The sequence below is a fragment of the Pinus tabuliformis genome, chromosome 7 (genome assembly GCF_031772625.1).
Source record: "Pinus tabuliformis cultivar Carrire ecotype Pingquan chromosome 7, CPIR1, whole genome shotgun sequence".
Classification (NCBI taxonomy): Eukaryota; Viridiplantae; Streptophyta; class Pinopsida; order Pinales; family Pinaceae; genus Pinus; species Pinus tabuliformis.
In genome coordinates, this window is record NC_142293.1 from 1553600369 (window position 1) to 1553672457 (window position 72089).

Below are 72089 nucleotides of genomic sequence, written 5' to 3' on the forward strand. Positions count from 1 at the left end.
TATTCAAAATATCGATAAAAAAAAACTTTTGAAACGATGAAGTTTAAATTTTAAGTCAAAGTTTTTGAGTTTAGTTTGGTTTTATGTGTATAATACATCATTGGTTCTCCCTCTCAATATTGTCTACATTAAATAGGCACATACATTGAAACACATTACATTAGATGTTATGATGAACAACTTCACATTTAAAACAATTAAGTTCTTGAATTCCTGAACTATTTGTAGTTTGACTAGAACCGTGCTATTTGTAGTTTGACTAGAACCACACTTGGCATTATTGTTTTCGACCTTCACTTTTTTTCAATCTCCTCACCCCCTCCCACTTGTTCAAGCTCTTGCAACATGACCACTGGATACTTAAAAAATATATCGTTGGACCATTGAACCCAAAAAAAATTATTCACAAAAGACATGACATGAGTCACTTTGGTTACAAGAAGGTAATCAGTGGAAAGATTACTAAAACAAGAAATAATTTTAGAAACAATGATTAAACAACTGAGAAATCAAGCAATTATTGAGTACCTCATCAAATGGAAGAACCTACCAGTGGAAGAAGCAACATGGGAAGATGAGTTGTTCATGCAGAAACACTCACAAATAGTCAAGTGTTGATGAAAACACTTCTTTGAAGGGGAGGGTTAAGTTAAGCCCCATGTTAAACAAAAATCCCCTTATTAAGCCCTAGATATTAAGTGATTATATTTCTAATTTTATATTGTTATGTATGCAAAAGTCTCCCATGGTTCCATTTATTTTAATTGTACCATTTGTTTTTTATATATACATTAAGGAGGTGTAGTCTTAAGATCATCAAATATTGGCTTGTACATTGTATTCATAGGAAAAGGAGGTTTCCCCCTTGAAGAGGATTGTAATAATTGGTTTCTTATCATTTTTAAGGCACGAGGACCATAACATGTACTCTATGACTATTGTGTGAATTTTTAGTTGGTTGAAATGCACTCGAAGGCATGATGGCACACCCAACTAGGTTATTCTTTAATTGATTGTAACCTATAAGAATAGTTCAAACTGCTCAAGGTTATCATGCACCTTCATCCAATCTCTAGAACATGCTAGTATCATTCTAGACAATTCTCTATGGAAGGGTCAATCCAACACTTATACTATTATATGTTTCCTTAGTGAGCACCCAAGCTTTCCAAGCGACTTCATTCCCAAAGGATGATCACCAAGCTATTTTGAACCAATCAAATCAACCCCCTAACCTACTACTTCATTCTAAAACATAGTGAATAACATTAAACAATTTTTTGAAACTAACTTTTTGAACTTTGATACCACTTGTCATGAACCTTAAAGTTTTTCACAAGATTTTCCTTTGGTTATCTCCAATTGTACAACACTTCCTAGCCTCAACAATAGTCATGTATCTTGACTCAAACACCTACACTAATGATCCAAGGATTCTGATATATTTAACAACAACATCATCTTTTGTCCAAGCACATTTGAGCATTTCTAAGAAGGTGTAGGTGAGTTCCATCCATGGAGAAACATGATATAAAGGAATGTTTCTCCCCAGTTGAGCTGACTGTAAATGTTTTGGGAACTGTCATGGTTCCACCTTCCCAACCTTCTCCCAGAACCACACCCTATCTCTCCAATCTAGATAACCATCTTATCATAAGGCGCAAATTCAATACATTGCTTGTGAATAACAATGACTATCATAATATTTATGGTACTGCAAATCATGAGAAAGTTATTAGGGATGCACTGTCACCAGTATTAGCGTACTATTACCCACTTGCAAGTAGGGTAAATAGAATTGAAGATGGTCACTTTAGGTAGAGTGCATAGGAGAGGGAGCTCTCTTTGTGGAAGCCTCCACGCATAACACTCTTTCATTGCTAGGTGATTTGGAGGAGCTGAAACCTTAATTTGAGAAACTGATCTTTTAGTTACTGCTCACTGCACAAGTCGAGGACGTACCCTCTCTCATTTTTCATATAAACCTTTTCCTCTTACTTTGCCATTATTCCCTAGATTTTAATGGATTAGGTAAGCTCCAACTCAGAATGGGTGCTTTGTGTTCTGATAAAAATGGGTAACACACTTCAGTTGTTGGGGTTTTGTTGTGGGTATGAGTTTCAACCATTGTCTGTGTGATGGACGAGGAGCAGTTTAGTTTCTCATTGGACTTGCAAATATCGCCAGAGGAGAGACTAAGCTCTCCGTTGAAGCGGGACATGCGGAGATCGCCAGAGGAGAGACGAAGCTCTCCATTGAAGTGGTGTGGCAGAGGGAATTTCTGAAACCCTTGTACGTTTCCAGCATGATGAGATCCTTGAAAATGGATTCATGGTCAACCCTAATTCTTCAATGCAGCAGTAGGTGGCCAATGTAAAAAACGAGAACCTGATATTAGAGAAATGTTGAAGGAGCATTGTACCACATTCGAAGTCTTATCAGCGTTGGCCTGGCGAGTAAGAACAAGGAATTGGGGGATTCCTCTTGATCATGCTGTCAAGCTTCTCTACGGGGTGGACGTGAGAAGGCGTTTGATCCCCCTCTTGATTAATTTTTTCTTAATGATTGGGTAGTTTTTCTATAAATTTGCTTAAAATCTAATATGAATTTGTTGGGGTTAGATTTTGGGATTTTGGATCATTCAAGTGTCATAAGAGTGGTGTTGAATTTCATTTATACCTTCAAAAGTTAATTGTAAACAAAAATCATATATATATGTATATAGTCCAATCCAAAATTTGTATTTTTGCTAGATTTAAGTAAAAAAAAATACAAAACCTAGAATAGCTACATAATGCCATTATGTAAATATTTTTTATTTTTTTTTATAAATAAAATATTTAATTTATTATTATTACTAAAAACCTATTATTTTTAAAGATAAAATCCTTATTTTCCATATATTAATTATTTATGATTAAATTAAAATTCTGAAAACTTATTTTAAAACAAACATATCTATCAACATAAATATGTTGATTCCCGGATGCGGGTGCTTGACAGGTCATTCAGTACGATGGGGGCGCATGGAAAGGGCAGGTGTCAGCCCAAACGCGCCACGGATTATAGTTCTGGACGGGCGAGCTGGTCTCGCACAGGTATATTAATGGCCGCATTTACTTCCTCATACTGTCTCTTGGTTATCTGCGCTATGGCGCTCAATAAGACCATCATTCCCGCGGCTCCGTCGCAGTCCTCTGTTGCCTTATGGGTTGCTGCTCTGAGTGTTTCCCTGAGCCGCTCTGTCGGTGAGCTTCAGCCTGTCATACCTTCCCTCGGCTCTAGAACATTCTCTACTCGTTTTGCTCTGGTTCCTGGTTCTCAAGATCGTGTCGGGGTTCAGTCTCTGTTTGTCTCAGGGCATTGGGTTCCTGGTCTTTCCTCTCTGTGTCTCAGTTCCTTGGACAAGCCTTTGCTCGTAACCATGCCGCGTGAAAGGCCCAGAATGGGGAGCCGGCGAGGCGGTTCCCGCGGCCGCGCCACCTCTCAGTGGTCCAACCCCATCTCGCACCCTTCCTCGGAAGCATTAGATTCTGGTCGTAGCAATCCTCCAGTCACCAGAAGCGGTAGGGGTAGGGGTCGAGGACGCGTCTGGAATGAAGAATGTGAGAATCATGCTCACCCCACTGTCCGCTACCGCATCCCGTGTTCGTTAGCCAATTCTACCTTCATAGTTTCAGTTACAATTGAAAAATGTGAAGCTGTCCGGGGTTCAGCAGCGGCCCATCCTGGGGTTCTTGTAGACCAGAGGATGGCAAATCCGACAGATAATCAGCGCCAGGTCTCGGGAGGTCTCTCTGAGGTGAATCCTGCAGCCACTGCAGGTCCAAGCGCGCCAACCCGAGGAGTGCCTGCAGGCTCAGAGGTTCATCAATCTGATTCTGAGGACTCACTTCAATTCGGGTGCAGGGTCGTTGAGGAGCCTTATACCTCCGAGGATGACTGATCCAGCCCGTGCCTCTGCACTTTGCAGGTTCTGTAGTAGGAGCTAGCCTCCTTTTTTTGAGTCTCATCGTCAATGCATGTATCAGGTCTCAGTCAGTCTCTGTTTCGTTTATGTTCAACGTTGTCTAGTCATTTTGAGTTTTATACGAAGTCAAAGATACTGCTGTCAGTCTTCTGGACACTAAGGTCAAGCACAGTTTTGTAAAATGCCAACTTCATGGCAAGACTTTTCAAGGCGGATGCCTTGCTGTAACTTTTTTGTATAAATAATAGAAGTAGTCTTATTGAGAAAAAAAAAAACATAAATATGTTGATAGATATGTTTGTTTTAAAATAAGTTTTCAGAATTTTAATTTAATCATCAATAATTAATGTATGGAAAATTCTAAAAGCTTATTTTAAAACAAACATATCTATCAACATAAATATGTTGATAGATATGTTTGTTTTAAAATAAATTTTCAGAATTTTAATTTAATCATCAATAATTAATGTATGGAAAATAAAGATTTTATCTTAAAAAATTGTTTTTTTCGTAATAATAATAAATAATAAATTAAAATTTCTTTTGAAAACATTTATGTATTTTTTTATTATTTTTAATGAAATAAAAAGAATATATATATATCAAATTCTTTGAATGGTAATATTTTTTAAATTAAAAAAATGATAATTAAGATATATTCCGAGTCAAGATAAATTCACATTAATATATTTTTAAATTATATTAATTTAAATCAATAATATTAATTATATTATATATATGAGTGTGTCTATTTTTTGTCAAAATATATGTGTGTCTCTTTTTAAATAGAGATTCCAAAAATTTAATTTAGCTATTAATCATTATTAGGTGGACAATATGAATTTACCTTCATGGAATAATAGTATATAATTAGTTCATTTTGATTAAAATACTATTATTCCACTTGCTAAAAACATGAGGAGAAACCCTGTGAGGGGTAGCTCGGGGGGAGACAGAAAGCGAAGCAGCGCTGGTCTCACGGTTGGGAGGCAAGACAAAATCAAAGATTAAGTTCGGTTCAACTAGCCAGATGAGTATATTCTGGAATCTTGAACACTTAATCATTGAATCCATTTATTGAATGATAGGATGAATATGTTTTCAATTAACTTTATTAGAAATTGTTTACAGATAACTATATATATATGAAAGGTATCTTATGTGATGCCTGTAGCTAAGATAGGTGAGAACTTTAGCTACTATAAAGTTTAGATTTTTAAAAAGAAAAGAACAGTTGAATGTATATATTTCTTAAAGTTCTCAAAAACTCTGTAAAACAAACACAGAACTCTGTAGAAAGAAAATATTGTGGTAAACTGGCAAATGAGGAAAGGCAGTTAAATGCCACCAAAAACCCAGACAGTTAAATTCAGAGTCTACAAGGACGGGAACGAAAATGTAAATCTATGTTAGTTTCAGAATTAGGAAAAACCCTAAACCCAGTAAATTATAATAGAGGGGTTGAAAACTTTGACATTCCTGGTTAAGGAAATTAGGTTGAGAAACCCCAAGAACTAAATTCACCAGAAAACAGGCAAAGACAGAAATGCCTTTATTATGAAAAAAGACTAAAATTCCAGACTAAGAAACTCAGTGCATGCCCCTGTCGTTATTATATGACCTGGTTACTTGAAATCCTAACCATCATAAAGAACTGGTTAATATATCATTCAACAAAAGATGCTACTCATACAAGAATGTAGTACACGGAAAAAAACCAATATAGAATTTACAAAAAAATGTCATCTAATAGAGTTTCTTAGAGTTAATGGTATCTTGTCCAAGCAACCAATTGTAGAAACCAAATACCATTATCACCATTACTAAGGGAGAGATAACAAGTATAGAGACAAAATCCTCTGAATTACAACATCAAGATTACAGACGAGAGCAACTAAGTTTCATTCGGGGTTTTGTTATACCCCTTAAGCGACAAATGACCCAACACTTAGTAGCCTCTACCAAACAATGCGAATCAATTACAGTCAGAAAGTATAAAACAGAACAGAGGCTTGTAGCCGAAGCCCTCAAACAAAATATAGGCTCTAAGCCTTAAATAACATTACACATATATTACAGTTCTAGAGTCCAATATGTCACTCGAAAGGAAAACTATAAACCCTTCCTGTATAGATCAAAACTCCTGTGCATACCTGCTAAAGAATGGCATGAGGGTTAGAGATTACTGAAGGAGGAGTTGTGCCACCAAACTCTGTAGTACTTGAGCATGCAATACCTTACAAGCACCAACAAATTGGCTCATTATTCACACAAAACTGGAGTGAAGGAAACAAATAACTTATACAGGAATAATAGAAGGAGAGCTCTTACTCGGCTCGATAGTAGTCACCTCCGAACTGTAACTAGAAGAAAGTATAGCCATGATCGAAAAGTTGTGAAATAGAGCAAAATCCTCAGTTACAATGGTAGGATTTCAAGGCAGGACTAAGCACGCCATCGGATGAAGAAAAGCTATCAACAGAATTGCTTAACGGATGGAAATCGTCACCGAGAAACAAAGAATGAGCCAGCAGTCAGCAAATGCAACAAGGGCCAAGTCTCCTCACCCGACTAGAGCTTAGGTGCGTGGGAGGGTTTTTCCACTGTTCGGTCTCAAGGACCAAGCAGTACCATTGAAATAGCACAAGAATCCATGCGAAGAAGAGCCAACTGGAGACCATGGAGAAGGCTCCAGATACAGGGTGTAACGCCCTGCGGCTGGCGAGTCGCTCGGGTGCCCCCACCCGCTAAACGAAGTAGCGAACGCGCGAGTTAGGAAGGCGACCAAGGGCGAGACATAATGTGGATGAGTTGGTTGCCTCACTTATACGCGGGCGAGTTATAGATTTGCACCGTGGGCAGACCGAGAAATGTTGGAAAATGAGCGAGTTGAGGTGGGGCAGTCCCATGCCATGGGCGGGCCAACCTGCACTTCAGGCAAAGTTTTGCAAATAGACGAATGGTTGGAGGATGGAATGGAGTGTCAGCCAGGTGGCACGACCCCCGCTGCCCATCGTATATGTTAGCAGATGGAGACTTAGCAAAAGACAATTCGAACATCGCTTGCTCATCAAGGAGAAGTGCGAAGTGTGGAGAAGAGCCATAGCAAGAGCGCAGGTTATGCGCTCGCTCGCCGGGCAGCTCTACACGAGGTTGGCATGAAGTCTTGGTGATGAGTCGTAGTGTGGGTTGTGGGTCGCACGAAGGTGCCCGCCCGCCATTTAGGGGTAAAAGTAGGTGGAGGGTGCGTGTGGACACCCGCTCACCGGTTAATAACTTGGGTGGAGAGTGCGTGCAGGTTCTCACCCATTGGTTGTGTGTGCGGGTGGAGGGTGCACGAATGCGCCCACCCATCAGGTAACATGAGTTCGGTTGAGGAGTCCGAGTTGAGGGCCATGTGAGGGTGCGCCCACCTAACTCGGGCAAGAAGATTTGTGTATTAAAACAGTGAAGTGAGGGTGCGACCACCGTGCAAGGCATGCACGAGGTGGGCACCTGACACGGGTAAAACGCCGGTGGAGCTTGACTCCTGGTCATTTGTAAATTCTTCAAACTCATAATAAAATATTATTATTGCATATGAATGGTGTTCCTTCTACTGTTTTATGAATGTTTATGATGATGTTATAATGTTAATGGATTCCCCACATTAATGTTGTTAAAGAAAGATGATGAATGTTAGGCGTAGTTCGCAAGGTAACTTAACAATGGAACATGTTGGCTACTTAGGCGATGCTGCACCCTTGCCCATTAACGAAAAAAGAATTGGGGGCATGAATAATGGTATCAGAGGAGGATGCAGAGAACAGACATGTATGCAGGGAAAATTTATGGAGAAATCATGGATTAACAGTCCGAGTGTCATGGAATTGATGGTTCATGGCAAGACCATTCAAGCTCTGGTGGACACGGGGGCCACTCATAACTTCATGATGACACGGTTGGCAAAAGAGGTTGGACTGATGATCTTCCCATCAAATGTGGAAGTCAAGGTGGTGAACTCTAGAGCTAAAGTGGCGGGTTTGGCACACAAAGTGCCTGTGCAGATAAAAGATTGGAAGGGTCAATTGGACTTCAAAGTGATGGAGATGAACAACTTCGATATGATATTGGGGAAAGATTTCTTGAAGGGAAACAAGACAATTGTTGTCCCCTTCTATGATGAGGTGGTGCTGGTTGGACAGTCACAAACTTGGACTTTGCCCACTGATAGGCAAAGACAGGAAGTCAAGGTGCAGCATGTTTTTGCACTAAGTTTGGAGAAGGCTATGAAGGAGTTAGATATGGAGACATATGCGGTGATGTTCAAGGGAGTTGAAGGTGATTGAGTAGGGACGCCTGTTCCAGCCGAGATTTCTAAGGTACTGCCCAAATATGCAAATTTGATGCCTGATGAGCTACCAAAGAAACTTCAACCAAGGTGTGCACTGGACCATAGCATTGGGCTTGAGCCAGGAAAGCAACCCTTGACTAAAGCACCTTATCGATTGTCAGGACCTCAGTTGTAGGAAATGAAACGATAGTTAAAAGAGTTAGCTGATGTAGCTTTCATTAGACATTCAACGTCCCCATATGGAGCTCCAGTGTTGTTCCAGCGGAAAAAGGATTTGAATGAGCTATGGATGTGCTATGATTACCGTGCACTGAACAAGCAGACGGTAAGGAACAGGTGTCCTTTGCCATTGGCTATTGATTGCTTTGACAAGCTTGCGAAAGACCAAGTGTTTTCCAAGCTGGACTTGAGGCATGGGTATTATCAGGTGCGAATAGCTGAAGGAGACGAGAAGAAGACTATAATAATAACAAAGTATGGTAGCTTTGAATTCCTTGTTATGCCATTCAGGTTGTGCAATGCTTCAGCTACGTTTTTCACTTTGATGAATGATGTCCTATGAGCATACTTGGATTCCTTCATAGTAGTATACTTGGACAATATAGTGGTGTATAGCAACAACATGGAGGATCATAAGAAGCACTTGGCGATGGTGTTCGAGACACTGAGGGAAAATCAGTTGTACTTGAAAAAGTCTAAGTGTGTGTTTGCTTAGACTGAGATTCTGTTCCTTGGACATATAGTTGGTCAAGGGTACATACGGATGGAGCCAAGCAAAGTGAAGTCGATCGAGGACTGGGTTGAACCAAAGAATGTCCATGAGATGAGGGTGTTTTTGGGCATGACCAACTACCAACAGAAGTTTGTAGAGGGGTATTCCAAGGTAACATCATCATTGATAGACCTATTGAACAAAGACAAGAGATGGAGTTGACCGAAAAAATGTCAAGTGGCATTTGATGACTTGAAGAGGAGGATGGTTACAACATTGATACTGAAGTTACCTAACTTTGAGAGACCATTTGAGGTACACACAGATGCTTTAGATTTTGCTATAGGAGGGGTTCTTATGCAGGATGGGAATCCGGTGGCGTACGAGAGTCAGAAGTTGCAGGATAGAGAACGGAGGTATTCGGTCCATGAGAAGGAGATGACTACAATCGTTCACTATCTTCATGTGTGGAGGCATTACCTGATTGGGAATTCATTTGTTGTCAAGACAGGAAACGTTGCAGCAAGTTATTTTGCATCACAGCCAAACCTTTCTGCAAAGCAACCTCGTTGGCAAGACTTCTTGGCAGAATTCGACATGACTATTGAGTATAGACCAGGAAGACACAATGTGGTAGCAGATGCCCTTAGCAGGAAGGGGCAACTTGCGGCATTGGACAGAGAGGACCGAGCAGCAAGGAGTAGGAGTCGAGTTTAGATGTCAAAAGAGATGAAGAATAAGCTCAAAGAAAGTGTTGAGACTGATACTCATGCGCAGAATATAGTGAAGTAGATAGAGGAGGGGAAGACACGAAAGTTGTTTCTCCAAGATGGATTCTTGTTGTTTGGAAACCGGCTCTATGTTCCAAAGTCATCTGGGCTCAGGAGGCACCTTTTGAAGGAGTGCCACGACTCACCGTGGGCTAGCCACCTAGGGCAGCATCATTATTTGGCATTGTTAGGGAGAGGATTATTTTGGGAAAAGATGCGGGAGGATGTAGAGGAGTATGTACATACATGCATCATTTGTCAGCAGGACAAATCAGATACTCAGAGGCAAGGAGGTCTGTTGCAGCCATTACCGATTCCTGAGAGACCATGGATGAGTGTCTCGATGGACTTCATCACTCAATTGCCATAGGTTCAGTGGTGTAATGGGATAATGGTCGTGGTTGATCATTTTTCCAAGTATGTTTCTTTCTTCCGACAAAGATGCCTTGTGGAGCCGAGTGGACTACATAGTTGTTATTTAAGAACATAGTGAAGTATTGGGGGATGCCATTAAGCATCGTGTCGGACCGAGATCCATGATTTACAGGTAGATTTTGGACCACATTGTTGAAGTTAGTCGGGACAGAGTTATTGATGAGTTCGAGTTACCATCCACAGACAGATGGATAGATCGAGAGGATCAACGCATTACTAGAGGATTACTTGAGACATTATGTGACAGATAATCAGAAGAGTTGGCCTAAACTCTTGGATATTGCTCACTTCAGCTACAATATTCAAAAGAGTTCTGCGACGAGGTACAATCTATTTGAGTTGGTGAATGGACAAATGCTAGTCACACCACATACCATAGTGACATGAGGTTTTTTGAGGAGTCCTCAAGCGAAGAAGTTCATGAAGGCTTGGGATGAGACCTTGGAGCTGGCATGGTTGCGCTTCCACAAAGCTGCAAGGAGAATGAAGAAATGGGTAGATAGAGGAAGATGGGATGTACACTTCAATGTGGGAGATATAGTGTTTCTTAGGATAACCCAAGATCAGTTTTAGCCACCTAAGGGAACTACTAGCAAACTTACGAGGAAGTATGAGGGACCATTCCAGGTGAAGAAGAGAGAAGGGAAAGTTGCTTACGAGCTGGAACTTCCACACTATATGCACATGAAGCATCCAGTCTTTCACATGAGTCAGTTGAAGAGATGCAGACTTGATACTAATCATCCAGAGAGAGCTGAACCACCGAGAGGACCAGCCAAGATTGTGGACAAGCCGAACCTAGAGTTGGACAAGATTCTGAGTTTCCGAACTACAAGACTTGGTTAACACATGAGATGGGAATTTCTTGTTAGATGGAAGAACACACCATAGGAGGAGAGCTGGGAAACAGAGGACTCACTTTGGAGATGGAAGTAGAAGATTGCGAAGTATGACAAGAAGCTACTGTGGAGAGTTGGATTGTCAGGGACGACAATGCCTTCGGGTGGGGGAGGATGTAACGCCCTGCAGCTGGCAAGTTTCTCGGGTGCACCCACACACCAAATGAAGTAGTGAACACGTGAGTTAGGAAGGCGACCAAGGGTGAGACATACTGTGGACGAGTTGGTTGCCTCACTTATATGCAGGCGAGTTGGAGACTTGCACCGTGGACCGACCGGGAAATGTTGGCAAACAAGTGAGTTGAGGTGGGGCAGTCCCGTGCCATGGCCGGGCCGACCTACACTTCGGGCAAAGTTTTGCAAACAGACGCGTGGTTGGAGGATGGAATGGAGGGTTGGCCGGGTGGCACGATCCCCACTGCCCATCGTATATATTAGCGGATGGAGACCTGGAAAAAGACAATTCAGACATTGCTCGCTCATCAAGCAGAAGTGCGAAGGGTGGAGAAGAGCCGCAACAAGAGTGCAGGTTATGCGCCCGGCAGCTCTACACGAGGTTGGCATGAAGTCTTGTTGACGGGTTGTAGTGCGGGTCGTGCGTCTTGCAAAGGTGCCTGCCTGTCGTTCGAAGGTAAACACTAGTGGAGGGTACGTGTGGATTCCCGCCCATTGGTCGATAACTCGGGTGGAGCGTGCATGTGGGTGCTCGCCCGTCGGTTGTGTGTGCGGGTGGAGGGTGCACGAAGGTGCCCTCCCACCGGGTAACACGAGTTCAGTTGAGGAGTCCGGGTGGAGGGCCATGTGAACACGCGTCCACCTGACTCAGGCAAGAAGACTTGTGTGTTAAAACGGTGAGGTGAGGGTGCGACCACCCTGAAAGGCGTGCACGAGGTGGGCGCCCGACACGGGTAAAACGCCGATGGAGCTTCGCTCCTGGTCATTTGTAAATTCTTCAAACTCATAATAAAAGATTATTATTGCATATGAATGGTGTTCCTTCTGTTGTTTTATGAATGTTTATGATGATGTTATAATGTTAATGGATTCCACACATTAATGTTGTTAAAGAAAGATGATGAATGTTAGGTGTAGTTCGCAAGGTAACTTAACAATGGAACATGTTAGCTACTTAGGCGATGCCGCACCCTTGCCAATTAATGAAAAAAGAATTGGGGGCGTGACACATGGGGTCTGAAAACCTAGGGCAGTTAGCCGTCAAAAAATTAAACAAGTGGTTAAATGACTGTACCAATTGATGTTTGGTATTAATTCAGCTCAGAAATCAAATCATATGACTGGAATTCACTTAGGGTTCATTCAATTAATTTAGTATGACTTAAATAAATATCTGGTAGAATCATAAGGAATTAACTATTGTGGTAAAAGCATTGTTATTTACCTTTGTACTACTAGGAACGAATTTGAATAATGAAATTTCCATTCGATATTAATATTGAATGACTAAAATCAATATTTATCATCTAGTTAAATGAATGTAAAAGAAAATTTTCATATGCCTATGTTACAATTAAATTCTCACCAACTATTTGATAATTATTGATAGTTAAATTAAAATTCTATAAGTCTTATTCCAAAATATACGAATACTAATATAATGAGAATAATTTAAAATAAAACTATATGTTAGCTAATTTTTATGATTTTTTTAACCTTGAAAAATATAAGATGAATTTTTTTAATGTCTATAGATATTTACTATCAATTTAATCTATATAGTTGTTTCTGCATTCAATCTTTTGTAATCCATAATGAAATCACATAAGAGAAATTTTTAGCCAACGTCTTTCAAACCACATCAAGACGAGAATTTATAGTTGTATTAATTTAAAAATATTTTAAATAAATTAGTACAATCTCACACCATATGCATTAAAGTCATAATATAATTTTATAAAGCAAAAATCACAATATGATTTAAATTTATTTTTTCCTAATTAAATTTTTATAAATTTATTTTATTTTAAATATTATTTTGAAAATGGTTTGAATCTATATAGTTGTATTAATTTAAAAATATTTTAAATCATGGAAATGGTCATAGATGAATGACTTACTTAACGTAGTTGAACCCTAAAATAATTTCTAATTTAAAACAATTTCGCACCATATCCATCAAAATTACAACATAATTTTATAAAGCAAAAATGAAAATATGATTTATTTACTTTTTCCATAATTAAAATTTTATAAATTTATTTTAATTTAAATATTAATTTAAAAATAATTTAGAATAAGTTTTTAATTAAAAAAATGATTTTTAAAACTAATCTCTTATACATATCAAATTTACAGTTTAAATAAATTCATTTTAATAATTTTTTAATTAAATAAAATATAAAATAATAATTATATTTTTATTTAAAAATATTTTAAAGATTAAAAATATTTTCATAATTCAATTTATAATATCACTTAATAAACTAAAAATTAAAATATAAGTATATAAATGGTTAGTTTCAATCCTAATTTATTATATTAAAATTTCTATGAAGCTACAAAATTATTTTATTTTAAAATTTATTTTTAAAAATTACAAAATTAATGCCTATTTGATCTAATTGCTAATGAGTGTTAAAGCAAGTAAATATAAATTCACTGATGTAAACCAAGAATAAATTTATAAAATAAAGTATATTAATGTGAAGCAAGTTGTTAAAAAATAGGGATCAAGGCAAGTTTAGGGAAGCCATTGAAATTGAGCTGTCCTCTAATAAAATTAATAGGGATGAGGGTGGAAAATTAGTAACTGTTGGATTCCCGCCCTCTCCTCTTAGTCTTTCTCCTTTCATTTTTTTTCTTCTACAGAAGACTCCCCCTCTTTTTATTCATTGTTTTAAATAATATTATGTAGGTGTGATCAATTTCATTTATTACTATTAACACTATCATTTTATTTATTTATATATATATATATATAGATATATAGATAGATAGATAGATAGATAGATATAGATATATATTAATTACACCCTCATTTTATATTTTTAAATAATTTTCATTGTATTATTGTTTATTTATCCATTTTTTTTAAGAACTCCCTCTCTTGTGATTTTTATATATTTATTATTTTTTTATTTTATAATTTATTTAGTTAGTTATTTATATATTTTCATTGTGGTTTATTTTACTCATTTTTCTAATAGGATAATAAAATAAATAAATACATTAATAAATAAAGATGGAATAAATTAACTAATATATTAAATAATTATTATTTATTAAGTATTTAAGCAATTTAGAGTATATAGCCATTTGGAATACTTCCCTCATGTAGTTGTTTTCCTCTAATCCATTTAGTGTTCCTCTAATCCATTTAGTGTTAATTGATAAATAGAAAAAATTAAAAAACAATATTATATTTCACAAATATTTTAATATAATTTTTTTGCATTGATTATTTATTTATGTAATTAATAAATATATATTCTATTTTTCTTATAACATAAATAATAGCCCCACTAATTTTTTTAACTTATCTATAAATTATTTTATTATAAATTCCCATAAGGTTCTATCATAAAATTAATGTTATTACGTTGCTAGTTATTTCGAAATTTATTATTTATTTGATTTCATGAATATGAATTAATATTTCCCTTCTTTAACTATGTCGTTCTCAGTTGGTCGCGTACTCAGTCACGATTGCTCATGGATTTGTTTAATAACAGTCGAAAGCACATTGCAATGTTCACGGCTTTCATGGGAGAACCTGCTATCATATCTTGTAATTGACATAAAGTAGAATTACAAGATCACATATCGTTAATCTATTTTTCCCCTATTAAATGTTATTCTAAGAGTGTATTTATGATTTTTTAAAAGACTGATGTATTTTTAATTTTTATAATCATTTAAACTAGCAATTGTATTAAATGTTGTAAAGGAAACATCGTAAAGGGATAGCATGTGAAGAAGGCCATAGATAAATACACATGTGATATGTTAGGTGATCTCTCTGTACCCCAATTTGAGTGAAAGGTAAATCTTAATGTTGTTGCAACATGTCTTCTTCAAAACCCATAACCTCCCTTGTTCAATTAATAAGAATTTACAAAAGCCCATTCCACTCTAATTTGTGAGATGGGTTTGTGCTAGTAGCTAGAGATCACTGCAATCCTAAAGATGGTCTTTGTTCTTTGCAGTAATGAGTCTTATGACTTGTCACTTCACGGCTTGAAGATCCATCCTTCCATGCCCAAAGTCCTTCATAACCTTATTATAGTTGGGTAGTTGTATTCATTTTTCAAGAATTAGAATTTCTGTTTTCAGATCTTATTATGATTTTGATTTTGTGTTGGAAAAGCTTCGGGCTTCAATTGTATCTCATTCCCACCTTGGCTTGGGAGGTCGACACCACTCACTTCCAAATTTTTAACGTCACAGTCCATCCCATTTTTTCATACCATTTGTGTCCATGCAACTGTGATTTTGTAGATTAATCCCATGTAGCCTTCAATGCAATTTAGCTAAGTTGAGTCATTGCAGATCCGATGTCTTCACTGTACTCCCAAACACATATCTCGTAGAAGCACTATCTCACATCATTGCAAATTTAGTCCTTCTAGAGCCAATGACTAATTCCATTGATTATAGATTTTTGAAACAATGTTTGCGATAACTTGAATATTAGTCTCATCATACACACCAGGATTTCCTATCTAATCTGTCTTGCCAGTTTGTAATCCCTCAGGAGTCTGGATGAATGCAATCAACTCTTGTTCATGCCAATATGGCCTTGAGTAACTTGTACACTTTTATTTCTATTATAAGTACTCAACTACTTCATGAGAGGCTGCTTCATCAACCGTGCACCATCCGAGAATTTTCAAGATATCAAAAGTTTTCTATTAGTTAAGGGATACTTGATGGACAAGTGCATCAAGTGATTCAACTGATGTAGATGCATAAACATCTTGATGACTTTCCTTACACCTAGATGGGAGATCAATCTTTTAGCATTATAGATCGGTCTCTTGCCATTTTACTCTTAAGAATTGGGGTATGTATTGTTCAAATAGTAAATTGTTATTTTTAATTTGCTATCATTATAACAATATCAAACAACGTTTTTCAAGCCCATTGAAAGCAAGGGACTCTCTCAAATATAAAAATATGTGTGGTTTCGTATAGCTACATTTACAATTTTCAACAAAATCCAAACACGATAACCAATTACAAAAAAAAAAATCATTGGAACAAAATAAAAGAACTCAAAAATTGATACATAAATAAATATGTTACAACTTTTAGTTTCATATTTAAAAAGACAAACGAGAATATTTGCAAGCCCATTGAAAAAAAGGGCACTCTCTCGAATATAGAAATATTTGTGTTTTTGTACACCTAAATTTTCAATTTTCAACAAAATCCAAACAAGACAACTAATTATGAAAATAAATCATTGGAACAAAATAAAATAATTGGAAATCCTACTAAATAACTAAATATGTTACATATTTGTAGTTGCATACTTAAAAGTATAAACGAGCATCTTTGCAAGTTTCTTAAAAACGAGGGAACTATCTCAAATATAAGAATGTTTGTACTTTTGTACACTTAAATTTTCAATTTTCGATTTTCAACAAAAGCCAAACATCATAACTAATTACAAAAAAAATCATTGGAACAAAATAAAAGAACTTAGAACCCTCCAAAATAAATAAATAGGTTACATCTTTGTAGCTACATATTTAAAAGAATAAATGAGCATTTGAAAATGACAAAGGCATTGCCCACACTTCCAAAGATAACAACAATTCAAATTGCCTCTAGGAACAATTTTATTAACTTGTCCAACTTTGGGTCCAAGTTTGGGGCCAATGATCTTCACATTCAATCTTGCTTAAAATGAACCAAATTTTGATATACATCATGGCCTTAAATTATGGTTTAAAACCTTATTTACAAGGAAGATACCTTTTATAGAAGAATTGATTAATGTTACAAAAGCATAGTTGGATCTCGTCATAATTTTTCCTTATCATATTGGCTCCTTTTGTTACGAAAGGTAGCTTCACTCAAATATTTTGAACTTAGTATCCATATTACGTTTTATTATAAATTCCCATAAGCTTCTATCATAAAATTAACGTTATTACTTTGCTAGTTATTTCGAAATTTATTATTTATTTGATTTCATAAATATGAATTAATATTTCCCTTGTTTAACTCTGTCGTTCTTAGTTGGTCGCGTACTCAATCACGATTGCTCATGGATTTGTTTAATAACAGTCGCAAGCACATCGCAATGTTCACGGCTTTCGCGGGAGAACCTGCTATCATATCTTGTAATTGACATAAAGTAGAACTAGCATTTGCACCACATGTTGCAAAGGAAACGCCATAAGGCAATGATATAAAAAACAACAACATAGAAGAAAGAAGTCAAAATTTTATGCAAATGACATAAGAAACAACAGCATAGAAGAAAGAAGTCAAATTTTTATGCAATTTTGTTTCTTTACCGGTGTTTATTTTTTATCATCAACAAATGGCTAGATCATCTATTCATATTACCAAGAACCTTCGCGTTTCAGGGCGTTGCCACAATGCCACAAAGCTCATTCTGATGATCACCGGGAAGCGAATTGTTGTGAGAGATGCAAATTGTTTCCATTGTTTCTCGAATGGACTTTGTTCTTGCACTGATTATTGTAATGCTAATTGCAAATCGTCTCATAAAAAATAGTGTGACTGCAAGCATAAGCAATTACTTGCCTTTTGTGACAAGCATATGTTTGATAGAGAAAAATGGAAAAATGCAAAAGCAGAGGGGACTAGTAAAATATTTGATGTCTAATCTAGGGTGCATACATAGCATCGGTGTAATCTAGGGTGCATACATAGCAAAAACATACCTGGATAGTTAGTGACATTTTCATAAGATAGATTGAATTTCTACCTGATTCATTTCTTCATATCGGCCATAATTTTACAAAAAATGTCGAATAGGGGTTACATTGAGTATAGTATTGCTAGAAATTTGCATAATGCAGTGTTGTTGGGTGGTATGCCAATGGTGACACGTCATGTGATCATATTTCATTGATATAGATGGTATTTCGAGCATAATTATTTAAGGTTATGTGTAGAAGATTTCAAGAGAAGATATACATGGCAGGTTCTAACTTCCCTAACATAATTCACCCAAAAGATACAAAATTTATCTGACAAACTGAATTATCTTGGACAATGTGATTGTTACATGAGAAGGCGTGCATTGGGCTTAAGATTGTAAAATATCTCATAACCTTTTCCAATATACTATAAATCAAGGCCAAGGAACACTAATGTAGGGAATGAAACATGCGTAGAAGCTAGGACATTCATAACATAGTAAGAAGAGCATTCCCTATGGGGTTCTCTAGGTCAAACCCATTTCTAATTAAATGGCCATGCACCTCGTTTCCTTGTTGCGGAGCTTCTAGGCCAGAACACGTACCAAGTACACTGGAAAAGGTAACATGATCCGCCTCTATAGCTGTCCATTGCATCCAGCCATAAAGCCTTAATGCCTCCTGACAATACCCATTTTTAGTATATCCAACAATCATAGTATTCCATGACACCACATCCCGTTCAGGCATTTTGTCAAACACTGTCCATGCATCTGCTACATATCAATATTGACTTGTTCGACTTACTCAGAACTAGTCACTGAAGCTGATCATATAGTGCAAGAACTCCAGCCCTTACTACTCTTAACATAATATTAGCTGTTACTCCTCTGAAGAGGGCATGGATGCCCTCTTGGCGCACAATGTGTTGAAAAGCATGGACGGTGTTGCTATAACTTGTTTCTAGAAAAATAGCTTGACAGAAAATTTCATGTGAGATCCATCATAGTTGCTAGAAGTAACATCACAAGCTCAGAACATGAGCAAGAATGTAGATTTTATATCATATTTCTTACTTGTATAGTGTCTTCAGCATGTCGTGTATAAGACAAAGAAAGAAAGTCAACGTTGTTGCGAACTACCCAAGATGCAATAGCCTTCAAAGTACAAACAACAGAAATAAATCAAATTACAAACCTTGTCATAATCAAATCACATGATGCACAATAAACTTTAGCACAAAAATAGACTAGTGCCCTGCAATTTGTAAGGTTACATTTATTTCATGAGATCAAAGCTTGAACTATCTAATATTTTAAGAGCGAGGGTTACCACAATTAGCAAATGCACAAATTAATTTATTTGACACTTTGATTTCATGTTAGTTACAGACTGCATGCTTTCAGTTTATAAGGTTTATCCTAAGGTCCTTGATGGATGCCAATACTGTCTTCTGACATTGCTTGATGAACATTTGACAAAAGATGAGAACAATGATGTAATTGAAATTCAAAGATTATGAATAAATAAGGAAGACCTTTATATAAGGGAAATTAACTCAATATGTTCATTTTAAAGATATGCTATCACCAATATTAATATTCATTAGGTTAGGTACAAATAGAAAATTAGCATTAGGTTTCTAACATCCAAATGGCCTCACCATTGTTTGAATTAAGCACTCCTAGTGATAAAAAGAGTGAAAATATGTTAAAAATTGGATTCTATAAGCTCCTAGAGGGCATTATGTTGTCAAAGATTGCCCGAGGTGAGAATTAATCAAGTGTCGGATACCCAAAAAATAGCCATTGGATTTAGTAAATTACAAGTAGATCTTGTTCAAGGTGTAAGATCGAATTTACCATAATGAGCATAGACAAACTAACTAGTGGACAGGTAGCCAAACAAACTATGTGCTTCTAAAGGCATTATGTCGTCAAATATTGCAGATGCCCCAAGGTGAAGCGTAGATTTAAATTTCCCAAAAAAAATAACCTGTTACAATTTTATAAAATGTTAAAAGACACAACAGCATGAATACAGGATATGCCAGCTTCCTTTTAAAAGATTTGCACATGAAATGGAGCTTGAAACCAGATCTGCATAATCTTATATAATGTGACCATGATCTTGCAACTGATGCATGAACTCCCTGAACTCCCTTTCCTGGGTAACAAATCTGGCTAAAGCAAACTTCCCAGCACTTTTATAGGCATCTATAACTGCCTTGAACGTGAATTCGTTTGGCTGAAAACCCTTCTGTTTCATTTTGTAAAACATTCTCTTAATATTGTCTACCAACCCTAGCTTCCCATAGCTAATTGTCATACTTGCATAAGTAATTGTATCTGGTTCAAGACCTTTGGCTTGCATGATCATGAACATGTTGTAAGCTTCATTAATCCTCCCAGCACTACCAAGTGCATATATAACAACATTGTAAGAAGACACATCAAAATCCAACCCAGAAGCTCTCAGTTCATCACAAGCTTCCAAAGCTTCAGCATGCATCCCCACTGCAGAAAAGATTGTCAGCTATTCTATTTCATTTCATCGGTTTACTATTCATCACCAATTTTCCTTCTGTTACTTCACAGATTAGCTCACACGCCTGCGGTAATGCCTCTACTTATGCCAATGGAAGTACTTTTTCGAGCGATTTGAATAGGTTAATGGGTGATCTAATGAAGAACGCACCTCAAACAAGGTTCAACACTTCTTTCTATGGCAAAAGTCCTAACAGAATATATGGCCTCCTCCAGTGTCAAGGTAACATATCTAGCCAAGACTGTTCAATCTGTTCACAAGAAGCAAACGATAGTGTTATACAACTTTGTGGAAAAGACGTCGGCGCTCGAGTATGGTTAGAAAGCTGCTTCCTGCGATACGAGAACTTTAGCCTTTTTTCAAAGCTAGACACCAATGGGACTTATCTGGTTATGGTAATTGAAATTAGTACAAGTAATCTATACAATTTCAAGACCACTACTTCAAATCTTCTTTTCAACGTGTCTGATGAGGCCTGCAATTCTGCAAATAAGGGATTCACTCAAGGCTCAGCTACATGTTCTGCCAATGGTACCATTTATAGTTTAGTTCAATGTTGGAGAGATTTATCCAGAAAGGACTGCAGATCTTGCTTTCAACTACCAACGAATAACCTCCACCGATGTCGTTCTCTGAATGGAGGAGCCCAGGCACTATTGGGAAGCTGCAGGGTTCGATATGAAATACACCCTTCTTTTAACACTAGTACTGCTGGGAATAGTGCTAGTCCACTTTCATTCTCTAACTCCTCCCGGCCAAACCCTTCTGCCCATATGACTCAGGTGACTCGGGCGAATGGAGCTTCACACACCACGTCAAGTAATCCCTCATGGCCACATCTAATTTTATGATTTCCTTGCTTTTGGGGATTATAGAAATTGATTGTAACTTCAATGTCTCCTCGTAGGATTAACCTCCGACCATTTTCAAACTCGATAGCCATTCGCTAACGAAGGCCATCAAAACCTGTGGCCTGTGGCCGTTCAACTAGCTCGTTGTTTACCAAATACTCATGCCCCATAGTTAGCTACGACTTGAGCATTGACTATGGGATCAACGGTTAGGATTTATTGTGGTACTTTGACCAGGCTCAAGGACTTCCGCTCTCTCCTACTTCCATTAGTCTTCCTCCTGCTCATTATTCATGGTCTCTAAGTACGTCATATCTTTGGTAGCCTATCGTTGACAATCATCACGCAGTTTACTAGAGGTTATAGAATCCCAATCGTACCGAATATAACATTCCTTACATAGCACTCCTTCATTCGTGAGATGATCAGCTAACATATTTGCTTTTCTTCACACATGAACGAAGCTAACAATTCTTAGGGTTCGCAAGTGGGAATGAATACACTGAAAGGCCTGCGATAGCCTCCAATGTTTCGACATTTTTTTTGGTGAACTTCCATTACACCTTTTATTGGCCACATTAATGACCAATTCAGAGTTAGCTTCAATGATGGCCTTGCGTAAATTTGACTCCATCAGGATTTCCAGGAACTGCTCTAAGGCCATGAGCTCCACCATGTTATTAGTGGAAGTCCCCAAATGATTGTGAAAGATATCCTTTATGCGCCTCTGCTCATCTCTTATGACACCGCCAAATCTAGCCATCCCTGGGTTGCCTTTAGAAGCCCCCTCTATATTGATTTTCAAAAAACCATGAGGAGGAGGCTGCTAGATATCTTTACCAACAGTTTTTTTGTTCACACCCTTGTTAATGCCTTAGGGAACCAGAGAATGGAGACCCAACTATAGTAGTATGCAAGCATCCTGGGGCGATGGAGGGTCCTCAGGAATTTTCCACATAATGGCTCCTACTATATCTTTAAGCTGTCATAAAATTTGGACAATGATGTTCTGGGTCGAGCCTATTTTGTTCATGAAAATCCTGCCATTGCGTTCTTTCTAGACATCCCAGATAATAAAGCTTGGAACCATAGTCCAAGCCTTGTTAATGATTTCATTACCTGAGAAGTCTTTCCTGCAATTCTTCAAAGTGATGGTGATGCTGAGTTTGTCCCTGTCAGTTTGCCTAAAGACTAAGGCTGCCCAATCCCACAAGGTTGAGGTGAAGGGGTAGAGGTTTAGTAAATGTTCCATTGCCTGCACCTGTAAGCCACATAGATGGCATTTGTATGGGCTAACAAATTCCCTTTTCAGAAGATTCTCCCATGTGAGAATTTTCTTTTAGTGAACCAACCACATAAACAACTTGATTTTCATCCATTGCGAGTTCTGCCAAAGGTCATTCCAAACCTGATCAGGGTTTGGATAATCAAAACCTAGGGCCATGCATTTAGCTTCTTTGAGGTTAAAGGTACCTTCAGTGTTTCGACCCCATCTCAGTTGGTCAGACAAGGATGACACCAAAATCTTCCTCTGCTCCAAGTCAAGAGCAAGGGAATCCACCTGGTCCTTCACAGGACTGCCTTCACTATAACCAAGATCCTTCCACATTTTCCATTTACCATTGTCCCTTATGTGATCCCATAAGTCACTTACCATAAGTAAACCTTTGTTGTTAGTGTCATTTTTGAGAGCGGTTAGTTCTTCTCTAAACAAATTTGGTTCCTGCTGCCAGTTATCCTCCCAAAACCGTGCAAGGTTCCCAGCTCGGATCTCCTAGAAACTATGCTGCTGGACAATGGCTCTATTCTCCCAAGAAAGGTTCCAAATGTGGGAGCCCTTGATGAGCCCTGACATTCAGATATGTTCCATCTCCTACTAATTATTTGCATATTTATGTTTCCAAAGTTTGTCCCAAGGGGTTGCCGATAACTTGAGCCACCTCCACCAAAGTTTGGCTCTCGAAACTCAGCTGAGGTTTTCAAGGTCATGAAGCCTCAAACCACCATGGGCCTTAGGTTTTCAGAGCTTGTCCCAAGCTACCAAATCCCACTTATTTTTCTCTTCCCCTTTCCCCCAAAGAAAATATCGTTGAATACTCCTAATTTGTTGTATAACTCCTTTAGGAGTAGAAAGAACTCAAAACATGAAAATGGGTATAACCTGCAGGACAACCTTTGTAAGCACAAGACACCCTACCAAATTCAAAGACTTGCAGGTCCATTCCCTGACTTTGTCCTGAAGTTTATTGGTTACCCACTCCCACACTCCCTTGCTCAGAGGTTTGTCGGTAAGAGGCATTCTAACATACTTGGAAGGTAACTGATCCCTTTGAAACCTGAGAATTCTGATGAGGTTCCTCTGAATAGCAATGTCAATGTTGAAAAAAAACACCTTTGATTTTTCGAGGCTTACCTCTGTACCAGTGGCCAAATCAAATTCGTTTAGGATTTGTTTGAAAGCTCTAGGTTCCTTGACCGTAGGATTTCCCTACAACATTGTGTCATTAACAAATTGTTGATGAGTAGAAACAGCACCATCCGGGGTAAGTTTCAGACCCTGGATTCTTCCTTCAACATTTTCTATTTTTATCTCTCTGCCTAGCCCTTCCATCATGAGAATAAACAGGAAGGGGGAGAGCGGATCCTCTTGTCTGAGACCCCTAGAAGGCATAAAGGTTCTAGAGGGAGAGTCGTTAAGCAGAATGGAGAAGCTAGCCATGGATACAAGGGCGATAACCCATCTTAACCAGTTGTGGTCGAAGCCATAAGCTCTTAGTACTGCCCTGATGTAAGACCAGCTTAGATTATCATAAGCTTTTTCTAGGTCTAGCTGCATGATCATACCAACTTGCTTGTTGCTCTTAAGGGAGTGCACCACGTCGTGAGCTTGTATGATGTTGTTAAGAATTTGTCTTCCTTCCACAAATCCAATTTTCTCCTCTGAGACAAGAGCAGGAAGAAGAGGCTTGAGTCTGTTAGTGATAACTTTGGAAATAATTTTGTACACCACATTACATAAGGCTATGGGTCTGAATCTGTCCGGTGTCATAGATTTTTCTTGCTTTGGAATCAAAGCTATGAAAGAGGCATTAAGAGCTTTCAAAACAATTTTGGATCTTCAAGAGTCTTCCATAACATGAAGGATATCTTGTTTGATTGTTTTTGAGTAAGCTTTGAAGAAGTCCACATTGAAACCATCAGGGCCAGGAGCTTTCCCATTTTTCATCTCATTGATAACTTCACTAACCTCCTCTTTAGACACTGGCCTGTTAAGATTGTGGTTGTCTTCCCTGGTTACAAGCTTAGGAATGAACTTTGTGAATTTGTTAATGAACCGAGTTCTATCGACGAGAGGCTCCTCTGTTATGCTAAGGAAGTGTTGAACTAGGACATATTCCATTTCTTTGTGAGAGATGAGCTCTTTCCCTTGAGAATCTTTAAGTTTTGAAATTCTGTTATGAGATCTATGATCCAAGGTTGATCTATGAAAAAACTTTGTGTTTCTTTCTCCTTCTCTAATCCACTGCACCCTCGATTTCTGTCTCCAGAAAATCTCCTCTTGCATGCACCAATCTTCCCATTCATTCTGAAGAGAGTCAGCTTGAATTTTTCGTTCCTCGGTAAAACCTTCTAAGATGATGATTTGATTAATCTCCTAGAGTTTCTTCTCAACTTCTCTTTTGGATTTAAAAATATTACCAAACTCTTTTTTGTTCCAATCTTTAAGCCTAGATTTGATGTGTTTAAGTCTCTGCTGCAACATGAACATTTTAGTGCCTTGAACGGGCATATCTTCCATCCACCATTTGTCAATATTGTTGGTGAAGTCAGGGTGAGAGAGCCAGACATTTTCAAACCTAAAAGGTCTGTTCCTCGGTGTACCCATAAAAGTAGCTTCAAGCTGGATAGGCCAGTGGTCCGAGCCTCCGAAGGGAAGGATTAAAGCTGACATATCAAGGCCTATGAGAAGGAGGTCCTTTGAGATTATGAATCTATCTAATTTAGAGGTGACTCGAGAAGCCCCTCCCCTCTTATTATTCCAAGTAAAAGTGCCATTTACTATTTTGGTGTCCACTAGCCCCATGTTATTCATGAAGTTTTGGAAGGTAATGGAGTCTGCGCCTAGTGTTCTGGTACCACCTTTTTTCTCTGTAAGATATATGATCATATTGAAATCCCTTGCCAGAATCCAGGGCATATCCGGATGTCTCTCTCTAAGCTCCTCAAGGGAGGTGAGAAGCTTAAGTTTGTATTCTAGTTTTTGAGGACCATAGACATTAGTGATCATGTAGATCTCCTTATCACCCAAAGGTTGAATCACCAGTGATAGATAGTTCCTAAAAGCTTCAATATCCAGGATTCCAAGTTTTTGAGGATCCCATAGAGTAAGAATCCCACCTGCCCATTTATCCGCTTTAACCTCTAGATACGCATACTTGATTAACCATTTGTTTTGTATCTCTATGATCTTGTCCATCGAACATTTTGTTTCCTGAATAAAAACCATATCTGATTTTTCTTCTTTTATTCTACTGCTAAGAGTTCTTTGTTTCCTTTTACTTCCTAGACCCCTAATGTTCCAAGTTGTAAGCTTCATTAAGAAAGGTTTGTAAAGGAGTAACTGGTAAGATCCCTCATCTTACCTGAGTTAATCATAAGTTTCCCACATTCGGTCAGTAGCTCATTCTGTTTTTTTCTTCCTCTTTTCCTACCCGGGTTCTTGGAAGAATGCATCGGTGTATCCTCCATCGTTTTCACTCCCCTATTCTCCTGGCTATCATGGTTTCTTTTGACTCCAGAACACTTCATTTGTGATCTCCAGAGGAAGATATGTTGAACCCTATCAAACTCCTCTTTTGGCAGAGAGTCTACCCCTTTGGTGATTCCCTGCTCTAGAAACTTTTCTAGATCTAAATTCTCCCTCTCTAGAATCTCCTGCAGTTCATGGTCTTCCATTCCAGCCTCACTTGGGGTCATCTCATGGTCCCTACTGAGCTCCATAATGCTCGGCATATCATCCTTTTGTTTGCTATTTTCTAGTATATCCTCCATATTAGCATCCCTTTCCTTCTCAGTGGGAATATTCTCTGATTCCTGGTTTGTCCCGTTGTTTTCAACTTCTTCTTCTAAGATCTTGAAACTATTGTGGCTCAGTTGTCCATCTTCATTAATTTTCTTTTGGTATCGCTTGCCTCCTTTCCCTTTACCCCCAACCTTAGTAAAACCTTTGAGATCCTTGCCTGTAGTGGCTTTCGTATTGCTCTCCAGCTTGTTCAATGGGCAATCCTTGTATAGGTGCTCGTGTTCATGGCACTTACGACACCTAAATGGGATATGTTCATAGTCCACTGCCTGCATCCATACCTCGTCATACATTTCTAAAATTATTGCATCCGGAAGTCCCCTAGATAAGTCCATTTCCACACATATCCGGGCGAAGGAAGTGTATTTACCTCTTAGAGTAGCATCTGAGATCTTTATAAAATGCCCTAGCTTGTGGTTTTGGAGAATTTAGCATCTATGGATAAACACTAATTCACTAGACAAGTAGCTATGCCTAGAACAATAGTTTAAAGTGTTTTAGACTTTCCCTATAAGCAATAGATAAGAAGAGAGGATAGAAGGCCTACCTGTAGTTTCGCTTTCCTCTCAACTCCCTTGTATCAATTCCGTCGCTCCTTCCCATACTTAAACCGCTTGAAAAGTAACCTGTCAACACAACAGAAGATGAAAACCGATCAAAGCATACAATCCATTGAATATAAATGAAAGGAATCAGACGCAATTCATACATATAAGCATTATGAAAGAACAAAAATATGGAAAAAGGTTCAAACACTTTATTAGATAGAAGAAGGAACTACAACAATTAGTGTCTGATTCAGTCATTCCTCCAACTTGGATCCCATCCACATCACATCAAAAGCAGGACAAGCTTATGGAATCACATCATTTTCTCCAAGTCAAGTCTCATAACAACATTATCTCCTTATAATTCAACATAGACCAGGCCCTGATCACTTAGATGAGTGGTCAATTTATAGGAAGATGAAGGAGGTTTTATCATTAATGGCTACATTGAATGGCCTTCCATACTTAAAATTAGTTCCATGGAGGAAGGGATGAGAGGATAGGATGATCCTTAACTCATTCCTCATCCATTTTCGAGCTCATAGGAGCTGATAAGGCAGGGAAACTTCTAGATGAATCCACAAGATAAGAACATTCCCAAACCCTATGTGAATTTCACTCATTCTCGCCCAGCGCAGGTGAAAGGAAGCCTAAGTGATTTGCTGAGCACCCTGGCAGTGGACTTAGCTACTCTGCAGCGCACCTTCATAAGGGCTTACCTGCATTGATCCCTCTAGAGGCAATTTCTGGATGTCTTCAAGTCATGAAACTGTCTGGGAAGTAGGCGTTCAAAGGGTTGACTTGTTTAAGGCATGAAACAACTGATTTTAGGATTTGATGAATCCTAAATCACTGATATGAACGTTGGGATTTGATGTGCCCAAATGGATCTGTAACACTTGTTGCTGATAGCCTTTAGAGACTCCGGCAGCCAATAATCTAAAGGAAGGGAGTAGAGTTTTATCCATACTGGAATCGAGGTGAAAGTTTCTCATTCTAGGATAAAATTCATTACCCATGGTCTCATATAAAGGCCTGCAGAAGCGTAAAAATAGGGTCCTCCCTCGAACACTCTGTCTTTATCCTCTAAGCCTATGAACACCACCGTGAAGAAGCCCTTGGACCCAAGGTGAAGGTTAATGTTCCCCTTTGTTTTCCAGTGGTTCCTTATCCATTCTTGCAAAGCCTTCTCCATCAGCCAAATCCCCATAAATTTACAGATAACAACATATTCCGCCATGTGTTCTCTGTGCGCCCACATCATTGGGTCACTTAAAACGACTCGAGGAATAGTGGTCCACTTGGGTTTACAGATCCCAAATGTACTCATAGGAACAACTTTCTGACTGCTAACCTCTGTCCTCTTCTCCTTACTAGCTTCCTCATGATTTTCTTCCTCTCCTTGAGGTCTGATGGTTTCTGTCTTTTCTGTATTCGTAGCCTCTGTTACCACCTCCGTTGGTTTCTTGAAGTCAAAATTTTATGCAAATGACATAAGAAACAACAGCATAGAAGAAAGAAGTCAATTTTTTATGCAATTTTGTTTCTTTACCAGTGTTTATTTTTTATCATCAACAAATGGCTAGATCATCTATTCATATTACCAAGAACCTTCGCATTTCAGGGCGTTGCCACAAAGCTCATTCTGATGATCACCGGGAAGCGAATTGTTGTGAGAGATGCAAATTGTTTCCATTGTTTCTCGAATGGACTTTGTTCTTGCACTAATTATTGTAATGCTAATTGCAAATCGTCTCATAAAAAATAGTGACTGCAAGCATAAGCAATTACTTGCCTTTTGTGACAAGCATATGTTTGATAGAGAAAAATGGAAAAATGTAAAAGCAGAGGGGATTAGTAAAATATTTGATGTCTAATCTAGGGTTCATACATAGCATCGGTGTAATCTAGGGTGCATACATAGCAAAAATATACCTGGATAGTTAGTGACATTTTCATAAGACAGATTGAATTTCTACCTGATTCATTTCTTCATATCGGCCATAATTTTACAAAAAATGTCGAATAGGGGTTACATTGAGTATAGTATTGCTAGAAATTTGCATAATGTAGTGTTGTTGGGTGGTATGCCAATGGTGACACAGCATGTGATCATATTTCATTGATATAGATGGTATTTCGAGCATAATTATTTAAGGTTATGTGTAGAAGATTTCAAGAGAAGATATGCATGGCAGGTTCTAACTGCCCTAACATAATTCACCCAAAAGATACAAAATTTATCTGACAAACTGAATTATCTTGGACAATGTGATTGTTACATGAGAAGGCGTGCATTGGGCTTAAGATTGTAAAATATCTCATAACCTTTTCCAATATACTATAAATCAAGGCCAAGGAACACTAATGTAGGGAATGAAACATGCGTAGAAGCTAGGACATTCATAACATAGTAAGAAGAGCATTCCCTATGGGGTTCTCTAGGTCAAACCCATTTCTAATTAAATGGCCATGCACCTCGTTTCCTTGCTGCGGAGCTTCTAGGCCAGCACACGCACCAAGTACACTGGAAGAGGTAACATGATCCGCCTCTATAGCTGTCCATTGCATCCAGCCATAAAACCTTAATGCCTCCTGACAATACCCATTTTTAGTATATCCAACAATCATAGTATTCCATGACACCACATCCCGTTCAGTCATTTTGTCAAACACTGTCCATGCATCTGCTACATATGAATATTGACTTGTTCGACTTACTCAAAACTAGTCACTGAAGCTGATCATATAGTGCAAGAACTCCAGCCCTTACTACTCTTAACATAATATTAGATGTTACTCCTCTGAAGAGGGCATGGATGCCCTCTTGGCGCACAATCTGTTGAAAAGCATGGACGGTGTTGCTATAACTTGTTTCTAGAAAAACAGCTTGACAGAAAATTTTATGTGAGATCCATCATAGTTGCTAGAAGTAACATCACAAGCTCAGAACATGAGCAAGAATGTAGATTTTATGTCATATTTCTTACTTGTATAATGTCTTCGGCATGTCGTGTATAAGACAAAGAAAGAAAGTCAATGTTGTTGCGAACTCCCCAAGATGCAATAGCCTTCAAAGTACAAACAACAGAAATAAATCAAATTACAAACCTTGTCATAATCAAATCACATGATGCACAATAAACTTTAGCACAAAAATAGACTAGTGCCCTGCAATTTGTAAGGTTACATTTATTTCATGAGATCAAAGCTTGAACTATCTAATATTTGAAGAGCGAGGGTTACCACAATTAGAAAATGCACAAATTAATTTATTTGACACTTAGATTTCATGAGGGTTACAGACTGCATGCTTTCAGTTTATAAGGTTTATCCTAAGGTCCTTGATGGATGCAAATACTGTCTTCTGACGTTGCTTGATGAACATTTGACAAAGGATGAGAACAATGATGTAATTGAAATTCAAAGATTATGAATAAATAAGGAAGACCTTTATATAAGGGAAATTAACTCAATATGTTCATTTTAAAGATATGCTATCACCAATATTAATATTCATTAGGTTAGGGACAAATAGAAAATTAGCATTAGGTTTCTAACATCCAAATGGTCTCACCATTGTTTGAATTAAGCACTCCTAGTGATAAAAAGAGTGAAAATATGTTAAAAATTGGATTCTATAAGCTTCTAGAGGGCATTATGTTGTCAAAGATTGCCCGAGGTGAGAATTAATCAAGTGTCGGATACCCAAAAAATAGCCATTGGATTTAGTAAATTACAAGTAAATCATGTTCAAGGTGTAAGATCGAATTTACCATAATGAGCATAGACAAACTAACTAGTGGACAGGTAGTCAAACAAACTATGTGCTTCTAAAGGCATTATGTCGTCAAATATTGCAGATGCCCCAAGGTGAAGCATAGATTTAAATTTCCCAAAAAAAAATAACCTGTTACAATTTTACAAAATGTTAAAAGACACAACAGCATGAATACAGGATATGCCAGCTTCCTTTTAAAAGCTTTGCACATGAAATGGAGCTCGAAACCAGATCTGCATAATCTTATATAATGTGACCATGATCTTGCAACTGATGCATGAACTCCCTGAACTCCCTTTCCTGGGTAACAAATCCGGCTAAAGCAAACTTCCCAGCACTTTTATAGGCATCTGTAATTGCCTTGAACGTGAATTCGTTTGGCTGAAAACCCTTCAGTTTCATTTTGTAAAACATTCTCCTAACACCGTCTACCAACCCTAGCTTCCCATAGCTAATTGTCATACTTTCATAAGTAATTGTATCTGGTTCAAGACCTTTGGCTTGCATGATCATGAACATGTTGTAAGCTTCATTAATCCTCCCAGCACTACCAAGTGCATATATAACAGCATTGTAAGAAGACACATCAAAATCCAACCCAAAAGCTCTCAGTTCATCACAAGCTTCCAAAGCTTCAGCATGCATCCCCACTGCAGAAAAGATTGTCAGCTATTCTATTTCATTTCATCGGTTTACTATTCATCACCAATTTTCCTTCTGTTACTTCACAGATTAGCTCACACACCTGCGGTAATGCCTCTACTTATGCCAATGGAAGTACTTTTTCGAGCGATTTGAATAGGTTAATGGGTGATCTAATGAAGAACGCACCTCAAACAAGGTTCAACACTTGCTTCTATGGCAAAAGTCCTAACAGAATATATGGCCTCCTCCAGTGTCAAGGTAACATATCTAGCCAAGACTGTTCAATCTATTCACAAGAAGCAAACGATAGTGTTATACAACTTTGTGGAAAAGACGTCGGCGCTCGAGTATTGTTAGAAAGCTACTTCCTGCGATACGAGAACTTTAGCCTTTTTTCAAAGCTAGACACCAATGGGACTTATATGGTTATGGTAATTGAAATTAGTACAAGTAATCTATACAATTTCAAGACCACTACTTCAAATCTTCTTTTCAATGTGTCTGATGAGGCCTGAAATTCTGCAAATAAGGGATTCACTCAAGGCTCAGCTACATGTTCTGCCAATGGTACCGTTTACAGTTTAGTTCAATGTTGGAGAGATTTATCTAGAAAGGACTGCAGATCTTGCTTTCAACTACCAATGAATAACCTCCACCGATGTCGTTCTCTGAATGGAGGAGCCCTGTTGTGGGGAAAAATGCCTATGGAGGACGATCCTATCCACCTAAGGTGTGACAGTGCCTTAGCAACAAACAGAGACAGCTATTCTAGTATTCTTCCTTTATGAATTAAGAATGAAGAGAGATAGATGGACTAACCAGTGTCTTCCATTTGTCCCTCGATCTAGTTCTCTCTTCTCTTTCGGAGTTCCCAGCTACTTGCCTTCTCGCTCGCCCAGCTTCAAGAGGTTTCTGCAAGATCACAAGAATAGAACACTACACAAAGACATAGATTCATATTCATAACTAGTTCAGGATTAGAAATAAACTAAACATACTAATGCAACCATACATCAAAGATACACCAGTATATAGGAGAAACCAAGATAGCTTTATTGATGAATAACAAGTTTCAGGAAGAGATACAACCCAGAGGGCTCCAATCCAGCATCTCCTTCCCAGCAAATGAAATTCCTATCTTCACCTTCCCTCAAAGCATTAAGAACTCAATAATTCCAGTCCCAAACCAACAACAATTCTTTGCAATAACAAAATTCCAGCCTCCAGATCTCATGGAGTAGAGATCCATATATAGATGTTTGGAGAGAGGATGAGTCAGCTTGAGATCTGACTAGTGTCCTCTCCCTCTGTCAGTTCTTGATTCCACTTGGTGGTTCTTGCTTCCACTTGGAGATTAAGAGCCTCTTACTCATCATAGTCGAATTCACTGAGGCAAGTGTCATTTAGGAAGATTCTGGAAGCTTCCTGGGTCTTGACACCTCTTGGAATGAACTTGCCATTTGTCAACTCTCACTCAACGCACCCTGGTAGTGCTTCTACCTGCGTTGCAGTGCAGGTAGCCAGTGTTGACTTTGACATTCAGCGCAGACAGCTAGTGGAGCCACTAAATTGATCCTGAATTGACTTGTTTTTGAGCAGTTTCTGGTGGAGAACTTCTGTGAATTGCTGTGGTTTGTTAGCCTTGTTCCTCTAGGGGTAGGAACAACATGTTTAGGGACTTTGGATCCCTTAGATTATGGAAATTTCATGCTTATAGCTGTAAGGCACAAAAATGTCTATAACCGTTGCCCCCTAAAGTATGAGGCCGTTTATCGGGTGAAATGCTTTATCAGGAGGATCCGAAGTTCATTCATTGCTGGGAGGAGACCTGTAATAAGATACAATACAATACATTATTTTTCATACTTCTTTCATGATCTAGCTGAGGCGGGCATTCCCATGCTCAGCTTTATAAATTCATTTTTCTGTACATAGAACAGACAATCGTCTGATGGTAGACTGATAATTTTTTATGAAATTATCATCCTTTGGGGTAGGATGATTATCTGCTGCAATGATGTACGTGTCAATGTCTTTATTTTTCCTGAATATATATCGCAGCCCGGATGGATGAAACTAGATCCGGGGTCTTCAAACTCCTTCGATCTTCACTCTAAGTACAAGTCGATCCATGTGAGAAATGTTCTTGAAAAGACATCGCTTGATTACCGGTCAATGAGGTAAACCGTTAACAAGCGCGAGAGGAATCACCGATAATGATAATGATCCTCAAGGTACTGCAATACAATTCACGTGGTGTGAATAAAGGACTTGGCGTCGAACACCACGCAAAATCTTTCGGTCGAAGGTCATTGATGTATACCTGTCGCCGGAAGTGAGAAACTTGCCATTGAGGCATGCAAGCTTCAAAGTACTGAAGGAGTTGTTCCTAGATCAACTTCTTGGATAATGAGCTGATGTCCACAAGAAGCGATCCATCGAAGGAGGGCCTTAATGAATCCCACATCAATGACACCGAACGGAGCTAATGATTTTGATGGAGGTGAAAACGATCTGTGACATATGATTCAGGGTGGCGGTCATGAAAGGATGAAGGATAATGTACGGCAGTGGATGGGACATGGTTGACTTTTCTGAACGACTTCTCTTGAACATATGGCGACACTGATGCGATGGATCGGTAGCATTACCCCAAATATGGATGGTATGGCGAGACCACGGTGATGTGACCGGTGAATGAAACAACCCAACCCGATTGTGGTACGGAGGAAAAGTGTCATGTTCAAGAGCGACTTGCTACCATCAAAGTTTTCTTGAGCTTCTCCCAATTTTCCCCAGTCATTGCTGACCAGTACCTCTTTATTTTTGTCAAGCTTGAGGAGGATAACATATGCTTGTTCTATAACTTGCCCTCCGGGCAAGCCCACCGCTATGTTTTAACGAGCCTAGCGATAGTGAAACTCGTTCTCGTCTAAAGACAAGTTTGTCGCTATTTAATGATTTTAACGAGTCTAACGACAAAGATAACTCGGTCCTTTTCATTTTTAGAGAGTCTGAAAAGGTACATAAAGTTAACTCCAAAAGTCCTTTTTCATCATCTAATCCCTTAGGTCCGAAAAAGTATAAAACAATACAGAAGGGATGAGTTTTCGATAGTTTTAACGAGCTGAACAAAACAAGCGCTCGATCTTTTTGTGCAATAATCCCTCAGGTCCAAAAATATTAAAATCTAGAGGAGGGATAGCTCTTCCGGTCACTTTAACGAGCTGGAAGGCCAAAACTCGGCAATCTTTTCATATTTTACGAGTCAGATAAAAAGAGCTTAAAGAAGACTTGTCTTTTGAGGAACGAGTGATAAAACGGGTTAGCAGCTGATTCCAGGTAAGGCTTGGAATTTTCCAATCATGGCAGTGTCACAAGGATGGCTAAGTGAAATCACTCTTCGCAGCTGTTCCTTAAAATGGGTAAACAATCAAATGGAGGTGAATGATCAGCCAATGGAAAAGTGGAGGTGATGGTGCAAACACGACCAAGGCTTTAATGGCTGATGATATTACATTCACTGTGGTTATTTACCGGGTAGTTCATTTTTTAACGAGCTTAAACGCGGGTGGAAACATTTGCTCGATCTTATGTTTATTTTTTAACGAGCATGAACTATGCGCTAAAACTGCTCGGATCTTGCGTTTATTTTTTAACGAGCATGAACTGTGTGCTAAAACTGCTCGATTATAATTTTGCATGCCCCCAGCATAATAACGCAAATCGAGGTGCATGCATATTGGTCACTATTTAAGCATAGTAACGCTTGAGGTACAACCCATTACGGGGTTGCGTCAGTGGAATTCCGTCATAATCCATTAACTCGTAGGCTCCTTTTGCTAACACTCGTTTAACAATATAGGGGCCCATTCATAAAGAATTAAATTTACCTGCTCCCAATTTATCGGATTCTTGGTCATAAAGCAAGACCAAGTCATCTTCTGAGAAGACACGGGGTTTGACATTTTTGTCGAACTGCGCCTTGACTCGTTTCTTATGGGCTTCGTTAGCCAAAGCGGCATCACGACGGGTTTCATCCAATTGGATTAATTCCAAGAAACGGGCCTCTTCTTCTGAAGTTCCGGGGAGGAGATCAATTGCAAGTTTAAGAGACGAGATTTCACACTGGATTGGTAGGACTACTTCCAGGCCATACACCAGTTGGAAAGGTGTGAACCCGGTCGCATTTCTTACCGATGTTCGGTAGGCCCACAAAGCTAAGTACAAGATTAGGTGCCATCTTCTTTTGTGAACCCCAATCATCCTTTGCAGCATGCGCTTCAGGACTTTGTTGATCGCTTCAACTTGCCCGTTAGCTTGCGGATAATATGGGGTAGAGCTATCGTGAGATAGCCCTAGCTTGGTAGCTAATTCAACCATCATGTGATTGCGAAAATGCGATCCATGATCTGTAACTATAGCCTGTGGAACGCCGAATCTGGCGACTACATGATTGAAAAAGAATAGGGCAGTTGTTTCACCAGTGTTATCTAATGTAGGCATCGCCTCGGCCCATTTGGTAAAATAGTCAACGGCGACTATAATATACCCATGCCCCCCCGGTCGAGGTGGGGTTACATGTCATGAAATCGATGCCCAATTTGGCGAAAGGCCCAACAGCAACTATTGGTTGTAAAGGTGCGGGTGGTCTTCTAGTTTTGCTATCAAAAATTTGACAAGCATGGCAACTTCTGACTGCGGTTATGCAATCTTTGAACATGGTTGGCTAGAAGTATCCTGCTCATAAGATTTTCTGTGTTGTAGCATATCCAGATTGATGCCCCCCACACGCGCCTGAATGACACTCATTCAGGGCTTTTTCGGCCTCCTCATGGGTGAGGCACCTTCTCAGAACTGTATCGATACCTCGACGGTAGAGCGTATCACCGACGATCATGTAGTCTTTTGCTTGGTATCGTATACGTTTCTATTCTGAGTGAGAGGTGTTAGGCCTGAATTTTTGGGTTTGGAGATAAACGATTATATCTCCATACCACTCATCGCTTGTGGATATCAGAAACAAACTTTCGTCCACGATTGATTCTTCGGATGTTTCATCGTTGGACGACGATGGGAGATCGCACAATAATTCTGCGAAAACTAAAGCTTTCTTTGATTTGGATTTTACAAATTCCAGATCAAACTCTTGAAGGATAGCTATCCATTTTGAATATTTGCCCCCCAGCAACTGTCGCGACAGTATATAAGTCATGGGGTTGCAATCTGATAGAATGGTAGTTTTCCGAAAGAGGACATAATGTCGAAATCTTTGTATCGCTTGAACAACAGCGAGTCCTAGCTTTTCAACGTAAGAATATTTGCTTTCTGTATCATTCAAGTTTTTACTTAAATAATATATAGGGTGTTCAATTCCATCGACTTCTTGAACTAAAACCATTGCAATGGTCGTATCCGCTGCAGCCAGATACAGGTTAAAATCTCTTTGATAGTCCGGGGCATACATTAATGATGCTTTTACTAGAGAATCTTTCAGAGCGTCAAAAGAAGCTTGCGCCACCTGATCCCAGACAAAAGGTATATCCTTTTTCAAAAGACGAGTATAACCTTTAGCAAGTTTTGCGTAATTTGGAATGAACCTCCTCAGAAAGTTTGCTTTCCCTTGGAGTTTCTGAATCTGAAGCAAATTTGAAGGTGGAGGCAAATTAATGATTGCCTGAACCTTGCAAGGGTCGAGACGAATCCCATCCTTGGAGACTACAAAGCCAAGTAAATGACCAGAGCTGACGCAAAATACACATTTGTGTGGATTGAGTCGTATCTTGTAGTGTCGGCAACGTAGAAATATCGCTCTTAAATGCTGCGGATGATTGGTCCGCCTTCGCGAATGAGCCGGAAGGTCGTCGAGGTATGGTTGAACGATGTTCTTGATGTCATGGAAGGCATAATTCATTGCCCTCTGAAACGTCGCCCCTACGTTCTTTAAACCAAAGGGTAATTTTCGATAAGCGAATGTGCCCCACGGACAAATGAATGCAGTCTTTGACTGGTCCTGTGGGCGGATATTTATTTGATTATACCCAGAGAATCCATCCATAAATGAAAAGATTTCACATCCGGCGCATTCATCAATTATCTGGTCGATGAAGGGTGTAGGGTAGTTGTCTTTCGGACAAGCTTGGTTTACATCTCTATAATCGACACACACTCTAACTGTCCCTTGTTTCTTCATAACAGGGACAATATTTGATACCCAATCGGTTAGAGGAACCGGGTAGATGAAACCAGCATGGAGAAGTTTTTCAACTTCTGCCTTAATGGCAGCGACTTTCTTGGGGTGCACCTGCCGAAGCCGTTGTCTTATTGGTTTGAGATCAGGATACATCTTAATTTCATGTTCAACGATACTCGAGTCGATGCCTGGAATTTCATCATATGACCAAGCAAAGACATCTCTGAATTCGCGAAAAAGAGCGTTATATATTTCCAGCTCTGAAGGAGAACAACATTTGCCAACATAGATATTCTCTACAACATTTGCTTTGGTTGAGATATTTATGGCTATAGTCTCTTCAATATTGGATAGGTTCCGCTCAGAATCCACCGTATTTACAGTATTTGATAGGAATTCAAAGACTGAAGGGTGATAAAGGTCGTCTGGAGTATCTTCTTCACAATCTGGAAGAAGGGAACGATGGTGGCTATCATTCCATGGTGCCCCCTTAATCAACATTGATCGTAGAATTCCTTCGTCGGTTCCATGCACTCGTGACCAAGGATCTAATGGGGTACCATATCTCTAGACCTGTCTACCCAAACGATTGATGAGCGTTGATTTGGGTTCGCCTCCCATGCCAGAAATATTGATTGCTACAAAATTTCTATCGGGCTTGGGGGCAAAACCATTGCATGATCCATGTCGATATCGTCTTCTGAGATCTTCGTCGAAGATATCATATTGCAGGCTCCCACCAATGCTACTTCTCCTATATAGATTGGAGGTGGAAGTGCGAAAGTTCCCATTAATGTGGGGTCTTTCAGTAGGCCTACTCCAATATCTTGAAGCGAATGGTTGCTCCCATGGATCATTGGAATGCTTCCCGTAACTTGAGAACCATTAGGGAGGAAGTTTTGTTGGTCGACGATCGTAATCCCTCCTTGAAAGGGGAATGCGATCTTTCTAAAATAGGTCGACACAACTGCTGCCATGGCATAGATCCACGGTCTTCCTAGTAGGATGTTGTAATCAAGATTCCCATCGATGACTTCAACATCTATTTCTACCGTTTTTCCCCCTAGTTCAACCTTCAAGTTATTTAGGATACCATACGGGGTATACGTCCTTCCATCAAATGCTTTTAATGTTGTCGATGATCACGACAAGGTCGGAGATCCTAAAGTTTTCCAGCAACTCATCGACATAATACATGTAGATGCCCCCTCATCAATAATTGTTTGGTGAACAGTTTTGTTGAGGGCTTTCACTTGGGTAAGGAAAGCTAGTTGAGCTGGTAACTGAGGATCGTATCCTTTATGATCAAAGGATACAAGATTGGAATCCTTAGGATCAACCCCACCAATGGCTGATAACAAAGCCTGCCTTTGGGATGGGCAATTTTGTAGTACTTCAAGAGTCGACATAGCGGATGGCGATTGGGCCAAATCTTCCACTATGTTATAATGCTGCGCTGCTCTGGCGTGAGGATTAAATGTCGACTTGTGCACTACTCTCTTTGGCGGTTTTATTGTTAATTCAGGAATGATGGGTGGTACAACTTCTGTCGAAGTTGTTGTCGAAGTGCTTGGTTGATCTTTTTCCTTGCCATTCGATAGCTGTGGATTCCCGTAATCTTTGTTCCTTGTCGAAATCAAAGCATCATTTTGTTGCTTGGAAATCGACAACATAAGCACTTGCGACGGGGAAGCATTTCCACTATCAACCAGATTTTGACCTGGATTTGGAAACGGATCAGTTAACACAGCTGAGGTTTGCGAATTCTTGAAGAATATTTTAAGCTCAGCTTTGTATGGACATTATTTCGTCCAATGATCCTCATCACATATCTGACACCCTGTGGTAGGGGGTTTCCTATTTCCAGGAGGGTTTGAAGAAGTTTTTTCAGGGGATGACTCACCCTGTTTCTTCTTCTTCCCTTTGTTTTGCTTCTTCTTGCTTCCTGGTTGTTTGGTTTCTTTGCCTTTATCTGTCGATACGGCATTTACTTCCGAAGCAAGAATTTCTTCTTTTGCATTTTGATCTGAAGTCTTACGGGCCTTCTTGGAGTTGGCCTTTGTCGACTTCGCGTTTGTCGTGCCTATCACGCCATCGCCGGCATGAGAGTCATTGTTTGATTTAGGAGGAGGAGGAATTGAAAATTCCGGTCTAGGGGCGTCAGGTATTTTGTCATAGAGCGTGCCAGACTGAGTGTAGACTAAGTCTAGATATTGTGCACGAGCAATAACTTGCTCTTCCGTTATGACCCCCCCCTTGGCCACATCTTCCGTTATAGCAGGAAGTAACGACTTGATAAACCATTTAGCTAATAGCTGATCGGGAACGTACATTTTTACCATCCTACGACGACGTCGCCACTCATGTATATGATCAGATATGTGAGTGGCCGTTGTTTGTTTGAAGTTGGTTAAGATTTCCGTTCCCATTTCGTACCTTATCGGTAATTGAAAATGGGTTAAGAAAGTCGTGGCTAGGGAGCTGAAATTGTCAAACGAAGCTCTAGGTAATTCAATATACCATTTTGCCGCTGGACCCGTTAACGTCCTCTGAAAAAGGCGAAGCCTTATCGAATCATCGTTTGGGGTGTTTGATGAACACCACAGATGAAAAGTCATCACGTGATTCGATGGGTCTTCACCTGGATTTCCATTAAATTTAGGAATGTCCGAAGGAAGTTTGTGAGGAATCGTTGGCCACCAAGGGGCATAAGCAATTGGATCGTTTGTTAACCAGTGTAAATCGGGTAACTCTAAAGTTGCCACGAATGGTAACTGTTGATTCAAGTTAGGTGAAGCATACCCAGGATACGATGGGATCGCCTGAGAAGTTGGCCTTTGCATACCAGCATAATGTAATTGATGTTGGTACGACTGATACGGTTGGTGGACATGACCACCGTAAAGTGGTTGATTTTGACCGTTTTGGATGTACGGTTGTCCACTGTTCGCAAAGATCTGCTGCTCAGAACCTTGGTATACTTGTTGGAATTGTGGTTGTTGATATTGCACCAGCCACGGTTGCGAAGCCATGTTCTGTTGCACTATACTAACCGTTGGACCAAGGTGTGGGGTAATTGTACCCGTCTGGACCTGTGTCGCCTCACCAGTAGGCGATTGTGGTTGATTCACAGGGTCAAGGGGCTGTTGCATTACAACTTGAGAAATCTGAGGTTGACATACAACAGGCAACGTTTGAACCTGCGACACTGTCACAATAGTCGTTGTGGTCGGGATGTTCGACATAGGTACACATTGTTGCATAGAATACACAACCCTTGGTTGTTGAGGTAGCATAGGTACCCAACCACTTGATGTAATTCCAGTATAACCTGAATACTGTTGTAAACTCCCGTATGGATATCCTCCCGGAGGAGGTAATGAAAGGGCATACTGCCCCCCATACAGTGGCAATCCGGAACTCAAGGGGATTGTTTGTCCTCGGGGACTGGGTTGCTCAAATTGACCTCCAAATGGATCAATCTGGCGAGTTTCAACATAAGAGTTGCCGGATATTATTCCAGAGGAACAAACTGGAATGGACCATACTGTCGAAATAGTCCCTGGGTGGACTCCTTCTAGCGGTTGTGAGCTAGTCGCGACAGATGGTATGCCGGCAAACATTGTTGGAGTGACGGCAGGGAGTTCTGCTGTCGCTGTGTCATTCAACACAGTCCTAGATGTTGACGGTTGCTCAGACATTTTGAGTCTATCCAAGAGATTACCTAGCGATTCTACAGGAACTTCCACTTGTGGTAGACTAACTTCTGATGAAGGAAATAGAGTGACCCCGACTCCAAAATGTGTTGGAGTACTTACTTGCGGATCTTCTACAATTTCCTCTATCGCAATCAAACCAGGTGGAAGGGGAAGACCGTCAGGTCCGTAAAATATTTCTGGTGCCGAAGAAGGGGTTGAATCAACAGCGACAGATGTTTGAAGAACAATACTCTCTGGACCGGTTACAGATGGAACTGGTTCAGTAACACAAGTGTTTGTTCTCAGACTAGGATCAGTATCACTGTCCCTCTGTGACCGTTGAACTTCTTCTGTAGAGGCAGGGTTTCCAGAAATGTTTGGAGTAACCGGAATCTCATATGTTGTTGGAACAATTGTTCTAACTTTGATAGGAGATTTCGAACCGGTTAAACGAGTTCGCTTTGTCCGTACTGTTTTCGATTCCGGAGACAAAGATGGTTGACTCATAAGCCTCCGCGAACGACGGGGTTTCAATTGACTTTCTTCCACGATTGCGGATTACTCGATCAATCAAAATACAAAAGGGGAAAATGTGTTTCCGAATTAAATGAATTTTTTAGACGCTTTAGACACAACTTGCTTTTTCACTTTTAAAGAGTCGAGAAAAAGCTAAAGATGACTCTAGTCTCCTTCGATGTTTTAACGAGCCCGAAGTGACAAATGCTCGGATGGACTTTTTCTGTTATAGAGTCTGAAAATGGCCAAAAGGAACTGCTATGGAGTTCTAGGTAGAGGGTGTGCCAAACTTTTCGCAAAACCGCAGAATACTTTTTAAGGTACGGGTGGTCGATCTTCCTGAATGCTGTGTTCAGTGCATTGCGATCAGTAGGGCGGCCGACACGGCTTCCTAAGGATAAAGGTTTTATGCCTATAGGGGTCTCCCAATATATACGCGACGGTACATGGGAGCACAATCCGTACTGGCACTATCGTCCCTCAGGAGGAATCACCCACCATCAACGAGATCGACAGTCACCAGGTTTTACGACGCTGGAACACGTCTCTAGCCTAGACCTCTATGTTGTGCGTTATGTTACAAAGCGTTGTTAAGTTCATTCAATTTATTTTAGGTTGATCTTTTTAGAAGTTTTCCTTTTGAGGTTCACCACGAGATGTATGATACAATTCCTAAGTGCAGTCTAAAGATGATAAGCAAGCTTTATATCTTTTCAACTTATGAAAATCCTAGCTACAAAGGGAAAAGAAAAACACCATCTTTTCTCAAAGAGCAATCAGCACACTCTAATGCACTTTTCCTAAATCAAACATGCAAACTATCAAGATGCAAATGCACAATGCAGGTGTTTGTTTTCTGCTTTCTTAGTATTGATGCCTACAAAGAAAGCTTTTTGTACAACTTTGAATTTGCTTTTAAATGACAAATACAAACAAGTTTACTTTTCTAAAATCAGAAAGGGTAGAAGAGATTACAACACTTAACAATTTCCGAAATGAATACTTGTTTCGACACTTAAAAGAGACAAACTCAAACCAAAAGAAAAAGTAAATGTATAATCAACTGTAAACAGCCAATGAACTCTCTCCTAAGATCACAATCAACAGATCTGAATCAAGGGCTAGAGGATGACTATTTCACTCTTGCAAAGGAAAACTGTAAATGACGCCACAAACACATAAAAACACTCACAGCCTTTTTGTACAAAAGGAGGTGGAATTTAAGCAGAGAAAAGGAGTTATCAGACAGGTACCTATGCTGGTTACAGGCTGCAAAAATCAGAGATCAAAACAAGGCAAAACAGAGCAGAGAACCCCAGCTGCACAAGGCCTAACTGGATCAGCGCAACCTCAACATAGGGGTTTTGACATTTAGCGCAGGTAGCCTTCACGGGACCTGCGTTGAAATGCAGAACCTCTTCACAGGGTCTGCGCTGAAGGAGAAACTCTCGTTTCTCACTGGGTTCTGGGTCACAGTTTGCTATTTAATCTATAGTTTCAGGCCAAATCAAAGCAACAAGCAAGGTACAACCAAAGGGATGCTTTGAGGAAGGGCTAAGATCTATCACAAAGGATCATCAGATCATTTGTGAGTCCATTGTTCAGATCATAGACAAATCCAGTGATTGGATCAAAGCAGTAGCTGTCTACTTTGCATCTGAGAATAGCAGATGCAGTTCGATTGTTGCTATTGAGTCTATGAAACAAACAATGATAGAGACACAAATAAAATGATTAAACAGATCTCCCCAGCGGAGTCGCCAATTTGTTGTGGGGAAAAATGCCTATGCAGGACGACCCTATCCACCTAAGGTGTGACAGTGCCTTAGCAACAAATAGAGACAGTTATTCTAGTATTCTTCCTTTATGAATTAAGAATGAATAGAGATAGATGGACTAACCGGTGTCTTCCGTTTGTCCCTCGATCCAGTTCTCTCTTCTCTTTGGGAGTTCCCAGCTACTTGCCTTCTCGCTCGCCCAGCTTCGAGAGGTTTCTGCAAGATCACAAGAAGAGAACACTACACAAAGACATAGATTCATATTCATAACTAGTTCAGGATTAGAAATAAACTAAACATACTAATGCAACAATACATCAAAGATACACCAGTATATAGGAGAAACCAAGATAGCTTTATTGATGAATAACAAGTTTCAGGAAGAGATACAACCCAAAGGGCTCCAATCCAGCATCTCCTTCCCAGCAAATGAAATTCCTATCTTCACCTTCCCTCAAAGCATTAAGCACCCAATAATTCCAGTCTCAAACCAACAGCAATTCTTTGCAATAACAAAATTTCAGCCTCCAGATCTCATGGAGTAGAGATCCATATATAGATGTTTGGAGAGAGGATGAGTCAGCTTGAGATCTGACTAGTGTCCTCTCCCTCTGTCAGTTCTTGATTCCACTTGGAGGTTCTTTCTTCCACTTGGAGATTAAGAGCCTCTTACTCATCATAGTCGAATTCACTGAGGCAAGTGTCATTGAGGAAGATTCTGGAAGCTTCCTGGGTCTTGACACCTCTTGGAATGAACTTGCCATTTGTCAACTCTCGCTCAGCCCACCCTGGTAGTGCTTCTACCTGCATTGCAGTGCAGGTAGCCAGTGTTGACTTTGACATTCAGCGCAGACAGCTAGTGGAGCCACTGAATTGATCCTGAATTGACTTGTTTTTGAGCAGTTTCTGGTGGAGAACTTCTGTGAATTGCTGTGGTTTGTTAGCCTTGTTCCTCTAGGGGTAGGAACAACATGTTTAGGGAGTTTGGATCCCTTAGATTATGGAAATTTCATGCTTATAGCTGTAAGGCACAAAAATGTCTATAACAAGCCCAGGCACTATTGGGAAGCTGCAAGGTTCGATATGAAATATACCCTTCTTTTAACAATAGTACTGCTGGGAATAGTGCTAGTCCACTTTCATTCTCTAACTCCTCCTGGCCAAACCCTTCTGCCCATATGACTCAGGTGACTCAGGCGAATGGAGCTTCACACACCACGTCAAGTAATCCCTCATGGCCACATCTAATTTTATGATTTCCTTGCTTTTGGGGATTATAGAAATTGATTGTAACTTCAATGTCTGTAAATAACAGTACAATGCATTACATGATTTGCTCTACAGAAAATTCTCTGGGGATTGTGGCAGGCATCTTAGTAACGTTAATGGTCTGTTTGTTTGCCCTGAGGAACAGACTGAAATCTTTCTTTTCACGGAACCCAGTAACATGTCAGCAGAATGAAGGTAGAATCAGCGAAATTTATCTCAAATTTTAAGAATAATTGACCTTATTCTTGTTTATCTTATTCTGAACTTATCTTGATGGCAGATTTTAAGAATAATTTTCAAAATATTCTAAATCTACCATCTAGAAATAAAATTGAATCTATAACCAGGCATCTCTTTAACACAACCCATTCATATTTATGTTATCTAATGAAATTAGATTCTTATTTGCCTCTTCTTTTTCTATGTAGAAAAACATGTTAATGATCCAGAATCGACACTAATCGAACATGAGCAAATTATTTTCACCTTAGAAGCACTCACAGAAGCAACGGATAATTTTCATGAAAACATGAAGCTTGGAGAGGGAGGCTTTGGCCCTGTATACAAGGTATTTACCTACCCACTATTGTTTGCAAGTTTAACGCTATCACTTTACATCATCTTCCAGATAGAGGAACAGGAACAGGGATTTTTCCATGGTTTGTTGATGGACTGATTCTTCCAGGGAATAACGAGAGACGGAAAAGAAATAGCAGTGAAGAAGTTGTCTGTAAGGTCTGGACAGGGCAAACGAGAGTTTATGAATGAAGTGAAGCTTGTTACCCATGTTCAACACCGAAATCTGGTAAAGTTGCTCGGATGTTGTGCCGAGCATCCCGAAAGGTTGCATGTTTATGAGTATTTGCGAAACAAGAGTCTTGACACCTTCCCATTTGGTATGTCATTTTGAATTTTGTTTCCTGTATGAGGGAAAGATGATCATTTTTTCATAAATTAATGAGATTGATTATGTAAAAGGTTTTGAAAATTACTATTCTTTGAATACAAATACAGATCCAGAGAAGAAGAGACATCTTGATTGGCAAAAACACTATAACATCATAATGGGAATAGCTCGTGGTCTTCCTTATCTTCATGAGGATTCACAGTTGCGAATAATTCATAGAGACATTAAAGCAAACAACATTTTGCTTGATGAAAGGCTGAATCCTAAAAAAAATCTGTATACAAATTTTGAGTTGTGTTATTTCAATTGTTTTTTTTGGATTTTACAAGGGTTTGGTATTTTGGAAAATTTTAGAAATGTGTAATTTTAATAAAAAATTTGAGTATTTGTGATTTTTTGTGATTTCAATAAATTTTTATGAGATTTTTTTTTTAATCTCAAAAAACAACTCTTTAAATTAGTTAGATAATAAAATTATAATAAATTTACCAGTTAGATAATAAATTTAAATTTGGTAAATTTGGTCTGAGTAATTAACATTTGGATAGTAAAATTATAATATATTTAAATTTGGTAAATTAGGTTTGAGTAATTAAATATCATACAAAGGTTTTAGCAATGATTTAGTCCCAAAACAATTGTTAACATTAATAAACCTACATTAAACATCATCTAAATCCTACCCTTATATGGTTAGAAATCCGTAAATATCCACTGGTCAAAGTTGAACCTTGGTTTGTCGACCTCACCAGATGCGACTAAGTTTTAAATTAAATCACTTCTGTCGGAAAAGGTCTTCATGTTTTACAAGCTGTATTTCAGGAAAATTCTACCTTAGTTCTGGAACCTCTAAAGAAAAACATAAAATAAGGCTGCGTGTTTTACAAGCTGTACTTCATGAAAATTCTACCTTGGCTCTGGAACCTAAAAAGAAAAACTAAAAAAAATCTCTCGCGAGTTACGCTCTCAAATATTTCACCTCGAAATTCTGAAATAAATACTTCGATCTGTACATTTCTTGCAATATCATATGTACTAAGATTCTATAAAACATTTGCAAGGGAGGGTTTGATCTGGTATTATTGACTCTGCATCAACTGTGGTATAAGCTTTAATATAAACGATAATTCCCGCGGAGAAAAGCTCGGAGGAGAATTCTGTGGCTCTCTTTGTTGGCTTTCACAAGAAATTATCGATGCAATTTCCGAGTCAACGACCTGTGAGTCGGTCGATTGGCTCATCTTGCCGTTACTGCCGGTAAATCCTTCAATGGCGGCAGAAATTTCTCGCACAAAATCGACAATTACTCCATCGACGCCGATTAAATTCTGTATGTAAACGGTCTCTGGAACATTGCTGCAGAAAAAGAAATGAATACATAAATGCCTATGCATTGACATCTCTTAATAAGCAAGAGAAATAAATAAAGGTATCCCCTGTCTTAAGTTTTTGTATATGAAGAAAGTACAAATGGTCCCCAATGAAATTTAAGTAAATTAATACGAAAAGAAATGGGATGCCTGTCGGGGAGAATATATGCGTACTTCAGCTGACCGTATGTGAGGAGGCAAAGATCGGACTTCTTAACCTTCGAAATGGCTCCAGGATCTTGAAAAATGGCTCTAACTTCTGTAACAATTCCCTGGAGTCCACCTGCCATGTTTACCAGGTCAATATTTCCTACCAGATCGATAGAGGACCTATGCAGATTAGAGCATTACGAGCTTTGTCCGATTTAAGCTCCGAAATGGTTAATATACCTGTAATGCATACTTAACGGCTTCTTCCAAAGAATTTCTTCGAAAATCCTGGTATGTGTGTACTCCTCCATCTGTTAAGAACAAAACCTGCAAAATAAAGTCACAGGAAGCATATCTTAGAGTTCCTGAAAAGCGGGAGACGTCGCATACACAAGAGAAATAAATAAAGGTATCCCCTGTCTTAAGTTTTTGTATATGAAGAAAGTACAAATGGTCCCCAATGAAATTTAAGTAAATTAATACGAAAAGAAATGGGATGCCTGTCGGGGAGAATATATGCGTACTTCAGCTGACCGTATGTGTGGAGGCAAAGATCGGACTTCTTAACCTTCGAAATGGCTCCAGGATCTTGAAAAATGGCTCTAACTTCTGTAACAATTCCCTGGAGTCCACCTGCCATGTTTACCAGGTCAATATTTCCTACCAGATCGATAGAGGACCTATGCAGATTAGAGCATTACGAGCTTTGTCCGATTTAAGCTCCGAAACGGTTAATATACCTGTAATGCATACTTTAACGGCTTCTTCCAAAGAATTTCTTCGAAAATCCTGGTATGTGTGTACTCCTCCATCTGTTAAGAACAAAACCTGCAAAATAAAGTCACAGGAAGCATATCTTAGAGTTCCTGAAAAGCGGGAGACGTCGCATACACATTTCTTCTTGGTAAATTTATTTTTGAAAGACTTACTGGATATGTATCTTGCATCTTGCGGACGATCTGTGCTGCATCCGGATGGAAACTAGAAAAAAATATTTGCCTTCCTTTTGCGTTTTGGTAAACATCCTGCGAAATTTAAGGTTTTTACTGTCAACTCTTTGTCCTCGGTTACTATGTTCGAGCAAATTGTGGAAGGACTCATTTCTCACCTCAAGAATGACCTGCAGTATATGCCGTAGCTGGTCTTCCGTATATTGAATTTCATCGTCAAACTTTAACTCGATGTTAAATCCAATGACAAGCCTCCTTCAGAGTGCACAGACTGTCCTCCACCGACACCTTCCAGTTTAAAAACTCTCCATCCCGTGTCTTTCTTAGCAGAGGCTTTCCAACCTAACAGGAACCATAACCAAGTTGTGTTAATCTTTGCCTCAATTTACAATTTACAATTTTCTTTCTCTCGTCCACACGGTCGCGAGTTCGAATCTCACAAACTATGTTAATTTAGCTACAATAGGATTTAGTTAATTAGATTCAACGCACGACTTTTCCACGGTGATTTGCAGTTACCTTATAGCCATATTTTTGAAAGCCGTAAGAGAGGAATTCCTCCAACGTCACTTCTCTGATTCGCTTTTCTACAATGATTTCCTGTAAAATGAAATGAAAACTCCTGAGTTTTCCCCATCAATGAGGAGACTAAGGAATTCAAAACAGAAACCGAAGCGTAAATCCTTACGTCTTCTTTCGTTACAATAAAATCGTCATGAAAGATGACCGCACGGTCGTCTCTGGTCACCTGCCAAATCAAAAGATTACAATTACTGACAGAGAATACAAAATCCCTCACAAAAATCTTTAATTATTAACTCGGATCTTTTAAGAATAAAGTCGCGGCTCCCGCCTTTACCTGCACGTCGAACTCTACAAACCGAACTCCACTTTTCCCGGCCTCATTGAATGAGGTTATCGTGTTTTCCATTATCGCCTGCGACCGTTTATCGGCAGTTAAAATTTTATTCATCCCGCTGCCACGATGACCGATTGCTATAAAATTAACAGAAGGTTTCCATACCCTTCGACGCTTATCAGTACCTGCAAAGCCGTCGTAAACTAATCAAATTTTCAAGCCCTGCCCACGGCAATGAACCTTGAGACGGATCTGTAAAAATCCATGAAAATTAAGACTTACCATCCCACAAACGATCGATTAATGTCTGAGTATGCTGCTGTGTGTAATTTATTCCACCAGGCTCTGTTAAGCCATCGAAACTGGGGACATCTGAAACTTGCACTGCAATATCCGCACAAACACCATAAAGCAGAGGACAATAACAAAATTAAACAGGGAAAAATAACATTTTCAAATTTAGACCTAAAACTTACAGGAAAAATTAAAATAACAAAAATAAATCCTTACATGCTCTGACTGCCATGTCTGGTTTAGGGCAAGAATCAAGATCCTCTCAAAAAAATAAAAGTTCTTTAAAGCAAAATCACTAAATTTTTTTCTCTGTTGTATCGCATCACTGCATGGACAATAATTTAGCTCGAACAATACCATGCTCTCAAATGATTTCAATTTTTCTGAAGTGTTTCATTTACAAATCTTTCAAACTTGGCACCGAGAAATGGCATCGTGTACTTACCAGCTGGTAAATGGCTTTGGGAAAAAGCTTGTGGTGGCGGCCATGGATCTTCGTGAGAGGCAAGCTGTTAGTGAAGTGGAAGTGGGCCAAAACTTTGCGGTCTGGCAGGGGTTTCAGCAGCAATTCCTCGGTGAATTCTTCCTCTGTGTGTATGCACCGGACTGAAGTGCACTGAAAGATGGCTGCTATTGTCTTGAAACCCCCATCGCTGCTAACTTTAAACTGCATTCTCTGTAATTTGTAACGTTTTGTTCACCGATTACAAGAATCTGTAACGTTTTTTTTTATCCTAATTATTTATCGAACGGTATGCAATTATCGATCGAACGGTCTGTAACTTTTCAATCGTCTAACATAGGATCGAATGGTTCAGAGAAGTACACGGTGGCAATTAAGGAAGTTGATCTCAGAGGGAACGCCTTACGGCGTAATTACAAGATCGCAGATCGTTAATCTATTTTTCTCCTAGTAAATTTTATTCTATTAAATAGTATTTTTTAAGAGTGTATTTATGATTTTTTAAAAGCATTATATATTTTTAATTTTTATAGTCATTTAAATTAGGAATTGTATTAGATGTGGTAAAGGAAACATCTTAGTGGGATAACATGTGAAGAAGGGCATAGATAAAGACACATGTGATATGTTAGGTTTTCAGTGAAAGGTAAATCTTAGTGTTGTTGCAACATGTCTTTCTCAAAACCCATAACCTCTCTTGTTCAATTAATAAGAATTTATAAAATTCCATTCCACTCTAATTTGTGAGATGGTTTTGTGCTAGTAGCTAGAGATCACTGCAATCCTAAATATGGTCTTTGTTATTTGCATTAATGAGTCTTATGACTTGTCACTTCAGGCTTGTAGATCCATCCTTCCATGCCCAAAGTCCTTCATAATGTTATTATAGTTTGGTGCTTCTATTCATTTTTCATGAATCAAAATTTCCTTTTTTAGATTTTATTATGATTTTTATTTTGCGTTGGAAAAGCTTAGGGATTCAATTGTTTCATTCCCACCTTGGATTGGGATGTGGACACCACTCACTTCCAAACTCTTAATGTCATAGTCCATCCCATTTTTTCATACGATTTGTGTCCATTGAACTGTGATTTTGTATATTAATCCCATGTAGCCTTCAATGCAATTTGGCTAAGTTGAGTTATTCTAGATCTGATCTCTTAGGTGTACTACGAGACACATATCTCGTAGAAGCACTATCTCACATCATTGCAAATTTAGTCCTCGTAGAGCCAATGACTAATTCCATTGATTACAGCTTTTTGGAACAATGTTTGGGATTGCTTGAATATTAGTCTGATCACACACACAAGGATTGCCTATCTGATATGTCTTACGATTTTGTAATCCCTCCGGAGTATGGATGAATGCAATAAAATCTTGTTCATGCAAATATGGCCTTGTGTAACTTATACACTTTTCTTTCTATTATAAGTACTCAACTAGTTCATGAAAGGTTGCTTGGTCAACCGTGCACCATCACAAAATTTTCAAGATATGAAATGTTTTCTATTATTTAAGGGATACTTGATGGGAGATCAATCTCTTAGCATTATAGATTAGTCTCTTAAGAATTAGGGTATGTTTTGTTGAAATAGTAAATTGTTATTTTTAATATGCTATCACTATAACAATATCAAACAACATTTTGCAAACCCCTTGAAAACACGAGCATTCTCTCAAATATAAAAATACTTGTGGTTGCGTACACCTACATTTTCAATTTTCAACAAAATCCAAACACGACAACCAATTACAAAAAAAAAGTCATTGGAACAAAATAAAAGAACTCGGAAACTGATAGATAAACAAATATGTTACAACTTTTTAGTTTCATATTTGAAAGGATAAATGAGAGCATTTGCAAGCCCGTTAAAAAACAAGGGCGCTCTCTTGAATATAGAAATATTTGTGTTTTTTTACACCTATATTTTCAATTCTCAACAAAATCCAAACAAGACAATTAATTATGAAAATAAATCATTAGAACAAAATAAAATAACTAGAAATCCTACTAAATAAATAAATATGTTACTTCTTTGTAGTTGCATACTTAAAATTATAAATGAGCATCTTTGCAAGCCTCTTGAAAACTAGGGAACTCTCTCAAATATAAAAATATTTATAGTTTCGTACATCTAAATTTCTAAATTTTGATTTTCAACAAAAGCGAAACATGATAACTAATTACAATAAAAATTCATTGGAATAAAATTAAAGAACTCAGAACCTTGCTAAATAAATAAATATGTTACATCTTTGTAGCTACATATTTAAAAGGATAAATGAGCATTTGAAAATGTTCAGGGAATTTCCCACACTTCCAAAGATAACAACAATTCAAATTGCCTCTACGGAAAATATTATTAACTTTTCGTATGTTTGGGGCCAATGATCTTCACATTCAATCCTACTTAAAATGAGCCAAATTTTGATATACACCATGGCCTAAAATTATGATTTAAAACCCTATGTATAAGTAGGATACCTCTTATAGAAGAATTGCACAATTTCTGCTAGCTACTCGGTTGGCTGTCCCAGAGGGATTGCACAATTTCTTGGAGCAGCAGGTGACTGCTGCCTATAATTGCACAATTTCTGGGCTGAGCAACTATCCTAGGATGAATTGTGCAATTTTTGAGAGGAAGACTGTCAGAAATAATTGCGCAATTCTAGAGCCTGGCCAGGTGTCCAACTGGGCTTGTGCAATTTATAGAGGGAAGGTTGGTTCCCCTCCAGAATTTCACAATTCCTAGAGGTAGCTGCTCAACCAGCAACTAAAACTATGTCCTGAAATCAACCTATGAAGTATGTGGAATAAATTTTCATACATAGGCTGACAAGACTCTATGAAATAGCTGAAGCTAATGTGCTTGATAGTGCAAGACATGCTACTAAGGATGGTCGGTAGGGAGGATCTAAAATGAAGCTAAGGTAAAATTTTGGAGGGTGGTTGTAGCCGCTACAACACTTGGCAACACACTCATAGAAATCCAACTCTCTGAATGGACCTTGTTCGTGGAAAGCAGGTCTAACACCTCTAAAAGTATTCTTCAATTCTCTCTTCATCTTGGTTTCCTGCTTCATTTTAAGATGTAACATATGCCAGGCTCTTGGTCAGTTGACACACATTCCAAGCCAATCCAACATAGTTGTTTCGATTGGGGATGAGGGGTATATTGGTGCACAAGTCATATGATCATCAGAGGTTTAGTTTCATCTCTGGTGTTGCTCTACTACTAGCAAGCCTGGACAATACCCTGGAGGAGTTACGCAGGAACATAAGCATTGCTTCGCTGCCAGTGAGCCTGATGAGTACCTTGGTGGAGTTACTTGCATCACCTCTCTCCACAAGCAGCCTTTCTCTTCTTTCACCTTGTTCATTTTCATTTTTCATTTTCATATTTTCATTTTTTTATAACTGTGCATAGCACTTATTCATTTCATAGTTGGAAGAGGGAGCCCTAATCCTAAGCTAACAGTGCATGGGTCGTCTCACGTGAAGTGATACTTCCAATGCAACCATTGGCGCATTGGTCAACCCATGTTGGTGAAGGCACGGTTCGCGAACATCGCAGTTGAGAAAAATAGCAAGAATGAAAGATACAATGATGAAGATGTACACACTCCGAGCTTAGAAGTGTCCACAGAACAAAAATGAGTGAAAGCGCATGACATGCACTCTATGGACTTGCCATGGTGTCGTGCTACACTACATGTAGATGTTAGTGTATGCATTATCTTGACTATGACATGAAAGCAAAAATGACAAAGGTAGACCACTTATGTTGTGCAAGTGTGCTTGTTGTGTAAGTTTCCTTCAATGCATGAATGATGGGATCGTGTAGTTCAAGTGGAGGAAGTGAAATTTGGGTGTCTGTTTGATCTTAAATTCAAAGCAGAGAGTGATGAGTAGCCTTCCATGTTTCAAAAATTTCTTGATTGGAAGTGAAACCAACCTCAAGACACCGAGGAACTGACATAACCATCAGCTCTGGCTGAAGTGCCTCGACAGTCTGTGAGGTTTCGACTTTGTTGACAAATAGATCATCGTAGGCTAGTGTCTTAGATAGATTAACAATGATTGAATCAATATCATGATCGGATGAAGAAGTAGAGAGATCATGACAGCCAAGATCATAAAATTCAGGATGTTTGTCAGAAACCTCATGATGTGAGGAATCGTGCAGAGGGGTAGATGACAAGTAAGGATATTCACCCTCTATGTTTTAAAAAATGATAGATGACATATTGGACAAATTTTTAGAGGAAGATGTGTACTCTCCACAATGTAATGATAGACTGACATCTGACGTGTCCTCTGAACGATCAAAGGTAGAAGCATCCAGAAATGAGTTTTCATAGGGGAAATCAGTAGTGGGAGAATCATAAGGGATGTCAGAGTAAAGTAGATGATGCACAGCTAGAAGGGAGTCATCCTTCACTATAGGTTCTTCTTTAGATCTACACACACTCATCATGAATGATGGTGCAGGTTGGCAGCATAGTACGAACTCCATCGACAACTTCATCCTCTTCCACACCACGTGAGGAGTCCGGAATGGAAGAACATGAGACAGTACAATCCAGAGCATCAACAAAACACAGGGATAGAGGTTGAGGGAACGAATCCATGTGACAACCAACAGGCTTTCAAGCCAAATCTACGCAGATATCAAGAGCAGGTGGGGTGGGAGGATGTGACAGTTCAACAGATGTGTGTGCATAATTTCCCACATCACTCTGCCGTGGTGGAGCTATTTGATGAGGTGAAGGAAGACAGTCACTTGTGAGGGAAACTATGCCTGCCTGTGATTCCACATCTCCATCACCAAAGTGTGTTGAATGGGATCTCAATGATTTCAAGAATTGCAGATTTTCGGATATGTAAAAAAGATACTTAAATATTCCATCGAGAAATTCCCAATCAATTTCATCTAAGGGAAATTAGTTTTCATGATTACAAAAGCGTGTGTGAAACTGTTCAACAGATTCATAAGGTGCTTTTAGTAATTTTAGAATTTCTTTATTGTGTGCTTTACAGTTAAAGTGATTGAAAGCATGGTCTATCTCTACAACTAGATGAGCAAGAGAATGAATAGATTTTTCAGGAAGCGTGTTACACCATTGCAATGGGTGCCCTCGAAACGTGCAAATGAATAATGTGCAGGTCATGTATTCTTCAAAGATTCCATGCCTTTCACATGAGCTTACAACGCCGACCACATGCCTAACCAAGAATACATATCCTCCACCATCATATGTTTTATGTGACAAGTTATCCGAGATCTCTTCTAAGATTTCAAAGTCATTTCCATAATACATACACTCTAGAAGAGAAACTTTGTAGTTATTCATGATGGATATGGAGAGATTCAAAACAGATGTGAAGACTTAGCTTATCATATAGCCCTCCTTCTAGTGCCAAAACTTTGACGGTGCTAGACCTGCCAACATGTCAGGGGATCTCCTTGGTAAATAGTCCCTACTAGACTTCAGACCGTTTCATATGGGAGTCCCAGGAGTGGGTCGTACGATATTTCCTTGACCGTAGTTTCGCACAAAGTCAAGTAAGATGTCCCTATTGGTAGCAAGGGTGTGACATATGCAGTAAGTCAAGGAAGGTGCATGAGCAGTTCTAACACATGGAGGGTGAGGTGAGTGCGCCCCTTGGAAACCTGTGAAAGCACAGAGTTAAGAAGGGAACACACAAGCTAAGATGCATCACAAATTGGAAGGCAAGTGAGCTAGCAATCCAAAGTGATGGTTAAACCAACAACACATTCCAGTAAGATTTATACATACATATACAGAAAATAGCTACACATTCATGCGTAAGAAAACAAATACATATATCAGTTAGAGTGAACAAGATAGTTGAAATATAATACGACATATGCATGAAATGTGTTGGCTCTGTTATATTAAGAACTGTAAGTTCCAGTCATACGATACAACCACGACCAACCACTAGTTTCGATAATGGAACGTTATAGATTGACGCCTGCTCCTCCAAAGATATATACTAGCTCTACAGAGTGGAGAAAACAAGGCTCGTTACAATACTGTGCAAGCTTTCTCTAAGATACTCCTATTGGAAGCTTGGCTGATCAAAAGCCTATAAAATATATGAGGGACTATATATAGCAAAGGGTGGGGTGGCCCTTGACATTCCCTCTATGACTGTTCTCCTACCCTCATGACTCTTCAACTACTCTGTGACTGTTACATTCAACTATCGACACTTGAACTTCCACTTGACAAGATGTTACATACAATCTACAAATCTACCCATGTGAGACAAAATAGGATTGAGCAAGCCATGCAATACATCACTAACACTCAGACCATTGCGGTAAGACCAACTCTTCAACATCCTTGCGATGATCGAAGATGGTGAACTGATGCCAAGCTTGGTCATCCATGATGGTGTTTGTGTGTTCAATGGTGACATCTTGCTGAAAGTGAACTCTTACCTCTATTGCATCCTAGTACACTGATATGGCCACTCTGTCCAACTCGTTTGATAGCATGTGCATCATCATCTTAAGTATGGCTGGACTAGCAACATACTGATACATTGTGTCTGTGTTCATCTCCAAGTGTGTGCTGGTGACCATGCGCATCAACTTGTCAAAGTACATTATCAGCTCCATTCAAACTTGCTTCCTATCTTTGCCTCGATGAGCGTGCCAAATGGGTGGGATTGCATGCGTGCGCATAATGACATGCATGTTGTTGAATTCCCTTGCATGCGATCAACAATGCTACTCACCTTGTCTGCTCCGTGCCAGCTGTTGGGATGGATCTATAACTTGCATGGGCTTAGTTTCATCCATCTGTGCATGTTGTGCCCCTTGCTGTAGCTATTCCTCCTGCAACTCATTCTCTCATCTGTGTAGCACTTGTTCTTCCTTGAGTTTTCACTTCACCACATTCAACTCCTTCTCTGTTTCTCTTCCTGCCTTCGCACGATCTTTGTGTTGTGTCATCACCTCATAGCTTCAATCTCCAAAGCTTGTTTCATCACGAGTGGATTTTCTTTGAACTCACAGCTTTGCTTTGTCTCTGTGTTGTCAATAACCTTCCTCTTACATTCGTTGCATGTAGGTGTGCTGCCTTCCACTGCTACTGATGGTGCTTCTCATTATGATTTCATTTCTATTCATCCAATATCCTTGTCCATGAACAACTTGATGCCTTCGTGGATAGGCAAGTTCATAGGCACTTGATCAACTGCATCCCCAAGTGTGCTCTAAACGGTGTCTTTGACTATGCTCTCCTGGAAGCCATTGTACTTGTGCTGATTAGAGGCAGATGAACACCTATGATACCTTGAGACATAGAAACACTCATGACAATAAATCTATCAGTCAAAAAACCAAAACAAACTAGACGACTGACATGCAACATACTTGTGTGACTATTTGTGAAGATTGTGCAATTTTCACTGGGAGGTTGGGAGACTGATTGCCAAAACTATGTGAGGCACAGTTTGAGCTATCGAGAGGCTAACTGACTACTATAACTATGCAATAAACAATCTAGCATCGCTTGCTGAGGACTAAAACTGCACAATCCGCAATTTCACTCAATAGTGACATGCAACCAGCAAACTGCATTGCACAGTTTCTGGGGCCAGAAGGATACTACCTCCAAGAATTGTACAATGCAAGTCTATAGGTCAGTGCTGGGCTAGACTTGAACAATTTTTAGAGGGTAGGCAAAGCCTGCGCTTCTGAAATTGCGCACTTCTAGTCGGGCAAGGCACAGTCCGGGCCAAGGCAACCCAGACCAGGTGACGAGTGACTGAAAAAATGAGATGTATGAATGCATGATGAGATGAGTGCAAACAAGAGTGAATGATTATGCATGAAAATAGTAAGTGAAGGATTCAAAAAATGGGACAGCATGCATGTCAGTGAAGCAAGTCACCACAACGATGAACATTGGTGCAAAAATAGTGTCATGCATGCGACAATAGAGAGATGCAAACGAAAACTGAAATGATGCTTCTACAAGCTAACATGCATTGAAATGATAGCAAACTCTCATTGAAATCAAGAAGACAAGACTGACACAAAGCAAAATACAAAAAGCGACAGAAACACAGCTCAAAACATGCAAAGCAGACTTACGCCCAAACAGTTGAGCTGAATGTGCCGATGACTCCTAGATATAATGTGGGATGTTAGAGTAGCAAGGTTGATGTGAGGAATGAGATCTACAGTGACTGTTTCATAAGTTCTGATAAAATCGAGGATATGACGTGCATGCCACAAATCTAAGAAAAGCGACACCTGGCAGGATGATTCTGAATTGATCATTGCATGTAGCCTCCACCTGCTAAAAATAGATCCCATGATCAACCAGTCAAGAAGTCCTCTATGACTATTGTGTGAATTTTTAGTTGATTGAAATGCACTCTAAGGCTTGATGTCACACCCAACTAGGTTGTTCTTTAATTGATTATAACCTATAAAAATAGTTCAAAGTTCTCAAGGTTATCATGCACCTTCATCCAATCTCTAGCACATGCTAGTATCATTCTAGACAATTGCCAATGGAAGGGTCACTACAACACCTATACTACTATATGTTGCCTCCATGAGCACCCAAGCTTTCCAAGCGACTTCATTCCCAAGGGATGATCACCAAGCTATTTTGAACCAATCAAATTAGCCCCCTAACCTACGACTTCATTCTAAAACATAGTGACTAACATTGAATAATTTTTTGAAACTAACTTTTCTAAGCTTTGATACCACTTGTCATGGACCTTAAAGTTTTTCACAAAATTTTCCTTTTGTTATCTCCAATTATACAACACTTCCTTGCCTCATTAATAGTCAAGTATCTTGACTCACTTGTGGCTACAACAACCAAACTATGCTCTCCACTCAAAGTCTACCCATAACTTCACTTTAAGTTATAACAGTTATGGTTAACACAACCTAGTTCATCCAAAAATAGCCATGCACCGAATCACCATAAGGTCAAAATATCCCAAGGATACTTATCCAATATTATACCATATCCACCACAAAGAAACACAAGGAAGATGAGACCCATCCAAGTAAAAACAACCACAATATACAAGTATACGAAGCACTAAAAGTGAATGCCTCAACTATAGGAAAATGTTACAATGTACAATATATGAGCATAGTGATAGGCTACAATTATACTAGGCATATGTGCATACATGCACTATCAATAAAACCCTTGCAGAGCAAAAGGCCTACCTATTATAGATCATGTTTTCTTCTTCATCGCACTTGTCCAATGCAATTTCTTATACTATGCCCAACCCAAATCTTAGCATTGCCACAAAGATTCTTACACTCCTTGAATGACTTTTTATTCTTTCTTAAATGTCTTTACACATCGAGACATCTTCCTTTTTATATGACACATGTTATGCACTTGCAAACATCTTCATTCTAGGTTGTGGACCCAAGTGTCATTCCTCATTTTGCTTTAATTCAATGACTTATTTTCCAATTGTATACCAAGTCATTCAACTCAACCTCGGTCTACATATGTCATCCCAAATTTACATAGTCCATCTATTTAAATATACATAGCCCACCAATAGTTATTATTCCTAAACTTATGTGAAGCCAACTTCAAAATAATTTTCCCTTTAGTTCTCCACATCTAACTCGTATTCTGAAGGCCTCACTATTCATATAAAAAGAACATAACTTACTACCATCTAACTTTCCATAAAATAAGTAACATACCATTAAATGGTTAAATGTTTAATTAAAAAAAAATCTCTCTCTCTCTCTCTCTCTCTCTCTCTCTCTCTCTCTCTCTCTCTCTCTCTCTCTCTCTCTCTATATATATATATATATATATATATATATATATATATATATATATATATATATATATACGTATCGTAATATTAAAGATATTAAATAGTAACACATTTTGTTTAAATGTTTAATTAAAAAAATATCTGACTCTCTCTCTCTCTCTCTCTCTCTCTCTCTCTCTCTCTCTCTCTCTCTCTCTCTCTCTCTCTCTCTCTATATATATATATATATATATATATATATATATATATATATATACGTATCGTAATATTAAAGATATTAAATAGTAACACATTTTATTCTTTTCTGTCATTTTCTTCTTCATTTTAAAAATATTATAAATAATCAGTATTTTAAATTATGAGCTCATGTACCCATTTTGAGCAGCTCAACCACACAGAAATGCATAATCCCATTACGATCACGCATGAGATAAACCCAAAAGGGATGGGACTTAACTACACCCTACCACATGTACACAGACAACAGCTATAGGATATCTAGTCAAACACCTACATTGATGATCCAATGATTCTGAGCATTTCTGAGCATTTTTTAGTAGGTGTAGGTGAGTTCCATCCATGGAGAAGCTTGATATGAAAGAATATTGCTCCCATGTTCAGCTAACTGTAAATGTTTTGGGGTCTCTCATGGTGTCGCCTTCCCAACCTTCTCCCAGAACCACTCTCTATCTCTCCAATCTAGATGACCATCTTATCGTGAGGCGCAGATTTGATACATTGCTTGTGTATAGCAATGACTGTAATAATATTTATGGTACCACAAATCTTGTGAACGTTGTTAGGGATGCACTGTCACGAGTATTAGCGTACTATTATCCACTTGTAGGCCTTGTAAAGAGAACTGAAGACAGTCGAAAACTGTAGGTGGAGTGCACAGGAGGATTTGTGAGGTTGGTCTTGTAAAGGTTTGATCAGTTCAAGCCTTAACTCCTTATATCTTGACCTCGTTGGGGTCATGTAAAGAAAAACAGAGAAAGAGCAAATCACTCTGATACCATTCATACAAATTTAAATAGGAGCGCAACAAATTATAGATATAGCCATAAATACAAAGATGCAGTAGAAATAACACCTCATTTCATTAATATCAATTACTGAAGTATGCTTACAAACAAAATCGATGGAAGACTAGCTTGGGTGATGATAACTTATCTCTATGAGGCTCAAGGGGCTTTTTATTATTGAACAATAAGAGAAAACCCTAAACAACCTGTTAGGCCCCTATAATACTAGTGATTCCCCCATTACTATTGTCGTTGTATCCCTTATTGTTATTATTGTGCCCCTATTGTCCCCATATTGTTATTAGTATGTCCCATAGAAACCCAATATTTCTATTTTTGTGCCCTTATGTTATTACCGTTATGTCGGCTTGATTATATTGTGAACCCTTAGACTCCTATATATAGAAGGGAGGTTTAGTCATTTGTATCATCCAAGAATTGTTCATTTGTGTAATGTAAATGAGGTTACCCCCTCGAATAGGTGATCAACAACAAGTTCTCCAACTCTTAAAGGATAACCTCACGTTGATGTAGGATAGAATGAAACAACAGGCAGTCAAAATTGCAGCGAAAGAAGTTTTGATGTAGGTGACTGGGTATTCCTACAGATACAACCATAGAAACAAATGTCCCTCAAGCAAGTTAAGAAGGATAATAAATTATCACCAAAGTATTATGGTGCGTACAAGGTGTTGCAAAAGATTGGTACTAGGGCATACAAATTGGAGCTTTTTGCAGCTTCTCGAGTGCACCGAGTTTTCCATGTTTCATGTTTAAAGAAGGTTATAGGTGACAAACTCCCAGCTCAAAAAATATTTCCAGAACATGACGAGAAAGGAAAAATCATATTGGAACCAGAAGCAGTCATAGAAACAAGAACTCGACAGCCACAAAATTGATCAACTTCGGAGTATCTCATCAAGTGGAAGAACTTATCCACTGAAGATTCCACATGGGAGGATGATAGTTTTATAAAGAACCATCCAGAACTACTCAAGCATTGAGGACAACGCTTTTCGGAAGGAGAGGGGCATGTTAGGCCCCTATAATACTAGTCATTACCCCATTACTATTGTCATTGTATCCTTTATTGTTATTATTGTGCCCCTATTGTCCCCATATTGTTATTGGTATGCCCCATAGAAACCCACTATTGTTATTTTTGTACCCTTATGTTATTACTGTTATGTTGGCTTGATTATATTGTGACCCCTTAGTCTCCTATATATAGAAGGGAGGCTTAGTCATTTGTATCATCTAAGGATTGTTCATTTGTGTAATATAAAGGAGGTTGCCCCCTCGAAGAGGCTGAATTCTAAGGCATTGATCTATCTTTTCTATCTTTTTGTGAGTTGGTTTCATAACACAACGAAAACCCTAACCCAAGGAGATGTAACACCAAGAGTTTATGGGCCCTCTTGGGTTAAGTTGGGAAATCAACTTCCGGGGGTCGTAACTTGGTCATATTATCTTTGTTTGATGTGTATGATACCTCGTTGGAAAGAGCTCTTTGAGGACTACAACTAGCAATGTGATTGCCATAACAATCACAAATTCAATTTTTCCAAAATAATGTAATTTAGGGCCTAAAAATGGCTCTAGAAGTTGACGACCCGAATAACTCCCAAAAATAGTAAATTGTGCTACAATTAAGGAAATTGAAAAAATCAAGGAAACAATGGTGAGGGTTCAGGTGGAATAGGCGGGTGGCCACCAATATCCACTTGGATCAGACGACAACACTTCTTTTAGGGGGAGGATTATGTTAAGCCCCATGTTAACCAAAATTCCCCTTATTAAGCCCTAGATATTAAGTGATTATATTTCTATTATTATATTGTTATGTATGCTAAAGTCTACCATGGTCCCGTTTATTTTAATTGTACCCTTTGTTTCCTATATATACATTAAGGAGACCTAGTCTTAAGATCATCAAATATTTGCTTGTACATTATATTCATTGTAATAGGTAGTTTCCCCCTTGAAGAGGATTCTAATAATTGGTTTCTTATCATTTTTAAGGCACGAGGACCATAACATGTCCTCTATGACAATTATGTGAATTTTTAGTTGGTTGAAATGCACTCTAAGGCATGATGGCACACCCAACTAGGGTTTTTTTAATTGATTGTAACTTATAAAAATAGGTCAAAGTGCTCAAGTTTATCATGCACCTTCATCCAATCTTTAGCACATGCTAGTATCATTCTAGACAATTGTCGATGGAAGGATCACCCAACAACCATACTACTATATGTTGCCTCCATGAGCACCCAAGCTCTCGAAGCGACTTCATCCCAAGCGATGATCACCAAGCTATTTTGAACCAATCAAATCAGCCCCTAACATACTACTTCATTGTAAAACATAATGAATAACATTGAACAATTTTTTGAAACTAACTTTTTGAGCTTTGATACCACTTGCCATGGACCTTAAATTTTTTCACAAAATTTTCTTTTTGTTATCTCCAATTTTCCAACACTTCCTTGCCTCAACAATAGTCAATTATCCTGACTCGCTTGTGGCTACAACAACCAAACTATGCTCTCCACTTAAAGTCTACTCATAACTTCACTTTAAGTTATAACAATTATGGCTAACAGAACCTAGCTCATCCAAAAATAGCCATGCACCGACTCACCATAGTGTCAAAATATCCCAAGGATACCTATCCAATATTATACCATAGCCACCACAAAGCAGCACAAGGAACATGAGACCCATCCAAGAAAAAACAACCATAATATACAAGTATACCAAGCACCAAAAGTAAATTCCTTAACTATATTTATAGGAAAACTGTTATAATGTACAATAGATGAACATGGTGATAGACTACAATTATACTAGACATATGTGCATACATGCACTATCAATAAAATCTTTGTAGAGCAAAAGGCCTACATATTATAGGTCATGTTTTCTTCTTCATCTCACTTGTCCAATGAAATTTGTTATACTATGCCCAACCCAAATCTTAGCACCGCTACAGAGATTCTTACACTCCTTGAATGGCTTTTTATTATTTCTTAAATGTCTTAACACATTGAGGCATATTCCTTTTTATATGACACATGTTATGCACTTGCAAACCTCTTCATTCTAAATTGTGGACCCAAGTATCGTTTCTCATCTTGCTTCAATTCAATGACTTATTTTCCAATTGTATGCCATGTCATTCAACTCAACCTAAGTCTACTTAGGTAATCCCAAAATTACATAATCCATCTACTTAAATATACCTAACGCACAATTACAATAGTTATTATTCCTAAAATTATCTCAAACCGACTTCGAAATAATTTTCCCTTTAATTCTCCACATCCTACCCATGTTCCGAAAGCCTCACTACTTACATAAAAAAACATAGAACACTTTCATCTCTTCGTAAGTTATTAACTTTGAAACCTTCTCCACCTAGGTAATACACCTACTACCATTTATCTTTACACACAAGAAGTAGCTTACCATTAAATGGTTAATTAAAAAAAATTATCTGACTCTCTTTCTACATATATATCAATATTAAAGATATTATTCTCTTTTGTCTTTTTCTTCTTCACTTTAAAAATATTATAAATAATCAATATTTTAAATTACAGCTCATGTACCTATCTTGAGCAGCTCAACCGCACAGAAATGCACAGTACCGTCAGGGTCACCCATGAGATAAGCCCAAAAGTGGCGGGACTTAACTACACCCTACCATATGTACCCGGAGAGCAGCTATAGGATATCTAGTCAAACACCTACACCGATGATCCAGCGATTCCAATATATTTAACAGCAACATCATCTTTCGTCCCAGCACATCTGAGCATTTCTGAGAAGGTGTAGGCGAGTTCCATCCATGGAGAAACATGATATCAAGGAATGCTGCTCCCATGTTGAGCTGACTGTAAATGTTTTGGGGTCTGTCATGGTGCCGCCTTCCAGACCTTCTCCCAGAACCACACTCTATTTCTCCAACCTAGATGACCATCTTATCGTCAGGCGCAGATTCGATACATTGCTTGTGTATAACAATGACTGTGATAATAATTATGGTACCACAGATCCAAAACAGAAAACACACAAAACGCAACAATCAAGATTAGCTCAAGTTGGAGTTGAGCGAATCCATTAAAATTGAGGAATAATGGCAAAGTAAGAGGAAAAATTTCACCTGAAAAATGAGAGGGGGTACGTCCTCGACTTGTGCAGTGAGCGGAAACTGAAAGAGCAGTTGCTCAAATGAAGGTTTCAGCTCCTCCAACTCGCCCAGCAGTGAAAGAGTGTTATGCGTGGAGGCTTCACAAAGAGAGCGCCCTCTCCTGTGCACTCCACCTGCAGTTTTCGGCCATCTTCGGTTCTCTTTACCCGGCCTGCAAGTGGGTAATAGTACGCTAATGCAAGTGGGTAATAGTACGCTAATACTCGTGACAGTGCATCCCTAACAACTTTCACAGGATCTGTGGGACCATAAATATTATCACAGTCATTGTTATACACAAGCAATGTATCGAATCTGCGCCTGACGATAAGATGGTCATCTAGATTGGAGAGATAGAGTGTGGTTCTGGGAGAAGGTCGGGAAGGCGGCACCATGACAGATCCCAAAACGTTTACAGTCAGCTCAACTTGGGAGCAACATTCCTTGATATCATGTTTCTCCATGGATGGAACTCGCCTACACCTTCTCAGAAATGCTCAGATGTGCTGGGACGAAAGATGATGTTGCTGTTAAATATATTGGAATCGCTGGATCATCGGTGTAGGTGTTTGACTAGATATCCTATAGCTGCTGTCCGCGTACATGCAGTAGGGTGTAGTTAAGTCCCTTCACTTTTGGATTTATTCAAAATGGGTACATGAGCTCATAATTTAAAATACTGATTATTTATAATATTTTTAAAATGAATAAGAAAATGACAAAAGAGAATAAAATGCTTTACTATTTAATATCTTAAAGAGAATAAAATGTTTTACTATTTAATATCTTTAGTATTACGATACGAAAATGACAAAAGAGAATAAAATGCTTTACTATTTAATATCTTTAGTATTACGATACGAAAATGACAAAAGAGAATAAAATGCTTTACTATTTAATATCTTTAATATTACGATACGTATATAGTATTTATATATATAGAGTCGGATAAATTTTTTTATTTAAACATTTAATGGTATGTTACTTATTGTATGGAAAGATGGTAGTAAGTATATTACCTAGGTGGAGACGGTTGTTTGCTTTCCATGCCGGTCAATTTACGTTTTCAGTAAATTTATGACTGGTTTTTTTGTGTGTTACATATTAAAAAAAATTAGCACGAGTTCTTGTTGTCCGATGTTTGACATTCTACCTGTGAAGAAATCTTCCATCATGGCCACCAGAACACCAAATTTCTTCCTGTTTTACAGTGTGTGTCTCATGGCTATCAGAACACCAAATTTCTTATTTTTTGCAGTTTGTGTTTCATTCTCATCGTTTCTATCCTGAGCCCAGTGTTAAGTGGATATAGTTGCATCCGTCAATATAAACTCGCCTGTTACACTTACTCAAGAGCCAACAATGGTAATAAAACTATCCTTTCCATGGCGTAATTAATTTGTTTGGTGTTATTATTGCAGTTGGGGCATATGCATATGGATTATTTGCAGCGAAACTCTATGGTCGAAATTTGGGCGCTGCTATTCCAATCTTTACAGGGATGGCGTTGGGTGTAGCATATTGGGTGCTTTGGCATATTTGCAGTTTGAACGGCTTGAGATGTACACAAAAACCACTGCAAGAACATTCTGGTATATTAAGATTGTTTAAATCTTGAGTTGCTATGAACTTGTTATAGAGTTGGCGGTAATAATATTTTATAATCAATTATTTTTCAATTCAATAAAAATCCCATAATTGCATTCAAAAGATCTTTGTGGTGACGGCTCATATGGAATATTATGTCTTTTTTAAAATCTTTTATTTACAAAAATACAAAATCCCATAATTGCATTCAAATGATCTTTGTGGTGATGGCTCACATTGAATATTATGTCTTTTTTTAAATCTTCTATTTACAAAAATAAAAAAAGGAAGTCATATATCTTCTATTTACAAAAATACAAAAGTCTACCCAAAAAAAAGTCATATACTTCTCTAGATTGATTCACTTAATAGGATAGTCCATCGAAGTCTACCTAAAAAAAATTTATTTATTTACCTCTATAGACATTTACACATACATATACTTCCCTTAGGGTGAATTACTCTTGGTAACTATGTTAATAACAATGTTAATACCAATGTTTCACAAACATTATACTCACGGCATTATAACACTTAATCCTAACACTTTATAATTATTATCCACAGCAATCATTTATCGTGCGCACTATTGGTTAGGCGTATGCATGTATCGTTTACCATGGTATAATATAATGCTTGGTTGATTATTAATTTATGAAACCTTCCCGCAGTCTCGAGAAGTATCCAGGGGAAGCTTGGTTACACTTTCTATTATGGTTGAATGATTTGATGTGTTATTTAAGTCCTCGTCCTGCGGTTCTGCAATTGTCATTATTATATTCCAATCGTATACGAGGTTGCCCGTGCCAACACTCCGTCAGCCAGGTCTGGTTTTTCGAATTCACTGGAGAGCTCACTTCCGTTAACGTTTTCCGGTCACCAGCTTGGCGTTCTGGAACCTGGGCTTTCCTAGGATGTCCACCTGGCGTGCAACCAGCCAGCTGGCTTAAGCTGCAACCGGCCAGGACTACTCCGATTACCAACGCTAAAGGCGGAACTTTAATGTGCCTGGTACTTGGCACGGATGACCCATGTGACAGCATTCATCGGAGAAATCCCGCGCCCGTTTCTACGGTGGAGATGATGTTTCCCAGATCGACGGTTGTTATCTTACCAGGTAAGGGTAATAGGTCTTAAGGGTTTTCCCATGTCGCATTTGGCCATTGCAGATCATTTCCGCTTTGACTCCCGACCTTGGCAGGTCTTTGGCGATTGGAATTTCACCCAGCGCAGACCATTTGCATAACCAGCCGAGAAGGAGATAGGGATTCGCCTGTTGGCCATGGCCGCGGTAACATGCACTTCTTAATCCACAGTAATGCTTCTTCGTTTATGGTTTGGCTTTTTGTTTGTTTTACCATGATTCTAAATACTCATTTTTCCCTCTCCTTATAGGTGTGAGATACGGGTATCGTGACCCGCGCATGGTGGACACAACTCCATCTGTTCTCTTCCGTTTCCTGGTAAGAGAATGCCGACGACTTATGTACAGAAAATTTGTGGGTAACTCTAAAATTGGTTTCGGCCGACTTGATCAGGCTATGGTGTTTTCCTTTTCTTATTTTTTTTTGTTCTGAGTCACTCCTTGTATGTGACTGTAACAGAGTCCCCGCTCTGGTTTTTATCGTGGCAAACTTATGATTTGCCCAATGCTGGGATAACGGCATTGTCCATTCCGGACTGCGCTTGCTGCATTTATTTTATCATGTATCTGATACAGGGCCGAGGGTTTTGTCCTGAACATTTGTGTTTTCATTTGGGCGGTTACAGCTATTTGTAATTTCTTGACTGGTTAATGCGTTTATATGTACATGCATAACAAGGTGCTACAGTTTTATAATGGATTTTGGGCTTCTGTCGGTTAATACCGACCTTTTTCTTTGACATAAGAACACTGTTGTTCATTGGAGACTTCCATGGCATTTGCTGGTACTGTAGGACTTCTGTTAATTCCTATTTCTCGATTAGAAATATTATCTTCAATACTTACATGCTATGTTCATTTGTTTTAAAATGGCTTATTGTTTCATGTGGGCGAATATTTGTCGGTTTCTCTACCCTGTCCATACCGGCCACGGCCGCCCATTTCACCGTGGGGTTCCGCAGTTTAATTGGAACATTGGCACAGGGTAGGTAGTCAAGATTCGGGTGTGGGTACAAGTTACCCTCCTTATCTCGTTATTGCATGACATTTAATTTTTCTAACTTCTGTATTCAACAGAAGGGACCTACAGTCACTATTTTCAGAGAATTATTCTATTAACACATGGTCTGTTTATTTTTGTCGACCTGATTTTGTTTTCTTGGATTCGTAGGAACTGCTCTGTGGAATCATATATATATTTAGACTTCCATTTTATCATTTAATGTATTATCGTTTGATTGGAATCTCGTTCCTGTAATGATTGTATGCGGAATTCTTTCCTTTTATCATTTACGCGGTATACTCGAAAATCATTTCCAGAGAAAGGGTCCTTGAACCTACTCTTTTCTGGTTTTCGTTTCTTCCTGTTGCACTATTCTTTCTATATGGCAGTCATACAGGAATTTCATTCCTTTTAAAGATTAATGTTTTAACATAACTCAAGTCTTTATTCTACTTGCATCTACCAGAAGATATTTCCTTTGTACTGTTTACAGTTCTCTGTTCTGTCATAAACTTTTAATTCAATTGTCAGCATATACACAGACTACCAAGCTCTCTGTTGTACATACCTGTTCAGAGGCAAACCTCTTAGTGCGCTTGTCCAACCTCCCGACCTTAGGAGGGTCCTCCTCGACCTTCCACCCCCAAGCACCCTGCAAGATTCTTGCTATCTGCAACTCTTTGGCACTGCCAAAGTTACGCTATCTGGTCCTTACCAGACATAGCGGTTTATTCAGGGAGTTCTCTGCTCCCAACATGCGCTATCTGGTCCTTACCAGACGTAGCGTTCGCTGCCAAATTGCAACTTTGCAACTTTTCCAGAGCCTTGCTATCTGGTCCTTACCAGACGTAGCAACCTCTTTTCCTCTTTCTTTTACCATTAAGTATCCTTCCTCTATGAGGGCTCAACCGCCATCTGAAAGTAGTTAGGGTTTCTTCCCTTTCTGACAGATGTCATATTTTAGTTCTAATACCCCTCTGATGAGGAAGCTCTATAATCATTAGCAGTTGGTTTTATTTCCAAGCCACACTTGTTGGCAACCAAACAATTATCAATATAATTAATTGAAACAGTAACAACAATAATAATTATCCAGTTTTACCAAACATAACCATAACCAATAGTTAAATTTACTGTTTTTAATTTAAACACTAGCAATTAACTGGGGCGTTACATCTCCCCCTCCTGAAGCTCAACATCGTCCCGATGTTGTTCACCCATAAACAGTTCGGGGTAATTTACTTTCATGCTCTGTTCATCCTCCCAGGTGGCCTCTTCTGGCCCAAAGTGCTGCCACTGCACTTTAACCTGGGTGATGACTCGTTTCCGCAGCACGACCCTTCTCCGATCTAATATGCTCACCGGCTCGACTAGGAATTCTCCTTCCGGTTCCACCTGAAACACACAACAACCTGATCAGTGTTTTCCTGGCAAATACTTGTAGTTTAAGCTTCTCACAGTATCCACATACCTGTATGTCCTGCCAGCTAATTATGTGTTTAGGGTCGTAGACATATTTTTTTAAAACTGACACGTGGAAGACATTATGGACCCGGATGTGGCTAGGTAGGGCTAGCTGATAAGCTACCGGCCCCACTCGAGCTAAAATCTGAAAAGGCCCACAGAAACGGGGTGCCAATTTGGCACACCCATTCCATTGTAAAGCGCTTCTCCTCGCTCGAATTCTAACATATACATGTTCTCCCACTTGGTATTCCTTAAAGGTCCTTTTACGATCTGCAAAACTTTTCTGTCTGTCTTGAGCCACCTTTAAATTAACCCTCACTCTCTTAACCATTGCCTCCATCTCTTTTAACATTTTGGGACCCAGCATGAGTCTGTCTTCCGGTCCACTCCAACTGGATGGCGTGCGGCATTTCCTGCCGTAAAGTACCTCGAAGGGGCTCATCTATAAGGATGCATGATATCCATTATTATAAGCAAACTCCACTAGATGCAAATACTCTTCCCACCGAGTGGGTTGTTGCATCACATAAGATCTCAACATGTCCTCCAACACTTGATTCACCCGCTCAGCCTGTCCGTCAGTCTGCGGATGGTATGCGGTGCTAAAATTTAATTGAGTTCCCGGACCTTCAAACAGGGTCCTCCAAAATGCTGATGTAAATTTGACATCGTGATCGGATATTATAGTCTTTGGCAGCCCGTGGAGCTTAAATATGTTCTGCATAAAAACGTTTGCGATTTGGGCTGCACGATACGTAGATTGAACTGGTATGAAGTGGGTTGTCTTGCTGAGTTTGTCCACTACAACCATAATAGAGTCATTGCCCTTCTTGGACTTCGGTAACCCTGTAATAAAATCCATGGTAATAACTTCCCATTTCCATTCTGGTATGGGTAATGGTTGTAACAAACCCGCGGGGTGTTGATGTTCAGCTTTAATTAGCTGACATTCTATGCATCGTGCCAGATATTCCGTTACGTCCCTTTTCATGCCTGGCCAATGATATTCCTTCCGAAGCGAAGTGATTAACTTTTGATATCCCGGATGTCCCGCATAAGGACTTTTATGATTTTCGTCCAGAATTTTCCTCTTAATATCACCCTGGTCGGGTACACATATTCTTTTCTTGTAACGTAAAATGCCTGCCGCGTCCAACTCATAACCTTGTTGCATGATGTGGGTGTTTGAATTCTGCACAAGTTGTTTCTTTTGCTGGTAGATTTGATCTTCCTCAGCTGCCTCTATAATTTCTTTGCTAAGGGTAGACCGTCCTTCACTAAGACCAATTTCATAAAGACAATGCGCTTTTCGGCTTAACGCATCCACCACCTGGTTCTCTTTCCCTTTTAAGTGTTTGATTTCAAAATCAAAACTGCCCAAAAAGTCCACCCACCTAGCTTGTCTAGCATTTAAGGTTGGTTGACTTAAGTAGCTAGTTAAGCTGTGATGATCTGTCATCAATAAAAAATTTCTTCCCACCAAATAATGGCGCCACATTTTTAGCGCATGTACAACAGCAGTGAGTTCCAGATCATAGGCTGAATACTTCTGTTCATGTTCCTTCAATTTTCTGGATTCATACGCGATCACCCTCCCTTCTTGCATCAGCACCTCCCCTACACCTTCTTTGCTTGCATCTGTGCAGACTACGTAATCTTTTCCCAGGTCTGCAATGCTCAGCACAGGTGCAGTAGTGAGCAAGTGTTTGAGTTGCTTAAAGCTCTGCTGACACTCTGCTGTCCACTTAAAGATTTTCCCTTTCTTTTGCAAGGAGGTCATGGGGTATGCAACCCTGGAAAAATTTTCCACGAACTGCCTATAATATCCAACCAGACCCATGAAAAACCTGATATCAACCACGTCTTTTGGTGTTGGCCATTCCATTATGATTTTAATATTTTCAGGGTCTACAGCAATGCCTTCCTTGGTGATGATGTGCCCCAAATACTGGATCTACTTTTTA

At 38.9% G+C, this 72089-nt stretch overlaps 1 protein-coding gene and 1 pseudogene across 2 annotated transcripts; one reads left to right on the top strand and one right to left on the bottom strand.

Annotated features, from left to right (window-relative positions):
- The first annotated feature begins 11560 nt into the window (after positions 1-11560).
- LOC149253863 (G-type lectin S-receptor-like serine/threonine-protein kinase At1g61480) lies at positions 11561-46384 on the top strand. The gene is made up of 6 exons (XM_089454608.1): positions 11561-11750; positions 44961-45080; positions 45314-45453; positions 45571-45781; positions 45906-46068; positions 46375-46384. The coding sequence occupies exons 1-6, from the start codon at positions 11561-11563 to the stop codon at positions 46382-46384; spliced, it is 834 nt and encodes a 277-aa protein (XP_089310734.1).
- Positions 46385-46510: 126 nt separating this feature from the next.
- On the bottom strand, positions 46511-49825 carry LOC149253864 (glycerophosphodiester phosphodiesterase GDPD1, chloroplastic-like; annotated as a pseudogene). The gene is made up of 10 exons (XR_016266243.1): positions 49632-49825; positions 49404-49505; positions 49122-49306; positions 48951-49010; positions 48782-48862; positions 48421-48604; positions 48242-48337; positions 48053-48140; positions 47337-47445; positions 46511-47148 (listed from the first exon to the last, which is right to left on the bottom strand). The product of XR_016266243.1 is annotated as a glycerophosphodiester phosphodiesterase GDPD1, chloroplastic-like (transcript).
- Between the last annotated feature and the right edge of the window lie 22264 nt (positions 49826-72089).

Coding starts and splice junctions, on each gene's coding strand:
- LOC149253863 (XM_089454608.1), top strand. CDS start 11,561: ATGGAGACCTGGAAAAAGACAATTCAGACATTGCTCGCTCATCAAGCA. Junction 11,751..44,960: donor TGCCTGCCTGTCGTTCGAAG/GTAAACACTAGT, acceptor TTTGCTCTACAG/AAAATTCTCTGGGGATTGTG. Junction 45,454..45,570: donor GCTTTGGCCCTGTATACAAG/GTATTTACCTAC, acceptor TGATTCTTCCAG/GGAATAACGAGAGACGGAAA.